Source organism: Nesoenas mayeri (genome assembly GCF_963082525.1).
Source record: "Nesoenas mayeri genome assembly, chromosome: 13".
In the NCBI taxonomy this organism is placed as follows: domain Eukaryota; kingdom Metazoa; phylum Chordata; class Aves; order Columbiformes; family Columbidae; genus Nesoenas; species Nesoenas mayeri.
The window spans coordinates 8586321-8642521 of record NC_137550.1 but is presented as its reverse complement, the minus strand read 5'-3'; the positions used below and the strand labels follow the sequence as shown (position 1 = coordinate 8642521).

Here is a 56201-nt window from a genome sequence, read left to right as displayed (position 1 = left end):
GTAGCTCAGCTGATCCTGACCCCATCACGTACACGGACAGATGCTGAATACCCAAGAGTTTAGAGCCATGAGTGTATCTTATAGCTGGGAACATAAAGCCCTACTTTTATGCAGTGCTGTTTTTTTAAAAAAAGTCTTGTAATTCTGAGCATCAACCTTTATCTAATAAAAGGAGGAGGAGGAGCCCTTGATAGTTTTTCCTGCAGCCAACACAATCTAGTACCATCTTGGGAAGGACAGCAAAAAGTAAGACTCTTAAAAAAGAGGAAGATCTGATTTCTTAATATGAAAGAATAATAAGACTCACTTTTAAAATATGTTAACTGCAATAGAAAGAAAAAAAGAAATAATGTAGGGTTTGTGTGGGAAGGAAGCATATTTAAACCTAAAATGAATGACGTACCTTGTAATTATAGGAACCATTGAAAAAGATAGTCAGAATTAAAATACTTTAAATTATTCACATTGAAATATTAATTTAAAAATTTTAAAGTAACTATAAATGCACATAAACAGAGGCAGATGATAATGGGCTGAAGTTCAAATTGACTCAAAGAAGGAAGTTAAATGAAAGCTAAAATAGTTGCTGAGCTCAGCCACGAGGGCTTTAGCCAGCACGTGGCTGGGTGAGCAGCTCCACAACTTTGCATTTAGTGCTAAATTGTGTATTTTAGAGCAACACAACTGCCTTCCAGCCATGGTTTTCTAAAGAACATGAACTCTGAGAACTCTTAAAAATTTAAATCAAAACACCCTTCCACATTTTGAATCACCAAACAATGGGTGATTCAGCATAATTATGAAGCTTGCAGCAACAGAAGTAACATATTTCTTATGTTATGACAAAGTCCCTGTTGCTTAATGTGTTTTTATTAGACAGTTATAAAGTATTTTATGGTTTTACAGATATTTTACATCCAGCTATTAATGTTGCTTATTTAGCTTAGTATATGGAAAATGTTTTACTCAGAGATGATTCTGTCCATATTAACAGCTACATATAAAACTGTGGACCCATTTAATAGTAAGAAATGATATTTTTTTTGAGCAAGGTTGATGCTTATGTGAGCCCAGCCCCTTGCAGTGCCCAAGTCCCATTACCAAGTTAGATGAGATTTCAATGGGGTAAACATGTTGTATCATTTTCCTATACAGGAGAATATTTTTCTGAAATATTTTCCCTCAAATATTTTCTTCCTGAAAGATTTTTTCCTCCATAAAACGTCGGATTGAGTGCTCAGTATTTCCTTCTGACTCGCCTCATGTCACACTGATAGATCTGCGGAAAGCTCAGGGGAAATGAAAATTGTCGTTCCTGGTTTGTCTGCTTGTTTGTTTAACTTCAACCCCGCATTTCTGGCTTCTCCTCAAGTTGTTTTGAGGCTCCAGGGGTGCTTTTTTAATGCTGTCGGCATGTTAAAGTGACACCTACATTTCATTATTGGAAAAAAAGTTGGAAAAAAGAGAGCTTACCTACAAAGCACCTTGGCTGCTCAGTGTGACCAGGCAGCTCCTCGCCCAAGCGCAGCTCCAATGTGGGCAATTAATCTGCACAGGCTGGTGGTTCCTTTTGAAAAGCACCTGCCAAAACAACAGTTAATGCTTTTTCTTTTCAGCATATTGAAATATTCACAGGGACTGAGTTATTTTCTATTGACACACACCCTAAGGACCTCAGTCCCTCCTACCTCAAAATGTTTCTGGGCAGGAAATTGTGGTTTGAGCTTTTCCCAGGGTCCTTAGCCCCCCAAGTGACAAGGAGGTTGATCAGCCCTAGTGCAGCTCTCAGCCCTTCTTTGTTTCTATTCTCATCCCACCCTCTATCTAAAAACATCTTCCTTCCTTCTGTTTTCTCTCCATTAGAGTGCAGCGCTCCTCAATTTGTGTTTTAATTTCTTCTCAGTTCTACTGAAAATTATTAAGCACATAGAGTTCTACAGAAGCGGCTGTTTTGCCTCCAGACCGTCCGTCTTTCAGCTGGCAGCCCTTTCTTAGAGCTGCAAAAACCTTTTTGCTTTGTCCTTCAGATTTCCAGAGAGATTCAGACTCCTTGGGGAGCTCCATTTGTACACGTGGGTTATCGTAATCCTGGTGCAGCATGTGCAGAAACCTCTCAGCAGCCGAGGAAGGTCAATGTCAGCCAGAGAGTGAGCTGGAGATGCTCAGCTTTGCTTCCCACCCGTGCAGCACAGCATCTACTCCGCCAGCGTTGGATGGTCCTTGCAAGACACCCTTAGGGATACAATCCTTCCTTTTATTACAAGTAAGAAATACACATTTATAAGCCTTTGGTTATATTTTAGGTGACTAATCAGTTGAAGGAGTCACCAAAAAGAAAAAAGTAAATTACAGTTATCAAGTCAGATCTTGGCTAGAAAATGCTGGAGTGAGTCGCATTCTTTCAGGGCATGAGCTGAACCAGTTCAGCATCTCTGTCCTTGAAATAAGAAACACCTTTAGAAAAAATACTCATCAGTGTAAAATTTTGAGCATATGGAATATAATCTGTAACCCAACATTATTAATAGATAAAGGTAAAAAAAGCCTTTAGAATTCTTGAGCAGGAGATTTTCTAATGGATTGCATTTGAATTTTTGCTTATAATTATTATACTGCTTTTAAAAGTCAAATCCAAATCATGGTGGTCGCAAACCTTTGTTTTATCTCCGTTCTTAACACATTTTACACCTTGTCTTGGCCTCAAGACAAGGCAAGACAGCGTTGCGGCAGTGTGGCTCATGCCAGAGCTCAGGATTTAACTGAGCAGTGCTCTTGCTCCAGCTGCCTGGAGCAGGGAGTTTGGGAGCTCTGCCTCTCTGAGCACGTCCCCTCACGCCTGCAGGGCCAGGCCAAGATGAGGTGACCCGTGTGTCCCCATCTGCCTGCCTGGGTGTCCCCTCCCCTCCTGCCTCCTTTAGAGCTTTCCCTCTTCCTCTACAAAAACAGCTCACAAAGATGTATGAGCAGCTCTGGGGTCTCATCATATTCAACCAAACCACCCGATATTTAAACATCTTTTTTTTTTTTCTGGAATGCCAGACGGAGATCATGGCAATTTCCTCTCTTTTCTTGAGACATTTCCTTTATTTAGGAAGCCAAAGGCAGCGATCCCCATGTAGCACGTGGCAGCCGCTCAGTAACGTGGGGTCGGGAGGGGACGGTGAGGAACTGCAAAACCAGCAACAAACATGTACCTTGCTGAGCTGGAATCTGGTCACTGCCTTTTAATTTTTTTAAGAAAAATCAGACGTTGTTCTTTAATAACTTGGCGTGGTCAGGGTGTTAATTAGAGCTGTGGTGCAAAGCCCAGGGCAGCAGAGCCACCGAGGCCACGCTGAGACATGGAGTGTGTGGTGACTCAACCAGGGGCCACCCACACTTCCCTGCCCATCTATCCCTTTTCAGTTCACACAGAGACCTATGAGTGTGCGTATATAAATACACACACATCATCCATCGACATTCAAATATAATATACTGCCAGAGTTCTGATTTTTTAAATATCTGAAGGATGTGGTATCTTGGAAACCGAATGCCTTGTGTTGCCCAAATCAATTACAGAGTGAATCAACACATTGCTGCAGCATGGGAGCAGCGAGCAGTCGGCAATGCCGGCTGTCCCTGTCCCCATCCCTGTCCCCAGGCTGGGACCTCATCAGGGAACAGCTCTGTCACCTCCCCACTATGGCAGGACGCCCAAGCCAGCGGCTACAGCAAATGATTGAATATCCATTATCTTAAATGGCTTCTTCAGCTGAAAGTTGATTCAAAGGGCGGAAAAAAATTGAAACCTAACATACAAAGGCGATAAGACACTTCATTGTGAACGTTTGCATGAAATCAGGGGGGTTTATTAGCTGATTGTTGAGCCAGGCTTATTTTATCACTGTTTTTTCAATGTGTCAGACAATAAGCAGCACATACTCTGAAAACTGTCATGTGTGTTCATCCTGTTTCTTGATGAAGAAACAGATCATAGCAGGTGTCGGTTGAGCTCATAGCAGCAATGGCAGCAATAAGTGACTTTTCTAAGCAAGCGCTCAGGGGTTTCTGAGAAGAAATTTTAAATAAATTAATATTTTAAAGAAATGAAACTCAGAAAGCGTTAGAATTAAGAAGCCCACCCTGTGCCAAGCGCCTGTGCCAGCCAGGGCACGGAGCTCACCCAGGCTGACTTGGTGAGACCCAAATCCTGCCGCCTGGCAGCCCAGACTGAGCCGCGAATAACACAAACGAGAGCTGAACATGTTCATTTGTTTTAGTTCTCTCAGATCAGTTTTGCTTGTTTGGCCAGCTCTGGGAAAATGCCAAAATTTGAGAAAATGGTCCAAAAATGGGATTATGTAGCTAGGAGTGTGGGTTGCTGAGAGAAGAGATGCTGAGCTAAATATTTGGCAGAATTAAGAAAACCAGGAAAGACATGTGGGCATAAAGAAATAATTCAATATTAAATTTCTGGCAGAATTCATGAAATCTGTTTATAGTTCAGATCACAGTGAGCCATTCACTTCCTATTATTGGAAATAAGGTCTGAGGGATTTTGGTTGCAATGGTTTTGCAAGTATTACAGAGTGGAAGCATTAACAGAATATTGAACGCAGGTAGATTTCCCTGCCGTCCCGTGGGGTGCAGCCGTGGGGTGCGATGCTGCAGCGGCTGTGCACAGCACAGGATGGTGCATTTCTGCTCTCGGGTACCATGTCAAGGGCTCCGCTGTCCCCAGGTGTGGCCTCCTGGTGCAGTTGTGACTCTCCCACTATAGGCTCTGTTCACCTGCGATGAGGGTGTTTGTGCTCATTGTCTTTTTTTAATTCACTTTCAATTCCCCTCTGTTCCAAGAGCTTCCATGGGATTTTTGTTCTTCTCTGCCACCCTTGATCTCCACTTCTTCTCACCTCTTTTCACACTTTGTTCTGTGCTGCTTTCTTTACCTCATTCGATCTATATTCTCTTTGCTTTTAGCCTTCGCTCCCCTTTTCCCCACTGGCCTTGCTCTCCACCTCACACCAGCATCACTTGTTCAGTAACGAGGGGAAAGAAGCACCTGTGACACAGCTGTGGCCTTGGCTTCCTGAACCAAATGTCACCTGGGAAAACGAGACAAGTCCACATGAGACTTCCCACCACTCGCTCCCGTCTAGACTGCTCCAATGCATAAGCCTCAAACTGGTAAGAAAGTTTTTAAATAGGGCATTATTCAGAAGCAAACTTAGCTTAAGGAGAAAAGAAAACATCCTCTAATTTGAAATTAAGCAGCTGTTTTGGGAGGGCGTCCCCCTGGACCCGTCCCTGACCCGCGGAGTGGCTCAGCCCTGGCACAAGTAGCGACCTGACCACGCGTCCCTACTGCAGGATTTTTGTTTGCGGTTTTGCAGGGTGCAGGATGGCTCTGCCCCTGGATCGCTCCCTGCCTTAGAGCTGGAAAACATCTATTAATGCAACTGGGGAGGGGTGCTGGGGATGGCAAAGCTCAGTTGCTGCAGGGACAGCACAGAAACACACGGACACCCAGTAAATAGCAAGCACGCACTCTCTGTGTGGTGCGTATAGCGTCTCGCAGTTTTCCTGAGTAATTAATTGATATGGGAGAAACAAGGAACTAGCAGAGCCAGAGAGAAAGTTCACCTGGTTTTTGATTTGCGTGGATGCAATAGATGGAATCTGGTGATGCTGCTGCCGGAGACGCGGCTTTTTGCCCGGCTCCTCCATCCCCCTGCGCGCTGGTTCCCCTCGGAGCGGGCAGATGATGCAGTTGGGCTCCTGCCCAAGTAATAACAGTGCGCTCTTGTTTTTCAGGCCTTCCAGACCAAACAGCAGTGCTGACTCAAGTAAGTGTCAGTGCGTGATCCCTTCCCCTCACCATCGCCGCAGCGTGAGGTCGGTACCCAAAACCCTGCTGAAGGAGAAGGTAACAGATCATCAGTTGAAAATTTGCATTAAACAGGAAAGAGGAGGAGGCTGTTGGGAGTCTGGGATTACTGAGAATTTTTCTTTTTACAATAATGTCAAATGAGCTTTTTTTCAGTGAAAAATTTTACACAGTCCAAGATTATTCCAGATTTTCAGTGAAAAATGACCAAAACCCCAGCTAAAATAATAGATAAAGCCTGTTATTTTTCAAATCTCCCTGGCAGGAAAACAGAGCCTCCCCTTTCCTCCTCCTTTCTTCCCTAGTCAAATAACACAGACAACTGCATGTGAATAACCATAAAACTCCCTTTTTCCTGGTGAAAAAACCTCCTTCTGGCTGAAGCCAACAGTTATGGAATTTTTCAGACCTTCATACACCACAGCAGGACTCCTCAGGTGACTTCAGATAGTATTTTATCTTCTTTTTGGCAGCTTTTCTTTTACAGGCATTTCTTGCAGAAACATGATGTTCAGAAAGGGAAGAAAGCAAAAGGGCTGGAAGGCTCCGCATCGGGCTGCAGGTCCCTGGGTGCTCCACTGGAATTTCTGCGAAAAGTTTCCTCCAGGTTTGAACAAATCCAGGCAATTCCGTGGTCCTGAAACGTACTTGCATGTTCTTCATTGGCTTGGCAAAAATACCAGATATTTAGTCATGACTTCTGCCCAGAGCTGAACTAACAAAACAACAAAACAAAACAAAAAAACAAAAACCAGCTTTACAACTGATTTGGTTACTTGAATGCTCTGGTTCAACTTCTGCAGATGATCTTGTTAAAACCAAAGTCAAATCTGAAAGCGTCGTTAAGCACAGAGAACTCCACGTCAAACTGCTCTAGTTTTATTCCTTTCCATGCACATTAGTGGAATTTTCATAACTCAAAGGGCAGAATTAAGGCTGCACTTTCAGTCTGATCTGTCTCCTGATTTCTAAGTGCCAGATTCTTTAATTTAAATATTAGATTTTTCATTGAAATGTAAATAGTTGCTTATTTTCAAACATGAAGTGTGGGAGCAGTTTAAGGCTTTTTCCCACTTTACTGGGGTTCTTCGCCACCAGATGGCAATACAGCTCCAGTCACCGTCCCTGCTCAGCGTGGTTTTGTTCTTCAAAACACCCAAGTTCAGTGTCACCTACAAATTTGTCACTAAATGTTCATATTTATTTATTTGCATATTTATTTGTCTGTTTTCTGTTTCCTACTTCTCTTATTTATGTTTTTTTTTTTGTCCCCTACCTCCTCCTGTGCAGCCACCATTGCAGAAATCCGATGTGGCCTCAGCTCCAAGTTTTGCGAGAATTCAGTTGACTTCAGAACACTGAGGATTTTATTATTTATCAATCTCTGCAGCTGAAGAGCCAGGTGAGCGCAGGTGTGTCTGCACGATCCATGGAGATGCGGCCACAGCGCCAGCTGGCAGTGCCTGCAAACAAAACCAGCCTTGACTGAAGTCAGGATTAGGCTAAACCTCGTTTATCTATCCATGTTCCAGGGAACCTGTCCTGGACGCATGGCTGGTCTCAGGCCCAGCCTGGTAGAGCAGCACCCGCCCACCAACGCCGCTTCACCTGGGATTCCTTACAGTGATTTTCTGGCTGGTCCTGCTCTTGAAATCATGTTAAAGTCTTTCCCGTAGTTGTGGTACCGCGCTGTGGGCTCTTTGGACAGCTCTGGTTTTATTTTCACCACCTACATGTGCTCAAAAAGCAAATCGCAATCAGCACTAACGATTTTTGCCAGATTTCAATGAGTGTGTCAAACCAATGGTGTGGATTGTCGGCTGAGGTCAGAGGCAACAGGATTTAGCTCTGGAGATTTTCAAGGTAGTAAGTGCTCAGAAAGAGTATTGTGATTAACAGGAACTGAGGGCACACATTTCTCTTTAAAATAACCAGAAAAACCCAACAGGAAACACTTAGGCATTGACAGTTCACCTGAATTAGTCTAAGCTGTTATTGTTGTATGTTAATTGTTTTCATTAGACATAAATTCATGTTCGGGAAAGGGAGAACACTTTAGAAGTACTTCCAAGAACAGATGGTTACAAGTTAGAGAAAACTCTGAAAAGCCTCTCCATAAACTCATAACAAACCAGTTTAGGACATTCCTAAACTCCTCGCAATGAACACTTGATCTCTCACAGCATCTGTGTCCCCGCAAAGGTCCCTGATGGCCCCAGCGCTGTGTCTCTCCCACATGGCCCAAACCAACAAAATCTCCCGTTCAAGGGCCAGCTGCGGTCAGTACAGGGTCTCTCTTACAGGTTTGCTGCAAAATTCAGCGAGGATGTTTTGTCCCGATTTCTGTTTGTATAAACACAGAAAACTCTGTGGGCTGCTGAGAACCGCAGGTTGGTTAAAATTCAATATTTTCTTCTTGTTAAATCCACGTGCTGGGTGGCAAATGACTCTGCAGCTCAAAACAAGGACAGTCCCACACCCCTGTTTAACCTGTGTGGAAATACAAACCATCTCTAAGTTCTACCTGGAAAATGATTTTATTGGCGTTTGCTGGAGATTCCGATGGCCCGGTGATAGAGTGAAAAGTGCCCACCGAGGGATGCAGCAGGTGAAGGTGCCGGCTCAGACAGTAACCAAATTATTGACACTTTGACCAGGACTGAAATTCTACAAGACAATAATAAATACAGAAACGGAGAACTTTGTATAGGAAAAGGAGTTAGTTAACCTTTATTTCATTTCTCCATAGTCCCAAACTTGACAGATGTAGAAAAATATCCTTGAGTCTAGTAGACAAATTTACCAATGCTAAATAGCCCTTTACTCTGACCGTTTGGGCCATTCTAGATACATTTGTACAAGCATCACTTCATTTTTTTCCTTCAATTAAAGGTTTTTCTAAACTAGAAACAATAAACTACAGAGGAAAAACGTGATCTAGCAAAGCATGCATACAAAGGTATCTTCCAAAACTGAACAAAAAAAAATTAGGAAAGCAAACCAACCTTGAGACGCATTTGGAAGAGAAAACGATTTTGAACAATTTGAGGAAAAATTAATTAACTAAAGCCAAGTCAACGCAAATTCTGTAAACTATCTGCAGATAAGTTAAAATATCTATGGCACAACTTTTCACCAAAAAAAATTAAGGCGAAGACCAACATTTTATAGAAAAATAGCTGAGCAGGCTTCTAAAGAAGGAAATAAGCATTTCTCATGGTGACTCTGTTAATACAAGGTTATAAATATCCTTATATATACAGAAAAAAAAATCAATACAAACATATGGAATATTTCACTAGGCATTCATCTTTCAAATAAGCCAAGATCATAGTCCTGGACCATAGTGGAGGTACTTCAGGTTAAGATTTATAGCAGTTTCTTTGCTACACATACTGACACAAATAATAGAAATGTAATGTAAATCCTGATTTTCACAGAGAAACTCAGTAATACACTCAGGTTAAAGAGCTTAATGAATTGGTCCAGAAATGATACAGGTTTTAAGCTAATGAATTACGTTTTGCAGGCTAAGGAAAACATCCAAGTGATACAATAACATTTAAACTTTCACAACTTCTTTTTTAAAAAAAAACCAACCCAAACTGATAATTTTAGTGAAACTAAAGCAGAAATTATCATGGCAGAAGATTCATTTCTCTTCATAAATACAGCAGTTTATTTGCCAAGGTCAGTTAGAAATCCCCTCATTATGGGCATTTTATTAAACTTCCAAGCCTAAAAGTTACTAGTTTTGCAAGGAGTTAAACTAAAAACAGTATTTGTATGAATGCATTTGACTAAATTTGAAAACTATATAATCAATATATAGTAAGACATAAAACTGAGAGCCAATAAAATATATTTTAGAAGAATTACATTAATATTTTAAGTGAAAATACCTTTTAGATGTTAATCTGATGATCAAGTTCAGTGTATCTGTGCACATTATAAATATGCATTCATGTAGTCATATATACTCAGTAATTCTAGAAATAATCATAAAAAGGCTAATTTCCCTTGGAGAACACAATTTTTCCCCAATGCAATCCAGCAGATTTGCCAGATTTTTGAACCGTATTTCACACCATTTGAAGCCAAAGCAGCAGCTCTTGTCTCCCAAGGCGCTGACATTTTTTATTGTCATTTTCTTGACTAAAACCCCAGGATCTTCATTTCTGCTCCTCAAGGGAGATGCCCCCGTGTCCCCGTCCCTTCCTGCGCATTTCAGAGCGAGAAGTGAGGGGGAAATTACAGGGACACTGCTCAGACGAACCTTCACTCCAAAGCCCAGTCCGCATTTCCATGAAACCTTACCTTGGCTGCCGATTCCTTTTCATTTAACACTTGCTCACCAGCAAATCACAACTGCTCCTATGAGGTCTTTCTACATATTGCTATGCAAAAAAAAAGCTGAAATAAAATTATAAGGACATATTTCTGAACTGCAATAGCTCAGGAAATGATAAATACTATTTCTTCTCATTACATTGCTGAGACTCATTATCTGACTCTCTGATAAATTAGTTTACGATGTATTATGTTACAACAATCATTTAGTACCAGAAGGATAACAACCCTTCCTCGCAGTACCTGTACCAAAAATCGCACAACTGACCATTTACTCCAGCATCCTTCAGCTTTAACAGAAATATTTACTACCATTACTAAGCTTTTCTCCCCAATATCACATCTTTATTATATCCTTGTCCATAGACAGTGTTTAAGACAAATATGCATGGTACTAAAACAAAAATCCAAGTGAATGTCTCACACTCAGCTAAAAAACAAGCACAAAATTAAAGGATGTGTGTTGGAAATAATTTATTGCCTAGAAAACATTAAAAAAATGTTTTAAGTTCACATTTTCCGTGTAGTTTTAAAGGTGGTGTCATGTTTCAGAGGTAGTGTGTGTAAAATGTAACACAGAATTTAAAAGAATTCTTTCCTTAGTTCAGTAATCCAGTAAAATGGTCACCAGAACCAAAGTGCTGACCTGAAACCATTTTCCGTACAAGAACATTCTGAAGCATCTCTGTTACAGAAGAGGATTGTTCATTCGTTTAAAAACAACAACCACCGCAAGCCCAAGGTTCTGCCCCGTTTGTGTCTGTCGTCTTTTGACCAAAACATCAGCTGCTGCCTTTCCGAGACAAATAAATACTCTGTAGTCAGAAGAAAACCCTATTCTGCCACGGAAAAAAACCCTATTTTGTAGTACCGCTGCTTATTTCCCATTTGGCCAACATGAAGGAGCTGGGCAGTGGGACTGGAGGTAGGAAATCAAGCGTTTGCTTGTAACATTACAAGCTACAAATTCTTTGTGTTTCAGTTATTCTGTGCTATTCCATTTATGCCTATTATTGTCTTTCCTTATTCTGTCTGTATCCCGAGCCCAACAGTCTGTACCCCAGGACAGGTCAGTGCTGCACACCAGCTGCTTCGAACCGTCATGACTATGGGAGCGCAGCAGAGATCCCAAATTGCACAGCTGACCGATTGGAACCAGTCATTTCCATTTCCACAAGAAAGGTTTTCATGATACTGTTGGTTTCTACAGTCGTTTCAGCTGTACACCCACAGCAGCAGATACGGACTCAATAAGCTGCTTCCCAACTGAAGACAAAGATACACCCAGTACATTCCTTTTTGCACCCACAGGACTGTAAAACCCAGGATCTGCTTGTTGTTTTCAAACTTGTTATTGCCTTAGCGAAAAAGAAATACTTGGAAAGATTAAAGTGCAATGCTGCTTCACAAACCAAGCGCTCAAGAAAACTGACAGTTGTATGGTACCTCTGCTCGTGTACTTCTAAATCTGCCAAAAATGCACCTATTAGAATATTTACCATTACTCACCCCTAGACTTGACAGAAGCATCATCTGCAGGGAAACAAAAAGTGTCACAGCTCCAGGAAAAGGCTTTTGTAGCCATGGGAGAGCTCGCTGCCATCAAAGCCTTTCATTGCTCCCCCAGGAGAGCCAGCGCCCTGTCTTGTGTTTAAAGTGTCTCCTCCAAACTACCTTTTCCCACTCTGGTTTCCTCAGAAAGACACAAGTCATCATCCATGTTCTGACAGATGCATTAGGAATAAACAACACCAGGGAAACCATCTTCCACAGACAAAGCAAGTGAGGGCCATCGCAGAAAAACGATAAAAATATCAATATGTGGCACTTCTGCTGAAGCGGTTATTCGAACTACAGAGTCAAACCACTGAAACAGCTTGTTTCTGTCATCATAACACAATTTAGCTCTGTCATGGAAAATCTATGCAAATGATGAACTAGCACTTAATGTAGGCTTTCGTTAGTATCCTACAAACAGAGGAAGTGACCATAAATCAAATCCTAATGCCCTGGGCCCAGAGAGGCACCCCCAGCAGGTTCCTTCATCTGAAGAACTCTCAGAATTTCATCTGGAAATGAGCATCCTGGTGCCTGCGGATCAGAACGCGATGCCCGGCAGTACAGTGCTCGCAAATTGCCAGGATGAAGCTGGAAAGGAATCTGCCAAGTTCTCCCCTATTGTTCTGAAAGCGTCAAGTTCTCTCCTATTGTTCCAAGGTCCAGCTGATGGGACCCAAGTGAGCAGGACTGGGATGTCACCTGCAAACCTGATGAGCACATTATGCTGGCCTGGCAGGGACAGCAACAACCAAGCCCTAAGTGACAAAGGATGTGCTAATCCGAAGTGCGACACTTGGATATGTATTTTCCTGCCTCTCAAGGATGGTTAAGTGTTGTGTTACATGATCTCACAAGCAAGTGTGCGGCTTTTCAGCCACTGCTGCTGCAACGATTTCAATAACCAGCAATGGTAATATAGCATTAAGCTTTTTGTTTTATACATGGCAGGAAATATATACTAACATATACTAACAAATAAAACACGGACCAGCTGTACAGAATTATTCTATACAGGCCTTTGTTATGTAATTTATACTCTTCCTGAATATCCTGTAATATTGTCAAGTGTTTCAGGGTATGAAAGCACGACCACTTTGCTGTTCTGTCTTGTCACCTACAAGAGAAAAGGACCAAAGGACACCATGTCCCCGGAGATGAGGAGGGTGCTGGCTACAGCTGGAGCTTCAGCTGTACATTCTAAAGAGCGATCCAGCCTCCTTGACAAAAGGGAGCTCCAGAATTGCTTCAACTTGGTAGTAGTTCATTCAAAACTAATGCCTTCAATTTGTTCAGCATATAAAACAGAAGCAAGACATAGCAAAATATGAATCATCAATGAAAGTTTTTCTGTATAAGGGTAGATAACTCAGTTGACCATAAAAATCAAGAACTCTCATGAAAAGTATCCTGCCTTCTGTCATGGGAATTTAAGTGAAAGCAGCAGGAAAATAGGACCCAAAGAGTGGCAAACAGGGTCCAAACAGTGGCAAATCACAGTACTATATTTTTTTAATTTCAGAAAAGCTTCGAGGAAACAAGATGTTTCATTGTCAGTGGCACCAATTTCCTATCTAGAGAGAGCAGAAACAGAAAGCATTGTTAACCCAGTAGAGAAAAGCCTTTGTAAATGATGTTTTCAGGGTGAGCAGAATTACAGTTGAGCCCTGTCTCACATTTGAAGGATAGTACTGTGATCTTTGCTCACAAACCTGGCAGTGAAAGGATGAGTAACCTGCCACCTACCCCCTGCTTACACACAGCATCTGCCCTCTCTCTTGGGATTCTACTCCGAGTTTTAACGCCTAAGCTCAAATACAGGCCCAACAGTTTGCTTTTGTGGGGTTGCTCTGTGGAAGAGATAGTAAGAGGTCTTTTGGGAATTAATGGAATTGTAGAGCAGCCAGAACTGTGAAACGGTTTTGTTTTCTTTTTTAAAAACTGCTGCTCTCTGTTATGCAGTTGGCAGGTAACCATGTTATTTAAAGTTCCCCATGCCCAAGGACAACACAGAGATGGAAAAAACCCTGAAACAGAGCTCGCTACTGATTCTAAAATAAAAGGTGGACAAGTGATTAGGGATGAACAGACCAGACTGAGAAAAACCTAAAATTGTGAGTTAATCCCAGTATTAAAGAAACATTCTGGATGTTCTGAGCTACACCTTGGGCTTCCCACTGAAATCACAGGGATTATTTACTGTACTACATGAGTAAGTATTCACCAGAGTAAATAATTATTTGGCATAAAATCGAAAGTTCAGGGTATCTGCTTCAAAAATGCTTGCAGAGGAATATTCGGATTAGAAGTTATAAAGCATCAACAATATGGGCATGCACCTACATGCCCTACTCACTGATCTGCGTCTGCACATCCATTTAATCAGATGAGTAAAGGGGGTCAATGCCAATGACAGCTGGGAAAGAAGAAATTCATTTCATCCCCTGCCTGCAACTGAGCTCCGTGTGGAAATGGCACCTGTAGCCTGGCAGTTGCCAAAAACTTCATCAGACGGAGCTTCTTCAGAAACAGGTCACATAGAGATCTCAAAGCTCAATTCCAAACACTCCAATACCTTTCAGAACACAACAACAGCTCTGACTTTATGACAGTGTCTTGATAAAATGAAGCAAAGTTTGTGGAGAAACATATAACCAATACTGAAAACCATGATCAGAACTTTAGCATTTAGATTTGACAAATAAAAACTGTAACTACATTCATAAACCCCTAAATAGTAGTGTAAACATCTAATGCCATTGATACTGTGAGAACACCAGAGAGTTGCATTCTGCAGCTATCAGGTTTCCCATATGCATCTAATTTGTTATAACACTTACAACTGTTTCTGTACATTAATAATTTATTGATGATAACTCAAATTTTTCAGTTAACCTTTCAAAGTTTTTTCAGCTATTTTAGTCAGAAAACGGAAGATTCAACAATCTGTAGTCACATAATGAAAGAGAGTTGAGTTTAATTTCAGATTTTCAAAAGGGTTCAAGCACAACTCATAAAAAGCCCATTACTCTATTTGGATCCCAAATTTTTAGTCCACCTACCTGAGTAAAAAAAAAATAATAAACAGGACTGGTGAGCAAACGACTCTGAAAGAGAATGACCTGTCTGTATCATGGGACATATTTTTCTCCATTCTTGGATCCCTGCTCAAAAAGACTTTGCTACAGAGCAAGTTATTCTGGAAAGTCAGAAGTTATCCTAATCAAGGCCCAACTCACACAGTTCTTTAATTTACCCAGAACAACATCCGGAATCTCGTGACACTGCAGACTGCAGCAGCGACGCACTAACTACAGCCACCCTTCAGCAAGGGCTGCTTCACCTTGGGCTTGCTTGTTTGGACTGAAGAACACCGGATAGCGAAATGTCATTCTCTCGAAACCTACACGTTACGTGGGGTTTCCTTCTTGTCAATTAAAAAAAAAAACAAATCACAAACTGTCTGAGGCATTTTTCTCTGATAAAGACGACAAGCTGAATGAGGTATCATCAGGCTCTGGGGACGCGTGATTGAAATCCATTTCTTCTAGTTCAGGAGGTAAGTCTGAGAGCAGTGCCTGTAAGTAAAAAATATTACAACACAATATTAATATGTATTTTATGTCAGCATTAAACATCTGTTAAACATATAGTGAAAAAACTTTGTTGAGCTTTTCAGTGTTAGTATTGGATGGGCAAAAAAAACCCAAGTCAGTACTGATATATATTGAAAGGAAAAACATTGTCAAAGATGACATACCTTATAACAACAATTCCAGAAGTTACTTAAATTACTTTAGAAACAGCTCAAAACAAATTTCCCCCTCGAAACTGGATGAAACCAAATGATCTATATTCATTCATTTTACTCAGATATTTTTAACGTGCAAAAGCTTCAAAACAGATATACCCATGCTATACTGCAACCATGCAGGAGACAGAACTAGATGCTGCATACAAGATCATTCCAGTGGCTTATTTATTTATCTCAAAAATGTCAAGTTTACTTCTCTTTATATGCAGTTCACATGGTTTTATGAAAAAATATCGAAAACAATCATAAGCCAAATTTATTTTGGATGTAGAAGTGTTTTAAGTTTCTTTCTTGCAAGTTAGCTTCTACTTTTACCCCCTGAAAAACTGCAGATCATAAAGGTAAAAGGAAAAAAACAAAAGTAACAAAATCTCTTCCTAAATGAAGCACAGAATATTACTGATCCAAGGCACGATCCACCCAAGCATTAAAAGAAGTGCTCCGCATTAAATGCAGCGCGGTGACACCGCAGAAGCCTGGCTTTCTTCCTAGATCTCACATCTGAGATCTCCCAACAGCCAAATCCCAGTCCCTCTGTGCACCCTGTGCTCTGGTTGTCCTTTGATCAAAGTCACACTTCTCTGTCCCTGTCACCGCCTCTCTACATTGCAAGACCTTCCTTTGTTTAAAGTTCAGCTTTTCTTTGTCTGTAAGGTGTTCTGCCCTAATCAGAATTTGAGCCTCTGGGCACTATGAACAAAATCAAGGGAGTAACAGCACAAAATGACAAACACCTTCCGTGACTAAAACTTCAAGATTTACCTGCTGCTGCTCTTTATCATCTGATTTAATAGCAAGTATCAAACTCCGAGTGAACGTCTGTAGTTCAAAATACTTCTGTTTGTGGTTCTCCAACTCATTCTCAATGAATCGGACTTCTTCATTCTGTGGGGGAAAATGACATGAAGTTCTGGAAATCATAAACAGCGCTGCATCACTTTAATGCCACCTGAACACACCTGTTTTAAGACTAAATGGTTTTAGTGAAAATTAGTAAAAAGGTGTTTATTATGATTGCTGCCAAAGCCAGTATTACGTAAAGCCAAAACATCTACAATTGTAGAATTACAGAACAGTTCACGTAGACCTTGGATAGGAATAGAAGTTTTTGATAAAAGTAGCGTAACACTAAACCTGCAAATGTATTATATGACATTAATTTCTCATTATCCTCCACAAGAAACATGTAACAGCAAATTATGTTACATGCAGACAATGCATTTCAGAATGACTGACCATCATTAAAGCATTAAATACTTGAGCCAAAGTTTACACAAACCTTTTAAAAAAAGCCCTACTTTTTATTTTACAAGGGTGACCTCTAATTCCACTTGAAAATAAAGAAAATCAAGGCCCAGGACTCTTCCTAGAAGTGATCTTGAACAGCCAGACAGCAACTAAATTCCTTTATTACAGCCGGACACTTAACAGAAAAAACAGGGAAAACAAGCTGGTAATTCCTCAAAGCTGCCACAAATTACAATACAACCTCCTCTTGAAGTGTCAGCTCACCAACCTTCCCAGCATCTTTCAGCTATGGAATAAATAGGAATGTATTTACAAAATGAAGAAATATCAATAACGTGCAAGCTGTGGCTAAGAAGGCATTTTTCCAACCTTTGCATAAATCTGTGTCACTTAAGATAAAAATAACAAACTTCTTAATTAAAAATTCAGATTTGATAAGTACTTCAGTTTATTCCGAATATCTCTTCTTCAAAATTACTGATTAGTATGCAAGATCAAAACGCCAAGTCTGTTGATCAGTGTAGAGCCAAAATTAACTTTCTCTGGTTATTTACCTTTGCAAAGATCATGTAACATAAATAAACAGTTGGCTTTTCAAGATCAAAGTCATGGAGCATTTTTGGAAAAGGTGCCTGTATAGCAGCACCAAATGTGCATCCTTCATAAGACAATAATAATATATACATACAGAAATTGTTAGCAATGCACGATGCACACAGAAAATGAGCATGTAGGTTCACAGGTATTTCACGTGAAGTGCTGCATTTGCCAAGGGATATCAGAGGAAAGAAAAAAACACCCTTGTCTGTGCAACCATAGGATTAAATAGGTGGGCAGTTTTGCCTAAAAAACATTCCTTGATGGCTTGTTTTGGTGGCAGCAAATAATTACATAAGCAAATTTCAATAGTGAACTTATAAGATGGCATTTTGTTTTAATGATGAAAAGGTATTTGTTTAATAACATACAACTATGCTCTGATATTCCTGCTAACATTTGCTAGACTGGTTGTATTTCAACTTTAGCTGAAAAGGTTAGACTACACGATGAACTGGAAGGTCTGCAACAAGACTTTAACAACTATTTCTTATTTCTTCCACAGAAAATCCACATTTCTTCAGCCAAAGCATTGCTCACCATATAGTTTTGGGCTATAACAGCTCAGAGAATAAGAGAGAAATATTTGGGCTCTCACAAGAAAATTAACAATGCATTTCTTTCAGACAGAGACTTAAAAGTTGCCCATTTAGCAATGCATTGTGCCCATCCAAAGAAGAAATTAAGATTTACACAGAACACACATAGGCACCAAGACTAATCACTAATGTCAAACAACAAACCAACCACCAGGGCTCTGTAGGACATGCTGCCACAACAAGCCTTTCACTGCGGTGACAGGTGACATTAAGAAAAGGTCATTTCTTCTCCGTATTCATCCCCTGCTGTCCTTACCAGGAAAACACCGCTTGAAGGAGTATTTTTTGTTCTGAAAAGATGATCTATTTATTATTTTGGGAACTGATTATCATTAGTGGAACATACCTGTTCTCTAAGTAAAAACATCAGCTACATAGGTAAAAACATGCTCAATATATAACACAAACAGCGGCTGTCAGGTGTCCAACTTCCCTCCCTCCTACAACTCCTGCTTCCAGACACGACTTCTCAGATCCCTCGTTTTATAATATTCAAGGATTCCAGCTGTTATGTCGCTTCCCAGAAGTGGCAGCATCATGCTGCACACCCAAGTGTGCTGTAATGCTCCCACAAACAATTCTTGCACAAAAAGGATGCTTTGGTTTAGAGTTAAAATAAGTTGTTCTGGGACACGTAGTGGGAGCTGCAGATGGCGCCAGAGAGAGGAACGTCACTGCTCTATAAAAGTGGGATTTCTCCTGCCTCCCTTTGGGTTAAAATACGGGTGATGTGTCTGTAAAGGGGATGAGGAGACGCGATGGAGGGTGCAACGTGCGGTACCACAGGGACAGCAGAGCTGCAGGCTCCCGCAAGCCTTTGCTGGATTCCTTGCAGTTGCACCCATCCGCGCTTTGTGGGAAGGATTATCTTGCCTAACATGATATAGCCTAATTACTCACCTTATAATCCAAAAGAGAACTCATTTGATCCACTTCAGAATTACTTATCATATCACTTTCTTCATCATCTATAATTTCTATTTTCTGAAACAGAAGTAAACGGTTCATTCCAAATATTTAAATGCATAGATCAGACAAACAAAAAACAGCCTGTATCTCAAACTGGCATGAAAAGGATGAAGGTAACAGGACCTTTTCCTTGCTTATGAGAAATTCTGCCTCGTGGAGCCCCCGTTAGATGGCAATCACGCACCTCAGCCGTGCAATGCAGGCAGAAACCACGGAAACCATCCCTGCTCAGAGCTGCTGCCGTGCTGACCTGGGCTCTTTACAGAGGAGCAGCTCTAGCTCACCCCACTTTTGGCATTATGTTGCACATTATTAAATCTCACTACAGCCTGCAAAAAAGCTGCATTTCATCCTGTAAGGCTTTTGTTGAAGATCTCCCGTGGGGAAAGAAGGCTGGGGAAGTTTATTCCTCTGGAGCAAAACAGACATTATGGCAAGTGCCAGCCAAGTCCTGACTGACCTGCTTCTTTCCTGAAAAACAAAGGAGGTTTCCTTTGGTCTTCTCTGGCCATAGAGCAAGTCAAATGCCCTAACGAGAACAGGATGCTGATATAAAGAACAGATCCAAATGCATCCATAGGGACATTTTCACTCAATTCTCAAAAATTCAAGACCTTTTTATATTGGGTTTCTAAAGGTATCTCAAGCATGCTGTTAAAGGCCAAACTTAGCTGCTGTTTAGAACTTAGAACCTCATCTTGAGTTTTAAAACCTTCACTTTTAAGTATTTACAACTTGCATGTTCTGTTTTTCTTCCCAACAGAAAACCTTCCCGTGTAAGAAAATGATCTTAAAATATTATTCTGATAGGAGAAAACAAAAATTTACACATTTTCAGTGCACCTACAAGATTTTAATTTTTATTCATACCTAAGCTAGATCTCAAAGAGATGGAACAAATTTGAATTAGACAGTGGTAAGAATAGCATTTTGTTTACCAAGAACTCAAAAAGATAACTGCACAGATGAAAGCAGAGATTTCATTGAGTTTTGAGAGGGAAGCAGTGGTTCTGTAAGAAGACAGGTGGTTTTTTTTTATTATTATTTTTCTTTGTTTTGGCAGTTATAAGCATTTATGAGAGTGTATATAATAAGTTAAAGCAATTTCATTCTGTTTTTTAGTATAATGTTTAATACAATGCAAGCAAGGCCCCACACTGGCAAGACATTTTAATAGTTAGTTCTTGACGTGTTATTTTAGAGGTTTCTTCTCTGCAGCCTGTGTGTGTGTGTGTGTGTGTGTGTGTGTGTGTGTGTGTGTGTGTGTGTGTGTGTGTGTGTCCTGTCAGCCTGCAGACCAGTCATCACAAATTTCCTCCTGTTCACATGGAGAAACCCTTCAGGAGAGGTTAAAGTCTCTCACTCGTAGTACCCACCAAAATCACAAGTATGTGTTGAGGGTAGGGAGGGGAAACCATATTTTCTGTGTTTCAGTGCCTGACAAGCCAGCTGAAGTGATAGTATTTCAAAGGCTTAATGTCATGAGGATCTGCTGCTGTATCATACCCTGAATAACACTGTGATTCAAATATTTTTGGTTTTAGACCCAGCTTGAGGAAAGAGTGTCTAAATAAATGCCAAGAATTCACACACTCTTTCTTACAATGATACATTTTAAGATATTAGGGAAGAGATTAGAATTTCAAATAAGAAAAGGGTATCTCTTATGCAAGTTCAACGTATATTAGCCCAATTTTAACTGCCTACATTTTAAAAATTTTGTTACAGTGTTTTCAGAATAGAGTATGAAAAAACTACTCTTATTTCCCCTTCCTTTTATTATATCAAATTCTGCAATGCTGGAGTCTGGGCAGACTGGAGAACTGAATCTCTTGGGCATTCTCTTTGCAAACCTTTTACCTTTTGTCATTTTCCATTCTGCATCTCCACGGTACGTGCATCACCAGCCCGAGCCTCCGCGTGACGGTATCTAAGGTCACAGCAGGCCACCCAGGTAAACAAAGGAAAGAGGCAGCTGCTTCTATTCAGGCAACCACAGAAAATGTGGCCACAGGATTCCAGTTTACGCAAAAGATGCTCATATATTACCAAAAGAAAGAAAATGTTCTCTCTACATAAAGAGAATCTCCTGTTCGCTTTCCCACTTCAGGTTGTGTGTGATTAATTAACACAAATGTTCTCGTTATGTTCTGAGCTATTGTTTAACCTCTGACTGCAAGAAGAGTGCAAGGGGGAACTGGAAGCATCACCTGTTCATTCTGTAGATAACTTTTAAGATAAAAATTACCCTACCACTTGGGGTCTTCTCTCCTCTTGCTCCTTTCCTTTCTTCTAATTTGAGAGAAGGCAGGCTAAACAAAGGGGATATATTGCATTATTTGCCGTGACTCCTCCCTCTGTCTTTCCTTCCTTGTCTCACCACAGGCAATTAAAAATAGCAAGAACAAGTAACTCTGACTCAATGTGAGTGAGAAAACAAGAAACACCTAAACAAGAAGATACCTGACTTTCTTACAGTACACAAAACCATTTTATATTATTATTCTGGGGTTTTTATTCTTGCTGTTTTGCTGTACCAGGTACTTATAGAGCGCTACCCAAGTGTTGTGCTTTGCGCTCCAGAAAAAGAACACTGGATTGTTGTAATACAGAAATCTGTATAATTCAGTCTCTACCAAATGTGCATAACTCCATGGTTTAGTATTTTAGTACCGTTTCTTTTAGTGCTCAGCACACTCAGCCAAAGTTCTCACCTAGTAAAAAACACCAGTGTCAGACAATAACCTCAACAGTAGCAACTAAGGAGGGTCACGTAGGTGGAAAAGGTATACGTACCACATTATCAGTAGATACTGGATTCTGGTCATCATCTTTGTGACCGATTTCTTCATTTTGAAGAGATTCGTTTGTCTCTTCTGCAGAAACAAGTTAGTTTTTCAGATTTCATTCAAATTTTACACTGAAGAAACATTAGTAGTCTTTACCACTAAATATGTCACATCTACTAGAAACAAAAGCAAAATCATATTATCAATGTCTATTCATAAAAAATACTGGATGCCTTATTAAAAAAGACATCATATCACAAGTATTTCACAGCAAAGTTATGCCAATTGTTACTTGAAACAACAGAAAAACTATCAGTTACTGTACTGCAATGTATCAAAACCTTCCTATTTTTAGGTTCAGGTCGGAATATTCAGAAGTGATGAGTTTTACATCCACAGGTGTGCAGAACTTTTTTTTTAGATTAAAATAAATGACTACACAAAACATCCTGCATGCCCTGAAGTTATAGGGTACATATCAGAATCTCATCTCCTTGCAGACACTGATTAGTTTTAAACCAAAAGCTGATCAAGCAGATTATTTCATTCCTGTACAGCAAAATATTTATTCCTAGTGAACCTCAGCTGCTTCCTTATGTATTAACAAAGTACGCACTCGAAAGCAGAGTCAACCTGATCCTAAAGTTTAAATCACAAGCACTAAATGATTCCATCGGGCCTATGGGCACTGTCAAAAACCAAGAAAGAAAGGCCTATTTCTCCCTGTGTTTCTCAGGTTTACTTCAACATTCCACATTAATATACTGTTATGAAGAAAATTATTGATAGAAACAGCAAATCAGGCAATAAAACACAGAGGCAAAACAGCTATGATAAAAAACTTAATGTCATTAACAGCTGGCCTATTAATTGGAAAGAAACTTCTCCTAAGTTGTAGTAAAATTAGTTCTGAGGGCAGAGCTTGCACTGCAAGGGTCCAACACCTGAAGGGGAAAGGAGGAACAGGGAGCAAAAGGGCAGGTGTTCACATGGGACACCGACAGCAGGGACAGATACTGGTGCAAACACAGGGGGACGAGATTTCACTGGAGATGACCAATACTTGCAAAAAGAGGATAATGTTTAGGCCAGACTATATGGAGAGAGTTAATAGTTTTAAATAACTTTTCTACTAGTTAAACACCTCTAAACTGAGCAAATTTGATCTGAAGTGGTTTCAAATAAATTTAATCTGCAACTGGTCACAACTTCAGAGGAAAATTTCCCTCCTCAGCTGATATAAACTGGCACAGCCATAGCAGCCTACACAGAGCTGTGTTCTTTTACTCAAAGTATGCATTCGATTAACATATGTTTAAAAAAGGTGAGGCATTACGAGAACTTTCATGCTTAATTTTGCAGCAGAGTACAGATTTTTTAACATTTACACAATACATTTTAAAAGCAAGTGCCATCAACACTTTAATTAGGTGACTAAAAATATCCTTTCCTTGTCTTTGAGAGTGTGTGTTTTTCTGGTTGTTTGTTTGTTTAATAAACTGGAATCAAAAGTTACACTTCTCAAACACTAAAACAATCACGTATCTGTGGCTGAATAGTCCACGTGATTACTGGTGGAAGCATTTTCCAGGAAGTTCACAATGAGCTGAGCTGCAGCAGTGAAACCTACTCCTTTGAACAGGAGAAAAGAACAGAAATAATCCTTGTAGTAGAATAAAGGAGTGAAAGTGGGATTCCTGGACGCTGTAGAAATTCTGTAGTTTTCTTGTACTTTCTTTAAGCTTTGACTCTAATGTACTCAGTCTTACAGCCTTATTTCATGAAAGCCTCGTTGAATAAATGAGGTGTTATTCCTCACTTGAAGCTACAGAGACTTCTGACTCTTCCCCTGTCACCATTTTCTTTCAAGCAGATGTGAGTAAATCAGTTCCTTCCACACCTCAGGCAAATCGAGGACTCTTAGATTCTGCATCTCTCTTGGCTTTCAATCACTTGACCCATTTCTTTATCATCTTCTTATCTTTGCAGTAGAATATGACGAAGCTATTACAAATTCGTACCCAGCAGTTCTCCATTTTCCTAGTTCTTTAAATTGTTCAGACAAAATGACAAAATCAAGTCTGGCATATTAAGCTGCAACAGCATGCACTAGATCAGACTTTCTTTTAGTTTTGAGAGCAAAGGCTTTATTGATCTTTTCTAATCAGAAGCACTGGGAGCAATTAGCTGAGCTTGCGAGGCTGGTGAACGTGCTGAACAGCAGCTCGTCGGCCCTGGGCCCCGAGCGCTAACGAACCAAAGGGAAAGGGAGAGATCGATTTAATGTGGTCATGCGGTTCTGGGAGGTGGAGTGAAAGGGAATTAAGTCTGAGACAATTATCACCCAAGAACACGCAACTGAGTGAGAACACCCAGGCACCCTGTATGTGCAGTTCTACGGCTTCGCATGCTCCCCTGCTACTGACTTTGATCTTTTCTGTTGGTTTGTTCTTGTGGTCACAGGCCAGACACGCAGCGCAGGCAGCTGATGGCTGTTCTGCTGCACTGATGTACTGTGGAGCTCTTTTAGCTCAAGACTAAGTCTGAGCTAATACATCTTCTGAATGTCCCTCATCAGTTTAATATCAGGAAAACTAACTGCATAGCTCTGCTCAGCTCAAGGAGGGTTCGCACACATTTAGATGGGAATTGTTGGTGTGATTCAGGCAAACTGTAATGGATAGTCACGCTGGTTGTGCAGAATTGGCCAGTTAACAGAAAGCATTTTTTAAAACCTGGGAAGTGAGACTCATACATTTGTACTGTCTGTCCATCTCTCAAGTTGCACCAGCAAATTGTGAACTTGTCATATAACTTTGGCTGAATCTGGCAGAAACAGAGGTTTTATAATAAAAGGTTTCTGCGAACTTTGTTATAACAAAACCAAAAAGAATTAATACAGAGAGAAGAAAAAGACCAAACAGTACCTTCCGTGTGGCCAGGGTAGATAATTGTGACTGGCAGACACTCTTTCAGACGTTTTTGAATGTGTACAACAGAGAATCCAAAGCATGCACACTGCACAAAATTAAAAATATACGCACAGTAGTAACTGCATTTTCAAATACCTTGTGAGCTTCCTTCAGATAAGCAGATTGATACTTCATCATTCCTATCATTATCATCCCCCACTTCAGTAGCAGTTTCCTCTCCTGGATTAAGTGCTGATTTAGCAACAAATTCAGATTGATCAGAGAAATCAGCAGGACCTCCTCTAGGGGGTGGGACCTCAATCCCCATTAAACGATATTTCCGTCTTCGATTCCCAATCCAAGTCTTGTAAGAGAAATAAACAGGAATGATATCAGAAACTATAACAAAAGCAACAGGCCCACAACCAAGTGACAGTAGCACATCTATACTACAGGGACAAGAGTGTAGGCAGCAGTTCAAGGGAGGTGTTTCAAGTCTCAGCATGAGAAGTTCTGACTGGATTAAAGAAAAAAAGAAAAAAATAAGGCTTTATAGTGAGGTACTGAGACAGTTTGTCCACAGGAGTCTTGGCATCTCCAGCCTTGGAGGTACTTAGCATTTTACTGGACAACATCCTGAGAAACCTGACCTAACTCTGAAGCCAATCCTGCTCTAAATAAAGAGTGGGACTAGGTGACTTTGTCAGGTCTCTCCACACCTAAATTATTCAAGGAATTTCAGATAAGATCCTGGATCCAGGTTCTGCCACTCTGCGGCTTCCACAAGAGGACTAAAGCATCCCGTAACTCAAGGAGCCCACCTGTTCTAGGACTGCCTACAGCAGGGAGGACATCATCCAGGGTGGCAGCTCTACATCACTACACTTTGATGACACAACATAACTTGGCAGAATTAAGTTCAGGGCAATATCATCCTTCAGCCCTCTTTGGTTGGAAGACAAATCTTTACGAAACATTCCTTGTAGTGAGGCACACAAGAGCATTCTGTAAACAGTGGTGAGAGATCAAACAGGTCCAGGAAGGACCAAGGAACTTGGAAAACTATTCATGATCAGAAGGGTATGGATGCTTGAAGTTCATTTTACATCAATAAAACAGACAGTCTCAAAAAAGAAAACAAATTCATATTCAAAATTCTCCAAGTGGATCTGTATAACTGTTAATTAACTCGCTTTGTCTGATAAAGTCTACACTAAAAATTATTAAAAACTCAAACCAGAGTTTAACATAATGTAGTGAGAATTGTCTGCAACTCTTCACCTCTTTCCTCCCTCACTCCCTTTGCATTCCTCAGACATTTCACTTCTCATCCAATTTCAGTTCTCCTGAACAGTTCTTGTATCCAGACACTGTTCCATCCAAGTCAGTTCCCTTCCATACGGTCTGTGTTCCAACAGAGTTTAGCAAGCATGTTAAAATATTACAGCATTTTTTCTTTAAAGATACACTAAACAACATTACTCTGGCTTTACCTCAGAAATACCTGCATTGTTTCTCTTTCCTATCATACTTTCTTTAACTACAGTTCTGACAGCACAAAAAAGTTTAGTAAAAAGAGTTTTTCTTATAATACCTTGATTAACAAATAGAAAAATGAAGACATATTAACAGCAGTCTTAGCTATTAAAGATAGGCTCATGCTGTGTCAGCTTTGAAAAACAGTATTTTTTTAAGGCTGAATCTTTTTAACTAGCTAAAAGATGACATGGTTAACACTGGTTTTGGCACATCATTTTCATTGGGTGATATTTGCTTTTCCAGCTCGTTGACTCTCCTCTTTGAAGAATGCAAACCAGGTACACAGAGAGCTACCTAGATATTTTTGTATGTATTTTACATTTTTGGAAAAAAAAAAAAAAAAAAGAAAAAAAACCCCACACAAGTGGCCCCTTTCAGACCCTTCCTTTGTAGTTGTGGGAAAGCAGCGTTTATCTGGATAAATCATGAATTTCCATTAGGAAAGATAATAAAACGGAAAAATGAGGACATCTATTTAATTGAATTAAAACAAGTGACGTGATATGTATATATAAATATTTTGCAGTTATATAAGCTTATATATAGATATAAAATGCTATTCTTTATATATTATATTTGTTCAAGTGTATTATCTGATGTATATACATTAATATATACTTATAACTATTTTGTGTATGCTACTTTTTTTTTAATAGCACAAATGGAGAAAGAGTTGCTGGTTGCACACTACCCATAATTCAAGGCACAGTGAAACCAAAGGCAAGAAAGCACAAGAAAGCACGTGGAGAGCTGTTTGCAGAAGTGTCCGTCAGTCGAGCTGCCCCGGCTGCGCAGTGATGCTGCGGTTCACCAGAGCCTCCGAGCCGCCTGCATCACTGCTGTGTCCTCACACTGACCCCCAGAGATCAGTGGTTCCTACTGAAGAAAATGCAGGTTGGCAGGTAAGGAGAGAGGCACACTAAGCTGTGCCTATATGGATTCCAAAACAAATTCAGGACAGATCCCACAGAGCACGTGACAGAAAATCCCTGTCCTACAGTGGGGACACGCACACTGTGACTCAGAGAAAGGACACCACAGCACTGATGGTCACACACGTCCTGTAGCATTAATTCACCCTTACAAAGCAGAAGCTGGTGCTGGACCAACCTGAGCCTAATTCTTGCTACAATTCCCAAGTCTGCCATGTAGCAGAACCAGAGGCAACAACAGATACTGGTAACACCACCAGCTACTATGAAGAAAATCATCCTTTCGTTCATTTGTGTGTGTGTGTTCTAACATAAGTAATGCTAGAGAGTCTTCTGAATTCGCAGAGCCTGGTACACCTGCTCTGAAGACAAAAGTGTTTCAAGCAGATGCTATTGAAAGACGCGTATGGAACTTCACACTGTCATCCTGTGTGTGCTGATACGGGTGTTCTTAAGGGAACTAAGCAAGGGAGGTGAAGCACGAGCATCAGTCTTACTGTCCTGTGAACAGAGTATTTCACATCCGGGAGTCCACTTTGAGATGCTGTCAGTGGAAACAGCTTCACCTTTCAGAAAGATAACTGAAGAACTTGGAACATGGGGAGAAGCTTTGTTCTCTACAGAGAAAAGAGCAATTCTTTTCAGCCTCCAAAACTACAGTTTCATTTTTTCATAATTCACATTTCTCAAGAAAACAAGCAAGTAAATAACCAGACTAGTGTTCAATACTGAAAGTAACCTGGGTCCCACTTATATATACTAACCCAAGAGAGACCTTCAGAAAAGAAGAGTTCCAAATAAGGGCTTCTAGTTCCACTTTTGTAGCGATGTCAAAATGGAAAGAAAGAGGAGGAAAAAAAGAGAACAAAGGCTGAAAGGACTAGTCACAATTGTCATGCCCATTTTGAGGGAAAGGAAGACTCCAATCATGTTTTTGTACTGACTGCAAAGACAGTCGGAGTGTTTTCCAAAGAATGGAAACACTCTGAGTGAATGAGACAGCCCCAGTTTGAGGGACAATGGATGTTCTGTAACTGGGAAGACAGTGTCAACAACCAACGCTGTACCCAACCTTCCAGTCTCTGGAAGAGTTCTCAGGAATCAGGTTATCTACACCAAATCTGTACTTTCTAAGGCAATCCTTCCTCAACACCACCTATACAGACTATCAAAGTGACCCAGAATTCTTCACAGTACCCTTTGCCCTCTAGCACATCTCACCTTGGCTTCAAGACAGTCTTGTAAAACACTTTTTTCCTTTTTTTAAGCATATTCTTCCATGAGTTTACAATGGCTTTTTCCTATAAGCATTAATGAGAAATGTTTCCCATTGTATCTTTAGAAAGGCTTTTTTTGTATCTTATTAGCAATATAAATAGCACTTTTGAGGATATCCCGAAAAAAAAATGTAACACTTTTACTTAAAATCTTATTCAAGTCCAAAGAGAATGTCAAACGACTCGTAGTGCTACTTCTGCTGCTGATCAACAAGACTCTTACCTGAGGGCTTTCTTCTATATTTAGACTGCAGAAAGAGCAAGAGAGCACTTCCCAACATGGTCATTCATTATGTAATACGTGAAATCTATTTCAAGCTTCCTCATGAAATTTTTAAAGGCTTTCATCTGTCCTATTTTTGCTTCTGCGACAAGACAGGGGAAGACTCTAGATTTCTTACCCGCACTATTTCACAGTCAACATTTAATTCTGCAGCCACAGCTTCAATTTTCTCTCTGCAGACTGAGCCCAGGCTGGTCATGCCATTGTCCCAGTATTTCTTTAGGGTAGCTAAGTCTCGGTCACTAAATTGTGTGCGGTCCTGTAACTGTAAGATAAAAAAAAAATACTGTTAGGTTTTTAAAAATTCTGCTTATGCAGTTCATTTGATTTTCAGAGGTCTTGCATACAGTAAGACACACGTTATTTTCTGTCTCTATGGCTTTTCTTCTCTTTTAACTCTCCCTTAAGAATTAATTTTTTAAAGTGGGTTTTGTTTTTTTTTTTTAAATAATTTTTTAATTTATTTTTTTTAAATCCAGGACATCACCGAGTTCCCTGGGATTTGCTTTAAAGGCAATGGCAGCGCTAACTCAAGTTTAAAGCACTGCAGCTTTGTTTCTACTCCACCTGATGTTTAAATTTGCTTATCTCAGTCTATAAGGCCTTCCTGAAAATGGTGTTTCTTCTTCTTGTGCTGTTTACTCTCTCCACCCAATTTATGCAAATTATTCCTTAAGGCTTTTCAAGTTTCTCACTCTCCCCCACCTAAAGATCTTTTATCTTACTGCAAACTACAATACATGCATAATTCAAAGGATTCTGAGTTCCTAAAGGGAATACTTTAATGTTTATTTGGTGAGCTTCAGAGTTTAAATTGGTTCCACTGTTTATTTGAGAGCTGTCTAAACTCAGTGTGTATATTTCTCAAAATATGTGATAGTGGATTACTGATCTAAGATGTAACACTGAAACAAATCCTAGACATCCTGCCACTCCTTGAGCTGTTGTGGGCACACAGCAGCGTTCGCCAGCAGAATTCACAAGTTTTATCAGAATTTTTTAGCCCAGAATTTTAACTAAAATCTGGTTTGTTTATACCAGCCCATGTCTGTCATCTCTCCTGCTATTAGGAGTACATAAATGCAACCATAAAGTCTGCTCTAGTAAGTTGTAGCCATGTGCTGAATTTGTCACTATTTCAACAGTTGAATCTTTTAAGACATAACAATGATGTTCATATCTGAAATCTGGGTTTGCTTGTTTAAAAATTGTTAAAGGTTAGAATGAAGTAACTTTATAACGGAGTAAAAAGACATTTTGCAGAACTAGAATAATTTGAAAATCTTATACAGTTACCAATTTCAATTTTTGTTAATCTTCAGAATACTCTCAACCCTTGCAATCAGAATATTGTAATCCTTGCAATTTTCTTCTTTTAAAAATTACTATTTCTGGAAATGTTAGATGCACTAGAGTGTTTCCTTAATATATTAATATAAAATAGGGGTATCAAAACCTTGCCTCCTTTAAATAACCCCAGGTAAAAACCAAACAAACAAATGGTTATATTCAAATATGGTCCATTCCTAACTGCTACCAGGCACTCAGATTTTTTGTTGGCTGTCATTTCACACATTCAAGTACAGCATTAGAGAGGCAGTTTCCCCTCCTGCCCATCAGCAGCTGATGGCTGACGCAGGGAGCTGGCCCCGCAGCGGCTCACACCAGATGCGCTCCCAGCCACGCGCCGGCTATTTGAACCTTAAACAAGTCCAGTTGGCACATTCCCAGGCTGCTCTCGCTGAGCAGCAAGGGCACTAAGTGGCCTTCACCCCTGGGGCACTCTGCTGAGCATTCACCCTTCGCCGATGCTGGTTTTCCCTGAGCTCCAACCTACAAGCCATTTTCTAAGAACAAAAGTATAGTTATCTACTGAATCGCCATCACCTTTTATAGCTGTTGGTAATACAGACCATGACTTTGGAAAGCGATGGGAAGAGCTCTTGCTCTGCAAAGGGAGAGGCCGTGAAGCGCTGAGGGAAGTCAGAAAGGAACGTGACAACAATACTCAAACATCAAGAAGAAACAAGTCCTTCTGGCCTGGCCTACCTTCCCGAACACAAAGTGAGCTCAGGGCAACTCCACCTTCTAAAGTATACCAAGCGTTTTTATAAATATCAATAAATAAGTAACATTTTCTGTTGGTTCTGGAGAGTTCATGCTGCCAACACTGCTGTGACAACCTGCCGCTCACACAGCTTACTGCAGTCTGCACTTATCAGGATAATAAAACAGAAAATATATTCATATTTAAAATGCACAGCTTAAAGAAATGCCCTGGAGTGTAGGGTGGAAATCGCCATGCCCCAGCAAGGGATGAGATGAGAAATGCAAAATGCAATATGTTTAACGTTACTTCAGTCATAAGGATGTAAAGACCCCAGTTAGTGGTGTCTTCTCTCACCTAATTTGTTGCAATGGGCAAATCAGAACAAAAACCAAATAAAGTACAGCTGGTGCTGGAGTAACTTCAGATTTCTGCTTGCTACATGATTTTCCAGTTAGGTAAGAAAATGCATCTCTACTGAACGAATACAGTGCAAGAATACTCTAATTGAAAAGCTCTCTATTTGCGATATACAAAGGATCCCACGTTAGACAAAAGAGACACCATAACTGACTATAGACAGAGTTACCAAAGGGACAGTATCGCAGGAAGGGTGCGGCAGCTGCTCAGCTTTTACTTACTAAATAAAAGGATTTTAAGTGGAGAAAGCAGTGTTTAGTAAAGCCACCTGGCCTTCAGAGACTTTACAGAAAGAAGCAGTGTGATGTCTTTTCCATTTTAGGTGGATATATATAATTCTGATGATCTACTACAAATGTTTCAATATAATTCCTATTGGATAAAACACCATTCAATGGTTTTCACCTCACAACTGCTATGTTATTTTGCTACAAGACCAGGGTTGCAGAGTCAGCCTCAACAGCTTAGATCAAAGATGATGTTTTAAAGTTAAGGGAACTCTCCTGTAGCTACATCCCCAAAGAAGTCTTTTGCAGCCACTTACTGTGGAAATGGAGGGGCTGGTGAAGAATTTCAAGTTTTTGTTCTACCTCCTTGTCAAAAATAACCCCTAGTGCTTCAGGTGACAATATGTATTTTTTACTTTTTTGTCCCTGTTAGTGCCACACCAGGTACTTTATCTTTGCACTTGTTCCTGAAGAGAATCATGCTGATACGGATTGCAGGTCACAGAAGGAAATGAACAAGTTTTTTCAGTCACCTGATATGAAAGAAAAAACAAAAAAACCCCAGAACATGCACCACATGAAATAGTCCAAAAAAGCAGGAATAAAACCAAGGGGAAAATCAATTGCACGTAAACACAAGATGGTATGAAAAGCCAGGTCCTCTGCAGGGTTGAGGAGAGCAGCCTCACCGAGATGCCTGGCTCAATTTTTGGTGGTTTTTCCACCCAGATCAGCACCGAGTAACCCACTGAACACAGCCAAGCAAGTAGGAGTTGAGCCTCTGAGAAGATGAAAGCACCATCTTCAGGAAGGTAAGTCCGGCAGCGAAGCAATGACTGTAATACAGCTGCACAGCCTCTCAGGGAGTGCAGAGGAACATCCACCATCACAGGCTCAGCCTCAGCCCTTCGCTCACTGGACGTGAATAAGACTTCAGCTTGTAAAAAGTCTTGATCCAGACTACCTGTCTGTGTGTAACTGGTAGTGCCATACGCCTTTTCTTGAATTTCTTAGGGAAATCACAGACTATATTAAACTACAGAATCATCCCCTTGACAAAGGTTACAGATAAATGTGACTCCTGCATTACAAGCTGCTCAAAAATTACATCCTGCTTTCACAAAAGCCCATGTCTTTTGTGAGAAAATAAAGCATAGAATTTTTACATTGAACGTATAACTGCACTTCCATCAATTTAGTTAATAACTTCCTCCTGCTCAGTATCATCAGAGGAACAGAGAAAACAAAAGAAAATCTTACAGTCCTACAAATATCATGTTATACATCAGTTAGCAGAGAAAAAAATATCAAAAGATAATAGTGAAGAGTGTCATATTTAGCTCAATACTTCCCATAGCTCAAGATGAGCCAGTAATTCAGTTCATATTTTTACTTCATTATAACAACTATGATTAATACAATTCTCATTTCCTCTCTTCAGAGCCACTGCTTGCTGATTTGAGCTTCACCCTCACAAGTATTAACTGGTGAATTCTTTACATTTACCAGTTCTGTTGCCCACAGTTTGAAAAGCAGAGAAGCTGCTTCCAGCAGAAAACAGTCTCACAACTGGCCATGGAGAGCAATCCTTGGGAGCAAATTGAATCAGCAGTTCTGCCAAGCGCAGGGTTAAACCCCGCTTATCCCCTGACCTCTCAAGTGTAATAACAACATTCTTGTAAGAGATGACCCAGTTTATTACAGACATTCCTGGCACTTTGCCGAGTCCCTCATAATATCCCCCGTGCATGCAATATTTGCGGTGCAAATCTAGTGTCTATAATTGGTATGAATAATTGCATTGCGGTGGAGTGTCCTCATCCTGCCTTTTATCAGAGCCTGCTTTTTTAGATCCGTTTTTATGCATCAGTTGAAAATGTTTCAGGCCTCATGCACAAAAGCTATACACAATGTTTAGATTACTAATAAAAGTGAAAAAATGAAAGAACTAGAGCCTTAATATAAATGTAATAACTATTGCATTTATGCAGCAGCTTGGCACTGGACATTGTTAACAAAAGTTACATTTATTTAAACTGCAGTGAAATCGTATTAAATCAACAGTTCAGTTCTGATGCTCTGTGATGAAATGTTCCAAGGTAATGACTATTTCTAGCAAACAAACCTCTCACAACAAATTTCAGTCACTACCGCTCACATGGAGAAACAGCAAATCTCACAGAGTAAGACTTTTTTTTGGTACATTTAAAAGGTTCTTTAAAGTTTAGTAAAAAATAAAATAGGACAAGCAGTAAGACTTATCTCTGATACTCTTAAAATCCCAGTATGCCATAAGTTGGAAGAACTTCTTCCTTTAAGTTACTCCAAATAAACACATCCCATCTCCTTGTGAGCCTGTCTGAGGCCAGTTTCGTTAGATAACCACTCGTACACTGGAACTAATGAGTCCACATCTGCTTCTCCAGACTTTTCACGTTTTTAATGCTCTCTATCACACTTCTCCACTCCCTTCCAGTCATGTCTTTTCAAGTAGGAAGAGATCTGGCCCATGTGGCTGTTCTGTGCCTTTGATCACTGTCACTGTTGTATTTTGGGAGGAATGGGAAGATCAGAAGTGCACACAGCATTAAAGGTATGAACAAATGCTATATCCTTTTAGACAAGCATTGTATTATTTTGCTTTGTTCGCCACTCCTAACGATGCCAGCATTCAGCTCTCTGAACAGACACTACTTAATGTCTAACTGATTTTTTCAGAGGACTTCCAGTTCATATCTCAAGATCATCTTTGTATGTAATATTAGTTATTTCTGAAGTAGACATTCTACATATGTTCTCCCTTTCCCATCTGCACCATTTATTATTATTCTTACTCTTCAGTTTATTTCTTTATTTCATTTCCCATACATGAACTTTGAAGGTTTGTATCATCCTTTAACACTACCAGGATTTTTAACTTCATTAAAGCTACACCAGATTACACATTCCTTCAGTCTGTGCTTTTGAGTTCAAGTTTCCCAACTGTCACAAAGCCAACCCCATTTCAGTGGTTCCCATTCTCCTGCTACAGACCTAGCGCTGCTGCCTTGGGTAGACCCTGATGTGCACTCAGTGTCGTTCCCCGTGCAGGAATCAGAAGCACCTTTGAAAGCTTTGTTCTTTCTGCAAAAGGCACACTGCACCCATTTCTACTCGGGAACACCCCAAAGACTCCCTGGCCAGACATGATTCTCCCCAGGGAAAAAAAAGAAATTAAAATAGAACGCAGCTGCTATCTGTAACTGGAGCAATTCAGAGAGCTGGTTTCTAGATGCTGCCTTTCCCCAAGTCTCAGCAGTTCTCATATCACATGAGCACGTGGGTACCCCACCACAAGATACCTTCAACCTTCTTAGGACAAAGACGTATCAACCTGAAGGCCCCGAGCAAAGCAAACGGTTAGGAGGGAGTTGCTACTGTCAGCACAGGGCAGAAGCTCCAGCAACAAGCTGCAAAAATGGGTTTGGAAAACAACTGCAAACCAAATGGCATCTGAAGGCACCTTTAAACTATTACTGCTAATGCATTATTAGTGCAAAAACTCTCAGATTTCTGGAAGAGAGACTTTTTGTGTCTTTTCCCCACTGGTTAGGTAAGCATGGAATTTGCTCTGATGAAAGCAAGACTGATAAATATTTCATAGTACCACAGCTTGCAAAGAGCCGGAACTGCTTCAAAACTCAGCCAAAATTACACCTATTCTGTTAATACATGTTTCTAAACCAAACACAGCTAAGAAGAATTAAAAAAAACACAGGAAAAAAGAAAAGATATATCAGTGCAATAGAACAGTCTAGCCAAAAAAATTAAACTCTGAACTCCAGCTACTCCATAACTCCATGAACTCTCCACTCCATAATTTTCAAAACCAACCTCCAATCCAAACAAACTGTCAACTTGCTCATCTTCTTAAGCTTCTGAACTAGTTTGTAAAACAGTGAATGCTCAGCCTCAAAGTAAACTGGTTTTTAGACAGCAGTTATCATGATTTTTACATAATCTATTAATGTCTTTCTCACACTAGACTGGAAAGTCTGCTTTTTCAATTCCTGGCCAGATAGGACATTCTTTCCAGCCTGCAGGATCACAGTGTACAATAAGCCTAGGTGATTTGTGAAACTTAGGTAAAGCATGTTCTATATTAAAAAGATGTATTTTGTCCGAAATGATAAAACTTGAAGGACACTATTCAATAAGGTATCAAAGGCATCACTACAACACAGTGCTGCTCTAGATCTGGGAAAAATACAAGCCCAGCGTTCCATTGAAACCTTGCATGAACTAGCCCAGATGTTAACATGAAAGACAACTGAAGTTTCATTTAAAATCCCATCCAAAATACACACCGTACATTTAATGTGATTTACTATTCCTGCTTCTGAAGGGCGATAAGCAGAAATAATTGTAAGACCTTAACCTGCTATCTTGATGACTTCATGTTTCAGGCTTGATATCAAGGCCACTAGAACTGTTGCTAACTAGAAATTTAAAAAAGAAACAAAAAATAAAAAGAAGCAAAACCAAACCCCTGCTCTCCCCCCAAAATAAAACTTCACAGCTAAGCCAGGCAGAGCTTACCTGGAGCCAATGTTTTTCATAGTTAGATACCAAGTCGTATCTACTACAAACACCAACCACTGTGCTAAGACATCAGGTGACACACAACCTAAGCATAGTACACTCAAGACTTAAATGCAAGGACAAAAGTGAAGATACTTTCCCCCTTTTAATTCTCTTTTAACCAGTATCTTCACTTCTGGTTTTGAATCCTTGTTATCCTTCCACCACCCTGTGAAAAACCAAAAATCAATGCAGTTGTAAAGGCCAATGCATCGCACACAGGCCATGACAGAATACAGAACTCTGTAATTTCCAAAGACATTCTCATGAATAACTAAGAGGGTGATATTTCTAGATTAATACTCATGAACAGTCAGGATTACGTCATCTTACAGCATAGCTGAGCAGACTAGAAAGTGTTTCTGCAGAACTGCAGAGTTTTTATTTCTCTCTTGATGCAGTTGAAGGACAGGGCAAGGAAAACAAAACATCAAGGCAAAAGATTAAAAATTCAGAGCATCTAAAAGATGATCTTCTCCATTTTAAACAAAATACAGATTAGCCTTTTTACTGTTTGAATGGCAGTAATTGCCATAATCGTATTCCTACAACCCTATCCATTCTATTTCTGTTCCCTCATGCTCTTTCTTCAAAAGAATTTCACATTTGAAACTGAAGTTTCTGAAGAAGAGCTTTTTCTCTTTTTGTTGTCTTACACCTGTGTGTATACAGCAGTTCTAGAATGCCAGCTCCTAAACTCATCTCCTTAAGAAGGCTGATTGTGCATTCAAATCAGAGAAAGTACATCCACAAATCTGGAAACAAATGTTGCCAAACTGGACTCTATTAACCAGCAGCGTTTATGCATTTTATTGATTAAAATGACACAGGATTAAAGGTCTAAGAAAAAAAAATACATAATAATCATTCTCAATAAACAGGCACTTCCACATCCTCAAAGGTTTTGAACTTATTGTGGAAATTTGTTCTACAGCTTGTGTTAGCATGTGTTAGCATGACCACATGCCTCAACAACGGATTCAGTGCTAGACGGCAGGGGACAGCATCATATGGAATGATCAACAACAGGATTTGTATAAAATTACTGGTTCCTTTCGGAGATGCTCTTATAAGTGTCCTCTATACAGTCAGAACTAAACAATACTGCTAAGGTCTGCAGAAACTAGAGGTGTGCTACAGTTGAGACCTGGCAAAAGTCCAAGAGAAAACATAATTAATATGATGGTCCTTTGATCCCTACTTATTCAGGAGATGCTACCAAACTCACAGCTTTTGAAGACTTAACAGAAGGACTAAAAATACCTAAAAAAAAGGAAAAAAATACTGGGTACAGCAGGGAGGAGAAGGCAAGGAAAGGTTCTTCCATTACCAAAGCAGCACACATGATGCTGCCAGCTCAGTGGTTTGCGGGATTTGCTGGGATGAGTTCTATCATCACGACAGTCGTCTCCCTAGTTATTGCTTCTGATATAGCTGGACTAATACGTAACAGTCTCTTGAAAGCTTGGCTGTACCACCCACTTGGCAGGTTTAGGGTGTATTTTCATGGTAAACAAGTAGAATTGACCTGCTCTTCAAAGAGAAGCTTGCAGACTACCCGTGAATGGAAATGCTGAACCAATGAAAGAGTTGATAGAGGTATTTTCCTGAAAAAAGCTGTTTCATACCTCGTATTATGCTTTGGAGTAATTTGTGAACTGAGGACACCAACATGGCTGATTCTGCCTAACGTAAAATGACATTTTTGCAGATAAAATAAGATTTGAGAAAGTTACTAGAGATAGCATGGACTGATTCTGTGCATGTGCACAGAGTAACTGTAGAGGGAGTTACTCTCTCAAGCATTTGCTTGTGTCTCTCAATTAACAACAATTTCACTTTCATTATCAAAAACGTGTTTTGAGCTCTAAACTCTTCATCCTTATGAAATGAGATGTTATATTGAAGTTAATAGCACAATTCACGTACCTGACTCAGAATCGTGACCTTGACCTGCTTTTAAAGATACACATACATTTTATGGTAACTAAACCATTCTATCTACAGACAATGTTTGTATTAGTTGAAGTATGAATGGAAAAATAATGAAACCCCAAACCACATAAATAGAATGGACATTTTCAATAGTACAGTTAGATAAACTTTTCATTCTATCACTTGACGCATTAGATATGTAAGTGGAAATATACTTACTGCTCTTTTTCTGGAACAACCTGTAATCCAAGGCACAGTAAGGTTTCCTGAAATCTGCAGAGGAGAAGGGAGAAACAGAACAGAAAACAACAGCAGCTTAGGTTGCTATGATAGCTAAAGAGCAGCTTTCACAAAACTTCAATACTGTGCACTCAATTCTGATAAGAATGTCTTTAAAACAGGTGAAGATTTAAAACCAAAACAAAGTCACACTCAGACTTACTGTTGCAAGACTAAAACTCTAACAACTGTTTCTTTGGGTGAGGGTAAGATAACACAATGGTGACTTGGGTGTTTCTGTACTTTTGCTATCTCAAAACCTGTGTTTCAGAACACAAGTTTGCACTTTCAATTTGTCACAAGATCAAGCAGACTGGAGTTGGCCAGGGCCAAGTGTCTGACAGAACTGCCATTACATATTTTCCAATTATATCCATTAAACTTTCAGAAAAAATACTATCACATTAGTAACTAAGCTACTCAACATCAGATGTTAGGGATTCATGTATTAGCAGAAAAACTAGGGACTTAGGCTTGAGAAGGAAGAGGAAAGGGTATGAAGGAGAGGTCAGCTGCCTTGATTCCCATTGCTTCTCCATCCCTCTCAGAGGTCAGACTTTATTTAATAACATTCTTGGACTGTTTTCCCTGGTCATCTGAAATGTGTCATAGCTTGGAATATTTTAGGCTTATTTAGGATTCCATACTCATCTTCCGCTGCAGACAAGCTATGCTTGGGAGACTAAACATGGTTCTTAAGAGATGAATCAATCTCAAATCATTACATGTCCTGTATGTGTGAGGAAGAAAAATCTACATGCTTCTGCTGACTGCATCCAGCTATGCTAAAAGCTTTTGTATTTGGGAAGTGCTCCACCAATGAATCCTGCAGCATGAGCATAGCCAAATATAGAATACCTGGTACAGTTTGTCTAGTGTACAAGTACTTAAGATACTTTTATTCTTCAAGCTTTTAGCTGGAAGTGCTCCACCAATGAATCCTGCAGCATGAGCATAGCCAAATATAGAATACCTGGTACAGTTTGTCTAGTGTACAAGTACTTAAGATACTTTTATTCTTCAAGCTTTTAGCTGGAAGTGCTTGGAGGTTACCTAAGGTTAGGTGCTTTCTTCATGGTGAGTTGAGGAGGGCTAGAAATGAACACCCTCCCCTCCTAAAGGCAAGTCTACATCAGCTTTTGTGTCTAAAATATTAATTTCTTAGTTGCACACACATATCTCAGAAACTCCGCACAAATAAGTTATGCCTATTACAATTCTGTATCCCCCACAACAGCATCACCCACAGAATCTGCTGTAAATGTGTCCTCGGTACCCACCCAGATGACTTCCCTTCACCAATTTCAAGTGGGACGACAGAAGAAAGTGTTTTTCTAGGTGAATAATGCAATCAGTCTGGCAGAGCATTAAAGGGTTACAAACATTACATTAAAGGAAGACAAACATACGTAAGTTCTGACAGGTATGATGCCAAATACAATCTCCTTTATCTCAACAGAACTGCTTGAAAGACAACATGCACAGGAGTATTCTAAACTGGTTCTAATAAAAAGGCACCACAGTTAGGTTTTTTTGTTTGGGTTTACTTTAGGAGATGGATAGTTGTCCTGCATCCACAGGTGTAACTCCAGTCCTAGAGCACCAGCGATGGCTACTGTGAGTTGCTAAATGACAACCTGAAACCCCCATCTTCTAAAAACAGCAGCTCTGGCAGATGCTGGACAAAATTCAAGGTACTGGAACACTCACCTGTTGCCAGGTTCTCCCCACTCATGCAGCTGGAAGTATTTCATCCCAGAAATAAAGCAGAGGGAAACCTATGGCAACGGTAACTCTGCTTCTGTTACAAGAATGAGTGTCAGGAAAGATTTTGTCCAAGTCTCTCCAGAGAAGACCACGCGGCTTCCCCAGGCAAAAAACTGCGCTTCTCAGACTTAGCAAGAAAGTCCTCCTCTTGTCTTCAAAAGTCTCCAGGGAAGAAAACAAATCACTTTGAAACATTAAAAAATAACCCAATTTCTTTAAATAAAGCGAACTTGCAGCTCATTCATATAAAGCAGTATCCCTAAAGTGAATCTTAAAAAGAAATAAATATACATTATGTCTATATCCTATTTTGATGTACTGGCTGCAAGGCTTAGGATTTTCCCTTGAAGAAGACAGATAGATAAATTAGATAACTGTGCTTCAGTGTGTATAACAAAATAACTAAAAATACACATAACTTTCAACAGTATTTTTGTTCCTTGGAGTTGAGGGGAGGAAACCAAGACTAAACCATGATTCAGCCTCAAGGACCATCAAGAATAGCCTCTCCAGTTCAATGTGCTTAAAGCCAAACTAAGAAAAGTAAGTAGGTTGAACAATTTGTTTACTGAAACTGCTCAGGCATGAAAATTGATCACTTTATTAAATTTACTCTTAAGTTACACTAACATTAATTTGATTAAATAAATGAGTAAGGAAGCTATAACTAATTGCTAATTAGATACCAATGTACGACAGTAATTACTTCATCAAAACACAAATCACAGAGTCTTGACCTGGAAGAAGCATCTGCTTGGATGTTTAACTACTCCAATGATCATGTAGCTCAGGTTTAATCTATTTTTAAATTTAGGACGATCTCCCTAAATGTAAGGATTTTCATTCCTATGCTGATGGACAAATTGGCTAAACATGGGCAATAAAACTAACAGAAACTGGCTACGTATGAAAGTGTCATCCTGCGTAAGTTTAAAAGAATACAGACAGACCTGTTACAAAAATCTATGGCTCTGGAAGGTTAAGATACAAACATTATTAAGCTATAAGGGGAGTGTCTACATGAAATAGCAGTCATACTGGATGTAATTTTAAGGGGAGGACTTGCAGTGTGGTTAAAGTAGTGCAGAACTAATGGTTTCGACAACATTGGTTATCAGCCTAGCAGGGTACACTATTTGTTATACTGCCTTCGAAAGCAGCAGGTGAAATTTTGTCAACTTGATGAAATGAGCATTGGAAGTGCCACTGTCATGCAGCAATAAGTAAATTAATAGCAACCTGCCCAGTTTTTCCAAGGTTTAAAACTGTGGAAGGGGCAAGGGATGACACAGGAAACAAGAGCTCTCTCAGTCCAAGGTGCATTCCCAAAGTCAAGGCACAAGGAGTGTCTGAGAGACGGGTCTGGAAGTCAAACAGGGTACAGATTATTCCCCACTTATCAAAAAATAGGTACATTATTATAACAGGGGAAGAAAAAAACAAACAAAAAAAGAGATCTCCCTGTTCTGATCCATATCACACCACACAGAAAAAATATCACCTACCATGAAGCATTCTAGCTGCTTAGAAAGACACTGTCCCTATGCCCCAAAAATCCCAAATGAAAGATATTTAACTTTTCATTAAAAAATTTGAAAAAGTGGTAAGAAATTAATCTCATTGATATTTTTCCAAGAGTGAAATAAAGTACCAAGCTGAAGGTATAAATAATATATTTCACTTCATGAAACTTAAGAAAAATTTTCTTAACTCTATTGTACGTACTTTTGCAGCTTTACAAGCCCTTTATTGAAGAGACATGCACATTTACAGCTTTTCTTCTCTTATGAAACTGGGATGTCAAAAGTAAACAGCACTTAATGAATTTTATAACTCAAGTAAGAACAGTAATAGGGAGAACAGGATACGAACGGCTCATCTGAAGTGCTCAGCTTACAAAAGGCCATAAATAAGAATTGCAGATGTCCCATCTATTACATAGAATATAATCGAGAGTATATATGCTCCTTGAACCTCATGTTTACCAAGAAAAGCAATAATTCTGGTGAAAAGTGGCACTTCCTTGGACTCAAAAGCTTTCTTTCTTATCCTCACATGATACAGGTGCAAGTTAGAAAAACAAACAAAAAAACACTTTGCAAAGTACTGTTCCCCATACTAGTCAGGAATGCACAAGAAAAGAAGGTATGTTCTTTACGTGGTTCACTTCCAGGATAAATTTAAAAAGTAATTACAGGCAAATGCACAAAGGTAACACATGCAGTATCACATCCTGGCAGTCTTTAGACTTTTAACTCAGTGTCTCCAGACTATGTTGTGCCAGACGGCATAAAAATCCATGAGCAAAAATCAATTTGGATGTGTCCTGCACAACTATCTTTTCTCTACTTATAACAAAAAAAATTTAAAAACTCTGTCAGTTGTAGCTTCTGAACTTATTTTAGTTCTCCAATTATCTGTGCTTTCCCCTCTCAGTATCACTGAAGGGGTTTTATTACAGAATAAGGAAATTATGAAACTGAATTGTAAACTGATATTTGGATTAGATGCTGTGGGAGAGGAAGAATATTTGCTCACTTATCATCTCCCACCATCTTAACTACCTTGCAGGAGATCCTAATCCCCAACACAAAACAGGCCCAAGACATTGGCAACTGCACAGGGGGTACAGGCAGCACTGATGGAAGGGCTAATCCAAGGTGACATTAATTAGAACAAGCAACTGTACAGCTCACAAACGACAGCGTGAGCCCACGTCCTCCCCTGGGCTGCATGTGAAGCGTATCTACAGAGGAACAACCAAGCACGAGAGAAGTTCTTTTTCCCCGTGATTCCCATGGCAGAGAATTGGGCATGGATTCAAGAAAGTCTTCTACACTTCTCTAGCACAAGGCTGTCGCTGTGACACGCACTGGTGAGCCACATCAGGACAGCACAGGCCTGCGAATGCATCAGCAATCGTCAGGATGTTCCTCATGTGACCAGAGTTTACCTACTGAATCCATGAAGCCCACATGGGCCTTCAATATATGACTACTCACTGCAGCTGCATGCCCAGCTGCATCTTAAGTGCTGCCACACTATAGTCCCACCTGTACTTGTGTTTACACAGGGGTTATCTCTATGGAAAGATGTAAACGGAGCACAGCCCACAGAAAGATGAACCTATTGCTTATTAGTTGCAAACTTTCAAAGTAAACAGTACTTATCTACAACCTTGTCTTTAAGGTTTGAAGGCAGAGAGAAACTGACGGATTACCTGGTAATTATTTTGGTTTTGTGACAGCCTCAGTTGACTTGAAGATGTAAAATGAGGAGAAAAGGTACTTCTTGATGGGTTACCACTGTTATATAACGTACTGGATGTTGTATGTAAGGAGGTCCGTGCAGGTAAGTGGTAGTCTCTGTTATGATACAGAATATTGTCAGGCACGTCCCTGGTGTTCACCATCTGTGAACTACAGCTCACATTTCTTCCTGGCCCAGACAAGGCCGCACTTTGGTTCTCTACTCGAACAGAACTGCTGCTTTCACAGTATCTTGAATAGCTTTGTATTTGTGCTCCCATGGACGCTAGCTCTTCTTCTCTAGCGTACTCGTCATCCACGTCTCCAGTTTCCATCGCGATGGACAGACAGCTGCCCTCCACCGAGCAACGTTTCTGCATTGCGCTCCCTCCCACGATTCGCTGAGGTTGATCTGTAACCGCCAGAGAAAACACTTCACGGATTTCCAGGTTTTGTGTGCTACAAGCAGGGTCCCGGGAATTAGCCCTTTGGCCAGGGGGCACATGTGACACAAGAGGTGCGTGTTCCGTTTTTTGTAACCGTTGACATCCCACGGGTTCAGCTTTACAGGGTCTGTGGCAGATCATGGGTTTCTGAGGTAACACCAACTCTGCGGTCTGGACTGAGGAACCGCCATAACTTTTTTTAGTGTGACTATATATGGAGTTCGCAGAATTCAGTACACTTGTCTGCCTAGATAAAATAATAGTCTTTTCCCCTACTAATAGGGAAGCATTTTTACAATGTGGTACTTGTCGTCCTATAGGGATGTGATGCTGCTGCTGAAACTCTGTATCACTTTTTCCTGGTAGCCGTGGAATAGAGGTTTTATGGATTTCTGCCATAGAAACGTTTGTCTGTTTGGTGGATCCTTGCCTACTGGATGAACTAGCAGGACTGTATATACCAGTAACTATCACATCGTTATTAGAAGAGGTCCAAGAAGACTGCTGGCTTTGGGATCGAGCAATATTTACCACATTTCTAACAGCTGCTTCTGGAGGTACTGAGGGAGTAGTAGGGACAGTCCCTGGGGGAGTGCCGCCAGATTCTACAGCACTCTTGCTGCTCATCTTCCTCCGCTTATTGCCAACCCACGTCTGCAAACAACAAACAATGACAACACACAAAACAAAGCATTAAATAAGCAGAAAAATCAGGCAATTCCATTTTTAGGCAGATCTGATGAAATGTTAAGTGTTCAAGTTAATGACCTAAGTCTACAAATACGTAAATCATTTACTGATTATGCAGACTCTGAACAACACAGGGTGGAAATCCATGACTGTCATGCTTGGGATTCGTACACTGATACACATGAGAACTCCAGTCTCAATTCCAAAGTCCCAGTTTCTCATAAATCCTGAAACTATATCATGCCTCCTGTCCTCAAGTTACTCTTAAGATTTATTTAATTGACATACCTGTGACTAATTCTCCCCAATTTACATTTTTAATATTTAGTACTTCGGGATGCAGAACCATCACTCAGGTATGTAACTGAACTTTTGCAACCAAATAACTGAGAGATATGACCTTTAAAACTGCCCTAAAGAGAAAGTGCCAATTCTTGAATTTAGATGAGAGGAAGAAAAAGAAGAACTCTGTCAGACAATTACAAAACAATTTTGTGAACTATTTAGACCTACGGACTAAGTTCTCCTCTGTCAGCTGCACAAATCAGGATCTGATGTCAAAACCCACTTTTCAAAGACACGGATAGACCAGATTAGGACTACCGGGATTAGATTCCAACAGAAGTTTGTATTATGGATGTTTCCAGAAGTGACAATGACAGTATATGCTTTTGTGTAAAAGCAGAGGAAACAAATGAAAAATGCCAGTACTACAGCAGTTGTGCACAGGTTAAAGCATACTGCTGTTTTAAACACACAGGAAAATCTGTCCTGCAAGTAACACACTAAGATACAGCTAAAATAACTGAAGGGGAAGTATTAATTTCAGTATCTGAAGAAAAAGAGTTAATCTGGTGGAAGCATCAGCACTAATACTGGAAGCATAAGCACCACTCAACTGTTCCTGGCAGTTTCCATGTTCAGAGAGACAAGGCCTGCTCAATTCTTTCACCATGGTATGTCTGTACCGAACACGAGGACCTAGGCGAGCAGGATGTACGTGCCAAAGAACAAAAAATAAGCTTTTCATCTGCTTAAGCTGGTTATGAAAAAGATCAGACACACATATAGAGACACAAAGATAGTGTTTTCTGCACCACTCCGGATATCATCTGCTGCACATCTAAAACTAAACCAAAACAAGAGCTCAACATCCAGCAACCAAAATCAGTTGATATAATCAATAAAATTTCTGACCTCACAACAAGCAAACTGCACTGAGGACCTGTCCTGAGTTCCCACCCAGGAAGAAGGGAAGACCTGCTAAGGAAGTAAACACATTTCTCTACAGGAAAATTTCCTGCCATACAGAAGTATGCTTAAGTCTCCATTCCATTCTACCCATTTTTGTTGTCAAATTTTATAAAATGTCTACTTTGAGGCATGATCTGTTGCATGCAATCAAGTCTGTTACTAGTGATATTTTTTTTCTTCTCAAAAGCAAGTTTAAATACACAAATTACAGCCCCAGGTCTCAAGCTGCTTTCCTTTATTACACAAGACAAATTTAGACAACCAAATTTATTTTTTTTCTAATTTCTGCTCAGTCAGTAAACTTTCAAGAAAGAAATTATACTTAGAGACACTGCAAATTTTGGGCCAGGAAAAGAGATTTCAGCCCCAACCTTTCTAACTGTGTAATACTAAAATCTGGAGGTTTTCTCATGGTTTTCCTGAAAAGATTTTCATTCAAAAAAAGCCAAATAACTTACTAGCAGTACTATTCACTTGGGATGAAAGCACAGTTTCATTAGACAGCCCAAACCAGATGTGCAACAGCTAAAGAGTCCCATTCTCCTGTGCACATCTCCAGTGTCTTGCTGCCACCATTTAAGCAAAAGCACACACCCGAATGATCAACGAGTGCAACTCTTCAAAAGGAATAAAACTGACTTGGGGGAAAAAAAAAAAAATACAAACATTTCGGTGAGGTTAGCTAATTTAACTGGGTTACTCTGAAACTGAATAAATGCAAGAGATGATCAGTACAAGAAGAAAGACAGAAAGAAGAGAGAAAGGAAGTGATACAAAACCTCCCATTTTTAGCACTGTGAGATATTACCCCAGAGAAGAATTATGTGAAACTATACTCTTGGACTGAAAAGGTAGCTCCACATTGTTACTAGCTTGATGGTCATGGTATTAATTTGGGATGTGACAGAGCAGCCATTAAATACAAAATATCCTAAGAAAAGGGACATGAATCTTTCTTTCAATCAAATTCCCCAACTGGTAAGTTTGGGCAGCACTTTCACTAACACTGGAAGCATTACTGAAATTCTTAACTTCTATTTAGGATGAGAAGAAGTTCCCAGAAGAAAGCAAAAATCCAAATGCTAAGAACTTCACCTGGGATTTATGAGACCCTGATTTCACATTCCCAGTTTGAATTGGGTAGAGCTGGAACTTCAGACTGTCCTGCAATCCACATACACACCACAGCGGGGACTGTGCTTGGCCATTAGTTTTGACCATAAGTTTCACCCTAAATCTGAATATCAAATCAAAAATAGGACTTCTATTTTTTTCCAATCCAGCTCAAGACTGAAAAACTGGTTGTAGTTCTATGGCACAAGGCTATAGAAATCCTGATTTGGGGAAAGAATATATTCATAGACTTATGACATTTGAATTATAAATCACATTTAGGGAATTCATGTTCCTATTACAGTCATATCTGCAAGTGCCAGCTGCAACTCAAGTATCATTTTGCTAGACACTGTGCAAAGAAGTACTAATCTCTGCTCAAGAGTTCTATAGGAAAAAGGAAAAAAGAAGAAAGGAAAAAAAGGAGGGATTAAGAGAGGCAAAAAGGAGGAGTGTAAAGAAGAAAAAGGTAAAGTCTTAGAAAAATGTGACAAATGCTGTGTCTTCTTCCATTGCACTTCTCAAGTCAGGAGAAAGTAAGTATTGCAAGTGAGTGCTCAGTAAGGAAACAAAACTAAAGGGAAAAGGTCATGATACATTATCGCAGTAAAGGAAATGGAAATACGAAGATGGAGAGTGAATGAAGACTGCAAGTAGAGGAGAGACTGGCTGCCTCCTGTAGGGCCTTCAATCAGAATAAAAATAGAAACCCAGGCCCTGACTGCACCATCAGCATCCAGATTCCTGTTACATTTGTCTGTCTGTTCCAGGGAGTCTAAATTTCTGGCTGACTTTCAGGACTTCCACCACCTAGAGCTGAGGAAGGAAGTTTTAATATTTCCAGAGTATTTTGAGGAAGGGGAATCCTGGTAAGATCCGGGAGCAGAAGGGGTCATTATTGTTAATATATCACTGGTATACCACTTAAAAAAAACCAAAACTAGGCTAGTCTTACTTCTTCCTCTTCAGTGTCCAGTGCTGCAGCAACTCCTGGTAGCTACATTACCATTGTTATTTTTTCAGCTAATGCTTCATGATTTCTATTTCTGCTCTGAGACAACAGCCATTTTGTTGTCTAGTGTTTCACAAAGGGATTATTATTTCCCTTCCCATGGAATCCATAGACTTTGGAAGAGCTCCTGTTCACACTAGTGACATTCTTCTTTTATAAGAAAAGAATGTACTCACTGTAAATAACCATGAGGGAGCACAATATTTATGACTGTGATATGGAATATAAGTGAGACAGAGTGTCAAAAGAAATCTTTCCACCATTATTCCCCCAAATACACTAGGTGAAAGCAATTTGTTTAACTTAAGAATAGCTTCCTAAAAACACGACCTTTCTTTGGTACAATACATTGCACAAGGTTTCTAATAGGCAATTTAATAAAAAACAAACAAACAAAAAACCCCAAAACAAAACACCATCAACAAAAGACAAACAAGCAAAAAACCCAAACCAAACAAACATCAGTCACTCCCTGTGCAATCCAGGCCCCTGCTAAAAACAGCAATCATGTGATGACATTTCAGTGAAAACAAACTATAAACAGGCTCACTGGATAAAAATGAACAAGTCACACAAGTGTACTGGAGTCTGATTTAAGACAAGTATGAAGTAAGAAGCTCCAGTCCTCTACACAGATTTTACACAGAGAAATGAATGTGTGCAAGTTTAACATACAAATTTGGAAGGCCTCAGTACTTACCCTGACTACACTGAAGTCCAGTTTAGTTTCTTGTGCACACTGTAATATGAGCTGAAAGCAATTTTTACTTTGATTTGTCATTCCATTTTCATAATAACGCTGTAATATCCTTTGTTGTTCTACAGTAAATACAGAACGCAGATTCATCTAAAAATAAAAGAAGATACTCTGAAAATTTGTATTAAAACTGTAATACTTGTAGAATGCATAGGCTCTCATTTATGTTTATTGTGATAAGGCTAAGTGTTGACTTGTTTTCTTTATGGAGTACTTTACCAACACTTTTACTTACTTTCCAAAAAACCCTGTTACAGTCAGCAATAGTGATTCCTTTGTGAGGGACCCAAGTTGAACAGGTGAACTACATGTTTGGAACAACACTGACAGCCTTTCATAAATAAATATCACATTGCGTTGCTAAGTCCAAGAGCCTCTAGTTTCAGACAAAGTTTCTCCCTTAAAAAAAAAAAAAGGCATTAGGCAAAACAATAACACCAGCGGCTCCAACAGTATCGGCAGGTTTGTTTCCCCTCCCCTGCCAAGAAAAGAGGCAAAATTTGAGATAAAGCAACGGTGACTGTTTGGCACGAGTAAAGTTTCCACAGTCTCTGAGTTCAGCAAATCCTGCACTCCCTTATGGCCGGTCATGCTACTTCTCCGCTGTGTCAGCACCAGCGCTTCCCAGCTGCAAAGTCAAAGATCAAGGACCAGGACTGAAGACAAACAAACAAAAAGAGAGAAGGGTTTGAGGGCATTCTGGTCATCCAGCCCTAATGTGATGTTAGTGCACTAATATTAACATGGAGGGACCACCCAAATCCCAGCCTGTGTCTAGAAAGGTTCAAGCTACTGTGAAACTGTATCCTGAGGCTCTAAATCAGGCTGGCTTGGAACAGGCAAACAGCTGAATGTTACCAAGTACAGAACAGACTCCCTAATCACAAACTGAAGTTTTACGCTCTTGTTATTTTGTCTATGCAGGCAAATATAATCCTCTGGTTATGTGTAAGAAAAGAGTCCCAGCACCACAGGATTCCAAGAACGGGGCCTTATTTTGTCCCAAACAGGAGGCTACTAGCTGAGACAAGCCAAGTGCTGGCCAGAAAAAACCTGCATCAAACTTTGTGTCTTGGAAAGAAAAAGTGACCAGCCACAAGCGATTTTTATCACTTTCAGCACATGTATCAAAATAATGCAGAACAAGCTAAAGAATGAGAAGCCACACCATCACCTTGCAGGAAAAGAAAAGGAACAGGGGAACCCTTTGTAGCTACAAAGCTTTTAGTTATTTTGTTTGGAAACTTCTGATGGAAAGAAGAGCAGCAATATATTCAACCTTTGCACAAGAACTGCTTCGAGTTCAGAGTAAATAAAATTAAGAGTTCAAAAGCAGGAGCAGACACCCAACTCCTTTCACATTATTATAATCAAGATCATTATCCTACGTAACGGTAACAGATATTAGACTTCAACAGGCCTCTATGAAGGAAAAGCACCATATACAACAGGACAACATCCAATTTCAGACTCCCTGCCCAAATCCACTCACTCACCACCTACTCATGTCACCAAACTCTCTCTTTTTCATCCCACTGTGATCAGAAAACTCACTGATGTAGAGTGAAGACGAATATCCAGAATTTGGAGTACAATGCTTGTAGGTCAGAGCTCTCACTTCGGAGTTTACTTTCCTCCATACGTCAATAGATGGTAGAAAAATCACTGACTACTCAGTTGTAAAAATTACAGTTTTCACACATTACAGAAGATGACTTTTCAACCACATTTTAAACTCTGTTCCTAATTCCTATTTACCCTCTCACTCCAGTGCATTTGTAAACGCAGCACTACCAGCTGTATTACAAATCAGGCTTTGCCCAAGTTGTGCCTCCCCCAGAACATGTGTTCAGTCAAAGTCAGAGCTGGGCAAAGGAGACTCTTGCTCTCAATACTCTGCTGTTTAAAGAAATTTATAGCAAGCAACAGGGGAGATAATTTTTAGCCCATTAATAAATCAATAAAGTTAATAAAAATCTACTTTATGAAATTAAGAACAGACTTCAGATCGCCCATGTGGATATGCATGACAATGCAGCCAGCAGTTGATTTATGCTATTCTTAGAAGAATCACAAAATCAACACGTGTTCTTTTCCTCCTGCACAACCGGCAGGACCCAGCTTACACTTTTGTGCCTACTGTTCTTTCAGTACCAGTGGTCCTGTTTTATTTAGTTGAGATCAGTGCCCACAAATGACCTCATCAGAAATAGTTATGAACCTTCTATCTTTCCAGATCCAGATGATGCCCATGATCCAATAGCTTCAGCATTTCTATACATAGGCTCAGCAAAAAGCAGCATGCTCTCCAAACAGCTCACCAACTGCATTAAAGACTCCTCCAATTGCAAGATAATATTCTTTTGATCTTCAGATAACCTCATATGCATTGCATGAGAGACTTGGCCTAGCTAAGCTCAAGAGAGGTCATGGTCTGGTTTAATAAACATCTCATTTTTGCATTCTCTTTTAATCACTTGTAAACTACACTTGCCAGGCAAAACACTTGTAAGATTCTTTAGTAGCTTCTACCTTGAAGTCCAGTCAAGTGCACTTCAGATATTCTTGCATTTTCTCTAATATGGGAGATCCCCGGTGCTCAGTGGAAATACATAGAAATGAGAGAGAACTTACAAAGTGCTGACATTACCAAGTGTTACTACTGCTATTAGTATCAGGTGAATCCGTAGGTCATACACTTTCATAGTGGACTCAGTATTATTTAGAACAATCGCAGTACCTTCAAACTCCTTTTCCCCAACTTGTGTACCTATGAAGCAGTCCAGTTTTTTCAGGATTTCTCACCTTTGTCTTGAATCTCAGACTCCAAGTTAGAAATGGACATGGATTTTTATCATAATTTCATTTTGATCTTGACTTGCCAAACTCAGAAAACATGCAGTTAAGCTTTTGGTAAGCCAGGTGTCCAGCTGGTTGGCAATACACTGGCACTGAAAAGAGAGTTTATTACAAAAACTAACTCTGTGAAATTTATTAAATTCAGGCAAAGCAATATGCAAACTGAAATTCCATGAACAAGTCTTTTTTTCACTTCAATAAAAGATAGGGGTGGCAAAGCAGTATTTTTAAGGATTCAACACCTGCCTGTTCTGAAAATAAATAAGGTAGCTTTGGCCAAGTATCTTACTTTCTACGCAACAGTGCAGAGAACAATCTATGACAAATGAAAAAGCAGTACTTCCCACAACCCTGCTGTGTGTCCTAGGCCAACTAACATCATTCAACTTTCCACTTAAGCAGCCTCCTACTCCTCAGCCTTTTGTAAACCTATCAAGACAGAGGTGTTGTTCCTCATGCCCTTTCTAAACTGAATATATAAAAAAAAAAAAAAAAAAAAAAAAATCACAGTAGCAGAAGAACCCCTTTGCTCTGTGTGGTGGTCCAGGAGATGTAAATGTAGTCTAAGTGCAAAGTCAGGGGCTGGGGACACATGAGAGATGGAATCTGGGAAGCGATGAGAATGAAGGCAGGAACTCCATGCCCTTCAGTTTCTGTGCATGAGCCTCACGAAAGACAATCACACCAACACACTGTGACCTGTCACGCTGGCTCCTCCTCAGTTGAGATGAAGGTTCTTCTTACAGATCAGCTTCTTCAGATTTCTTTAGCTGGTTGACCAGCTTTTTCCACATTATCCACCTTCCTTCCCCTGCTGTGGCAGGAGCGAGCACAAGTGGAGATGGGAGAACAAGAACCAAAGCCAAGTTTGCTCCTCACATAGAATATTTGCTTCATGAAACAGGTACTTGATGTAAGACTTATCCCACGTGTTTGCCTGAAATGCCCAGTCCTTCCACTCCAGTTACTTTATTCAACTTCCAAAATTAACAATCTCTCCAGGGAGACCTGGTGAAGCCCAGAGATGTATTTTTAGAAACTAATGAAAACAACTTGGTGTCAAGGAGCACCACAAAAGAAAGAACAACAATAAGAAAATAGCAATAATGCTGTGTCAGTGAATATATGTAAAACGAAAATAAATTCAAGAGTTAATTAGCTGTTCTGCATTGACCACTTGAAAGACCTGGAGGCAAAAAAAAAAAAAAAGACAAAAAAAGCAGCACAAGAAGGAAAAAAATAATTCTGTGGTCTAAATTCTGCCTGTAGTGTACAGCATTATAGCCTTAGTGTCAAAAAGTCTCTAAATATTGAGATCGCCAAACCACGTAAACTTACTTGCAAGGTGATTCTTTATAGCATACTACATTAATACTAATTAATCTAAAAATAGGAAATAAAAATTATACTCTTCTCCATTCAAGCAGTAACAGAAAACAGCCTTGTATGTGAAATTATAATTAATAAAAAAGAAAATTCACTCAGAGTACAAGCCACCACAAGGTAACTAAGTGTAGAAATCTTTACAGGATAAACCACTATAAAACTGGCAGGGATTAACACACAGTGATAAAGGGAACAAGCAGTTCCTGAGAGGTGGGTTTTTTTAGACTCAGCACCAAACATGCACTTGTTTGGAAAAATGTTACTTTATAAAAGTCTGTAAGCCTATTACTGTTTTAGCCTGTCCACCCATAACAGGTAAAATACGAAAACCAGCACACGCCTCAATTTATTTCATTTCCCTCCACAGACCTCCATTGGTACAAATTAAAAAAAAAACTCTGTGTCAACATAAACCTGAGACAAAACTGTAACTAAAATAAGATACTATATACATAAATAAAACCAGACTGCAGCAGTGAGGCTACTACTAGAGCTTCAGAAACCTGAACTGTACCAGAGATCACCTAATTCACTGGCCATGTCCCAAATACTCATGATTTTTTGCACACCCCAAACGGCAAGAAAACAACCAACCAGCCCCCAAACTACACACCATGTGTGGAGACACTGGATGTATATAAAGCAACAACGTTCAATAATTTGAATTTGTAGGTTATTGCCTCCTTCCTACACAGGCCAAAATAGTTACAACTACACGACTGTAAGTGTAATACACAGACCAGCTTTTAAAACTACTTTTAAATATCTATGACTCACAGTGCAGTTGCTTCCTTCTCCACTGTGTACAGCATTTGTAATATTGTATTACAGTTCTACCTACAAAATTCAGCCCTTTATTAGGGACAAATTAGACGGCTCTCAGTAACTTAATAATAACCTACGACCACAACCCTGCAGGCGTATGCAACCCATCCTGTTTTACTCATGCAACTGACACTTCTGACTTCAGCTGGATTAGCCACATGTTTTAACTTAAGCATCTACACAAGCATTTGTAAGACCTATGTCAGAAAAAAGGAAAGGAGTACTAATATGCAGTTTTACTCTGAAAAACGTAACCCGCTTCAACACTCCAGTTAGGAGGATAGATAAGTACTTTTGGTTAATTACATGTGATCTTACTTAGACTATCAGAAGCCCCATGCTAACCAAATGCAGGGGGAAAGGGTTGGGGTTTCTTGCTATTCCCTGGAATGGGGCAACCTCACATACAACACAAGAATGTCCAGAGGTGAGACATCTCCTGGCACCACCAACTCCCCACAAACTGCACAGCCAGCATGGTTCTTCCTCCTCATTCCCTTTCAAACACTTCAGAACTAAAATGTGACAGGAAAAGGACACCCCATTCAAGTGCCACCATGACTGGCTGTGTTTGGCACTGAAATAGGGCCAACACGACCTCTGAGAGGTATAAGTCCTGAGGGGAAACAAGGTTTGAACCGCCGCGTAACAACCCCCTACTGCTGTCCCTGTGTGGGGCCCGCAGGCCTCACACCATGAGGCAGCGACGAGCTTTCCTCTTACCCCTCCCCAGCTGCCCCCTCAAAGCCTTCAACTCCACCAGCCCGGCCTCAAGCCCTACCCCTGCACTGACCCGGGGGCAAGGAGGGGCTCACAGCTCAAGGAAGCGGAAACGGGAGATAAAAGCCCCCCGGTGACCGGACCGGCCCCGCGGGGACCCCCCGGCGCTGCCGCCTCAGCCGCCGCGCGGGGCACGCGCAGCAGCGCGCACGCGCTCTCTCCAGCGGGCCCCCGCCCGAACCCGTTCACTCGGCGGAGACGCACGCAGGCGCAGTGCGACCGAACCGGCGCAAGCGCGCAGCCCCGCTCCCCCTAACTCCTCAACGGCGCGCGGTGCGCATGCGCACAGCGTCGGCAGCGGGCGCCCAGCGCCTGCCTGTGCGGGGCCCCCCGGGGAGGCGCAGTGCGCATGCGCGCCCGAGGCGGCTCGGCAGCCGTGAGCCCGCGCGGCCGCCCTCCCCCACCGCCGGGCCGCCGGTCCTGGGGCATCATCATCATCACCATCATCATCATCACCATCATCATCCTCCTCCGCCCCGCCCGCCTTGCCCCCTGCGGCCGGGGACCCAGCCGCCCCCCCCGGGACCACTGATGCCCGCCCCCCGCCCCCGCGCGGCGCGCCGGGCTTGCCGGGCTTACCGTGCTGTGCGGGGCTGGCGCGGGGGCCTCGGGGCTCCGGATTCAGCCGGTTTCGGCTGGGTCGGTCCCGGCGTCACACAATGAAATCAGCGCCTCCGATCATTAATTCTCATCATGATCGTGACGTCAGCGCAGACAGCGGCCAATGGCAGCGTGAGATCAGCGCCGGCCGGGACAGCGCTCGCCCCCGCCCCCCAGCCCGGGGGGGCGCGCGCTGCGGGCAGCGCGGGCCGAGGGGCCGCGCCGGGGAGCGGCCGCTGAGCGCGGGGAGCGGCGGGCGGGGCAGCGCTGCCCCCGGGCCCTCAGCCCCGGGCTCCCTCACGGCCCCGGCTGCGCCGCCCCTCCCGCTCACCTGCCCCGAGGCACTGCCGAGGTCACCGGGCCGGCCCGCAGCCCCGCCCGTGGGCCGGGAGCGGTGGGCATGTGAGGAGATACCCGCCTTTCCAGAGGGAAATAAACTCATAGAGTGTCCTGAGGTGGAAGGGACCCACCAGGGTCAGCGAGTCCGACTCCTGTCTCTGCTCAGGACAATCCCAAAATTGACACCATGTGTCTGAGGGCATTGTCCAAATGCTTCTTGAATAGTAAACTAAATAAAATGTACCATGTCTTACAACCTTTTTCATCGTGCTGCTCTCGGCAGGCAAGTAGGTGTTTCTAGTAAAATCTGAAAAGCTCCAGGAAGGGTCAGGATTTCAATTATGTGAACCTCACGGCAGTCAAGAAATAAACTTTTTATTGCTTGGGGCGAATGCGTTTGGTCTCAGAAGAAAGGCCATATCCATCTCTTCAGGTGGGCAGCACAGACTCGTCCCCTCGTGGAGGCCGGACGCCTCCTCGCCTGTGTCTTGTCCACACGCTGTGGTTGTACAAACACCACAACACGAACTACTACAGGCTCGTAACACTGTGTTACTACAGGAGTGCACAGTACAACCAGGTGTATCGAAGCCAGCCCTCTGTCAGGCTGGGTTTCCCATCCAAAAGGAAACCCCATTAATGAACAAGCGAGAAGTTCAATACTATTCATCCCTACTGATGGATTATGTGATAGAAATCATGTAAAATCATTATTTATTGGCTCAGCTGTAGGAGCACGAAGAAGTCTGAATCAAATTTGAGGCCTCATTGTCTTAATTACAAAGCCTCTAGATATGCCATGTCCCTATCCTGAATAGTTTACACTATAAATTGCAATGCTAAAATATTAAAACAGGCAATT

General features: G+C 40.7%; 1 protein-coding gene across 1 annotated transcript; it reads right to left on the bottom strand.

Annotated features, from left to right (window-relative positions):
- Window positions 1-15228: 15228 nt before the first annotated feature.
- HDX (highly divergent homeobox) lies at window positions 15229-55082 on the bottom strand (the record flags this gene model as incomplete). The annotated part of the gene is made up of 10 exons (XM_080352770.1): window positions 54980-55082; window positions 48494-48640; window positions 43251-44378; window positions 38204-38257; window positions 28854-29000; window positions 24861-25068; window positions 21800-21879; window positions 18935-19018; window positions 16353-16475; window positions 15229-15354 (listed from the first exon to the last, which is right to left on the bottom strand). The coding sequence occupies exons 2-10, from the start codon at window positions 48638-48640 to the stop codon at window positions 15229-15231; spliced, it is 2097 nt and encodes a 698-aa protein (XP_080208896.1). The 5' UTR covers window positions 54980-55082.
- Window positions 55083-56201: the final 1119 nt, after the last annotated feature.